The sequence below is a fragment of the Gymnodraco acuticeps genome, unplaced genomic scaffold (genome assembly GCF_902827175.1).
Source record: "Gymnodraco acuticeps unplaced genomic scaffold, fGymAcu1.1, whole genome shotgun sequence".
Lineage (NCBI taxonomy): Eukaryota > Metazoa > Chordata > Actinopteri > Perciformes > Bathydraconidae > Gymnodraco > Gymnodraco acuticeps.
The window spans coordinates 1,355,334-1,414,248 of NW_022992177.1; the positions used below are offsets into that span (position 1 = coordinate 1,355,334).

General features: G+C 41.2%; 4 protein-coding genes and 1 pseudogene across 10 annotated transcripts; 4 read left to right on the forward strand and 1 right to left on the reverse strand.

Annotated features, from left to right (window-relative positions):
* The first annotated feature begins 884 nt into the window (after positions 1-884).
* On the forward strand, positions 885-16,867 carry atp8b4 (ATPase phospholipid transporting 8B4). 6 transcript variants are annotated; one of them, XM_034204867.1, is made up of 29 exons: positions 885-933; positions 1,047-1,216; positions 3,635-3,693; positions 5,659-5,717; positions 5,813-5,926; positions 6,030-6,128; positions 6,220-6,281; positions 6,415-6,487; positions 6,651-6,721; positions 6,933-7,012; positions 7,170-7,328; positions 7,410-7,498; positions 7,849-8,045; positions 8,230-8,438; positions 8,801-8,844; positions 8,931-9,096; positions 9,197-9,385; positions 9,651-9,766; positions 9,860-10,024; positions 10,109-10,220; positions 10,310-10,415; positions 10,569-10,710; positions 11,088-11,271; positions 11,692-11,915; positions 12,103-12,186; positions 12,494-12,739; positions 12,818-12,956; positions 13,039-13,169; positions 13,674-16,867. In XM_034204867.1, exons 3-29 carry the CDS (start codon positions 3,663-3,665, stop codon positions 13,959-13,961), a joined length of 3,579 nt encoding a protein of 1,192 aa, XP_034060758.1. In that variant the 5' UTR covers positions 885-933; positions 1,047-1,216; positions 3,635-3,662; the 3' UTR covers positions 13,962-16,867. The 6 variants fall into 6 exon arrangements, 5 of the variants coding, with proteins under 5 accessions (XP_034060758.1, XP_034060757.1, XP_034060759.1 ...); XR_004567916.1 differs by lacking the exons at positions 885-933; positions 13,674-16,867 and having other exon boundaries at positions 945-1,216; positions 12,494-12,598; positions 12,708-12,739; positions 13,039-13,053; XM_034204866.1 differs by lacking the exon at positions 885-933 and having other exon boundaries at positions 945-1,216.
* galk2 (galactokinase 2) lies at positions 15,239-20,200 on the reverse strand. 2 transcript variants are annotated; one of them, XM_034204874.1, is made up of 10 exons: positions 19,933-20,200; positions 19,742-19,830; positions 19,352-19,420; positions 19,169-19,262; positions 18,919-19,065; positions 18,344-18,442; positions 18,007-18,159; positions 17,068-17,278; positions 16,236-16,437; positions 15,239-15,680 (listed from the first exon to the last, which is right to left on the reverse strand). In XM_034204874.1, the coding sequence occupies exons 2-10, from the start codon at positions 19,768-19,770 to the stop codon at positions 15,473-15,475; spliced, it is 1,212 nt and encodes a 403-aa protein (XP_034060765.1). In that variant the 5' UTR covers positions 19,771-19,830; positions 19,933-20,200; the 3' UTR covers positions 15,239-15,472. The 2 variants fall into 2 exon arrangements, with proteins under 2 accessions (XP_034060765.1, XP_034060764.1); XM_034204873.1 differs by having other exon boundaries at positions 19,352-19,475.
* Positions 20,201-20,758: 558 nt separating this feature from the next.
* On the forward strand, positions 20,759-39,252 carry cep152 (centrosomal protein 152). The gene is given in 29 exon segments (XM_034204807.1): positions 20,759-21,324; positions 22,020-22,133; positions 23,681-23,790; positions 24,033-24,078; positions 24,208-24,519; positions 24,811-24,958; positions 25,102-25,242; positions 25,727-25,866; positions 26,066-26,266; positions 26,353-26,500; positions 26,597-26,688; positions 26,809-26,972; positions 27,103-27,304; positions 31,746-31,850; positions 31,940-32,070; positions 32,166-32,294; positions 32,384-32,498; positions 32,730-32,915; positions 33,004-33,102; positions 33,104-33,262; positions 33,752-33,883; positions 33,981-34,586; positions 35,031-35,106; positions 35,204-35,371; positions 35,457-35,541; positions 36,523-36,602; positions 36,839-36,995; positions 37,082-37,185; positions 37,292-39,252. Coding segments are annotated over 28 exon segments (4,890 nt in total). The 5' UTR covers positions 20,759-21,324; positions 22,020-22,043; the 3' UTR covers positions 38,056-39,252.
* A 4,180-nt stretch (positions 39,253-43,432) lies between these two features.
* LOC117538875 lies at positions 43,433-50,734 on the forward strand (annotated as a pseudogene).
* LOC117538874 (centrosomal protein of 152 kDa-like) lies at positions 50,186-57,998 on the forward strand. Its single transcript, XM_034204808.1, is given in 13 exon segments — positions 50,186-50,324; positions 52,648-52,833; positions 52,922-53,179; positions 53,669-53,800; positions 53,898-53,980; positions 53,982-54,495; positions 54,940-55,015; positions 55,113-55,280; positions 55,366-55,450; positions 56,442-56,521; positions 56,758-56,914; positions 57,001-57,104; positions 57,211-57,998. Coding segments are annotated over 12 exon segments (2,601 nt in total). The 5' UTR covers positions 50,186-50,324; positions 52,648-52,653; the 3' UTR covers positions 57,975-57,998.
* The last annotated feature ends 917 nt before the right edge of the window (positions 57,999-58,915 follow it).

Sequence of the window (58,915 nt, forward strand, 5' to 3'; positions counted from 1 at the left end):
CTCTCTGGGCAGAAGAGCGTGGTATCTGTTGACCTGGCACTGATCATGAGAAGTCCGACCGCGATGCCCTCTGTGTCTGGATCATCAGACTGCTCCACCTGATGACAAGAACAGATAAACGTTACCCAAATTGCCTATCTCAGAAATGTGTTTTCTGAAAAATACATCAGTGACATATCACATAAAATAACCTTATGTTTTGTGCATAATGTGGGTTTAAGGAAACGCCTATTAGCATTGCACAACATAATGTTACAGCACCAGAAACGTCAGCCTCCAAAATAACCAATCAGTTGACATAAAATGCTTTCAACAAAAAAACATTTATAACCTTCATAAGGGTAGGATTTATTTTATCACTGTATTAGACTGTTACTATTAGCTAGTTGTACCTAATACACTGGCAACTGAATATATATTTACAGTATAATCTCTCCCTACTACACATACAAACAAATATGGGGAACACGAGAGATTATTTTGTATTGAACACTGATGCTGCAGGAAAGAAAGCCCTCTCTTGATTGTGTATTTTATTAAATCATGTGAGCCCATTTTTTACACTGAAACCTAGAGCTTAATTTCAAATAAATCCTAAAGTAGAAATCATATTCAACACTTCTGAAGTCACACACACACACACACACACACACACACACACACACACACACACACACACACACACACACACACACACACACACACACACACACACACACACACACACACACACACACACACACACACACACACACACACACATACACACACACACACACACACACACACACACACACACACACACACACCACACACACACACACACACACACACACACACACACATCAGAAAGAGTAAGGAGAGGCACCCCCCCCCCCCCCCCGAAGCTGAGACTCCAGTCTCAATCTCATCTCTCTCGGGTTGTGATCATCAGTTGGGTGATTTTCCTCTTTGTCCACATTTCTCTGAATATTGTGACTGCTTGTTGCTTGCCTGCAGCCATTTTCCCATCAATACACCTTCAGCTGTTTTTTTCTTCTTCGCAGATGAACAGGCTTTGTTTGGTATTTACACGACTGCATCCATGTCTGGTGATGGTTTATTCAGGAGGAGGATAAAAAGTGTTTACTGCGGATACATCTGCTAAATGTGGAGCTTGAAATAAACGGATACATGGAGACACAACAAGAATGCGCCTGTGACAAACTTGTGCGAGGTAAGAAACCATGTTTTATTTCACACACTAACACATTATTTTGAAAAACAAGTAACTCTACACCTTGTTGCTTTGTTTTTCCTCACCTGGGAGCTTTGCTAAGGCAACAGAGTTCACTGGGGAGTCACCTGCTGCTGCCCACACTGATAGTTTAATTAAAGTTGCTTATCTGAACAGAAAAGAGACAAGGCTGCAGTCTGCTTTGTGTGTTGCCTTAGATCTTATACCAATGTACAATAAAAAAAATCCATACAAAATTAGACATGCCAATTAAGTGAATGAATGCATTATCTGCAAAACCACAACATAAAAAAAGAATTTTGAGTATTATAGGATACTATTATGTTGGATTATTGGATTATCATTTCTGATGCATTCAGGTGTAAGTAGTATCAGTTTTATAGGCAGTTATATTAGTGACTAGTAACTAAAGCTGTCAAAAAACTGTAGTGAAGTTAGAAGCTTAAAGGTTAAAATAGGTTTAGTTTAAAGAATCAAAAGTACTCAATACGTAGAATGAATATGCCATTGGATAATAACCTATGCAAAAATGTAATTATTGCTTTATATTGCATCTGGGAAAGGTTTTAATTAAATGTTTCCTCAATAACGTCTTAACTAACATATGATAATACAGTTAATTGATTAGATCTTGTATTTAACAATCTAAATACACATTTACTAGTGACTAAAGCAGTCAAATGAATATAGTTACGGTGGCCCTGAAGTGCAAGACACTACAGCATTTCAGAAAACACCACAGCATTTCACAAAACACAACAGCATTTCACAAAACACTACAGCATTTCACAAAACACCACAGCATTTCAGAAAACACCACAGCATTTCACAAAACACCACAGCATTTCACAAAACGCCACAGCATTTCAGAAAACACCACAGCATTTCACAAAACACCACAGCATTTCACAAAACACCACAGCATTTCAGAAAACACAACAGCATTTCAGAAAACACCACAGCATTTCACATTGGACGGAAAGGGTATTCCTTTAGGGAGAACACGTCTTGTTTGTGATTGGACAGAGCCGAAATATGTCCCAACACATCAGCCGTTAGCACACACTCAGAGCTCACAGCTCCTCATATCTGTTCAGAAACTGGACAAAAGTTAAACATGTACAAACCACAGACTGTCTGTGTCATGGCGAATACAGTCGCTGCTTTATTTATGTCTGTATGACGTTGTTGTGAGTGTGGACGGAGCAGCTACAGGTTAGTTTAGCCTGCTGGATCCGATTCCATTCAGAAAACACGCATTTTAAAAGCTTTTCGCCTGCCGTCTTATCTGCAGACTTGTCAAAGCGTTAATTCATGGTTTTTACTAACCGTTATCAGTATGTAGTTACTTCGGCATCAATTTGAAACGTGTATTACAATTAAATCACGGTCAAATATGTTCATTTTGTTGTAGTTGGTATCTCTCATAGGATTTACATGGAGATACGCCCCGCCCCCTCTCAGCGCCTCTTGTTTGAATGACAGGAGCAAACACAGCTGGCAGCCGTGGTGAAACTCGAGCGATTAGAGCGATGCGAATATTGGGTGGTCTACCATAGTATTTACATGGAGATAAGCCCCTTAAAAACCATGAATTAATAAAGCATTAATTCTGTGTTTACTCCTGTCATTCAAACAAGACGCTGGAGAGGGGGCGGGGCGTATCTCCATGTAAATCCTATCGGAATCGGATCGATCAGGCTAAACTAACCTGTAGCCGCTCCGTCCACACTCACAACAACGTCATACAGACATAAATAAAGCAGCGACTGTATTCACCATGACATAGACAGTCTGTGTTTTGTATATGTTGAACTTTTGTCCAGTTTCTGAACAGATATGAGGAGCTGTGAGCTCTGAGTGTGTGCTAACAGCTAACGGCTGATGTGTTGGGCCAATCACGAAGCGTCATTTCTTGACTGGCAGCAAAAACAACCAATCACAGCAGTGCTTCTATGGCTGGCTCTGTCCAATCACAAACAAGAAGTGTTCTCCCTAAGGAATACCCTTTCCGTCCAATGTGAAATTCTGTTGTGTTTGGTGAAATGCTGCGGTGTTTTGTGAAATGCTGCGGCGTTTTGTGAAATGCTGTTGTGTTTTGTGAAATACTGTTGTGTTTTGTGAAATGCTGTGGTGTTTTGTGAAATGCTGTGGCGTTTTGTGAAATGCTGCGGCGTTTTGTGAAATGCTGTTGTGTTTTGTGAAATGCTGTGGCGTTTTGTGAAATACTGTGGTGTCTTGCACTTCAGGGCCACCGTATATAGTGGCCAAAACAACATCTGCCTGTAAAGTGTAGCGGAGTAAAAGTATACAGAAAATGAAAATACTCAGGTGAAGTACTTGAGTAAATGTATTTATTAGTACATCCCATTTCTGATTTCTTCACATGTCTTGTAGGGAAACCCCTAGAAGGGCCCCGGAGAAAATGGCCTTTTGGAGGAGAAAAACTCACATAGGTAACTATTTTACAATTTAATTATTTGTTTTTGTGTAAAGTGTGGTTGTGGTAAAGAATTATGGTATTTGTGATATATTTCAAAAGCTACAGTCATACGTCTCCTCGGTCTTCTCTCAGGTGGGTTTACAGTCTCTCTACATCCTGTCCTGGTGTAGTACACTGGTTTAGGAAAAAGTTAGATTAACATGAGCTAGTCTCTCTCTCTGAGCATTGTTGCTTTCTGTGTGCAGGTATTTGTTATTTGAAGCACGCTGTTATCAGTATCTGCATCAGACACAGATTGAGGTGGCCTGTTATGACATGCAGAGACAGGCTCCGAAATGTCAATTTTTGAATAGAATTCAAGCTAATTTAAATATATATTTTCCATTTCTTTACAATCAATAAAATGGATCATAAAGAATGGTTATTTTGTTGTCATCTTCTGGAAAAAAACCCCATAATTTTCCCACAGTGATTTATCATCTAAAAGTGTTATGTATGGTTGTTACTAGACTCAGAGGAAAAGGGTATGGCATTATAAATGGCTTTCATCATTCATTTAATTGTTAGCTTCTACACTTCAATTCTTGCAGACAGATGTAAAAAGCTCCCTCAGAAATTCTTTTTACAAAAATGCTTTATAAGAAAAAAAATATATAGCATTTACATTTTTATTTTTAAGCAGACCAAAGCTTTTCTTACTCAATAATTGTCTTTGTAACTGATAGCAGGACGAGGCCAGCCTGTTGTGTGAGAAGGTGTTTCCTGTTGCAGGTCTGTGCACGGGCATTATGCATAATTCAATTCTCAGACATGTCTCTGTGTTCAAAGTTTAAGGTGCTGTGAAAAATGTTTTTGTCATGTTGAAGATTATTTACTGTTTTGTTTCTCAGTGAATATATTTTCAGTTTAGACGTTAAAAGCATGACTAAGAATGATAATGAGCCTTGTTGCATTACCTTGACGTGTGAGACATGAGATCAATGTCAGAGCGTGTAATTACAGATAACATCTTGAATTCATGTAGAAAAAGGCTAGGCTCAGACAGAGTCCACATGTGACAGACACTCCTAGTTGTATTATCGAATCCTTGAATCGGACTCACACAAAAAGGGGCTCAAGTTTCATAATCACATTCAGGTCTAATGTTGGATTCATGGGCATAAAAAAGGCAAACCCATCATAATAATTCTATAAGATAGCGTATGGCGTATGATACTGTAAAAATAAAAGGTTATGGCCAGAAGGATTTGTGAGTCTTAGTGACAGACAAATAAACTAGGAATAGCTTTATGTATCCATAGTGAAGCTGGACCAAACTCTGAGACAATTGCCATTAAAAGTTATGGGTAATTATGTCATGTTAACAACTGCCAATAAATTGTATCAAATGTGTTTTAAATGTATTGGTAATGTCTAAAACATACTTATGCATTTAAGCAAAGTTAAAGCAATTCTCTTTTGTAAGGACCCTATCTGATATCTTGCATAGAATAAACTGAAAACATTGATGCCAGTATTATGTCTGTCCGGTAAATGTTGGAAAACAGCCAGGAGACGTAAACATAAAGACTGGAAACGGAGGGGGAACAGCTAGCCTAGTTCTGTCCAACAAAACAAGTGTAATTTAAGATTCATCACTAACAGTCAAAAAGTCCTCAAAGGCAATACAATAGGTAATAACAAGGCAGATGGCATGAACAATCGAAAAAATCAAAGGCCTACTGAAAAGGAAATTGGAAATGTGTTTGCAGCATAGACTGTAGGCCTATGTACGGTTGGTGGGTGTGGAGTTCAGGTGATACATAGGAATACATTGAGCACTCACAAAGGACAGAAAATGCATGGCAGGAGCTGAAATGACAAGATGCAGTTTACAAGGACAACCTTAAAACTGATTGTACTGATGAATTCAAAATGTCTCTGCCACTTTTACAGTATGTAGATGTATTTGTACTGACCATGCGTTCTCTCTATGTAGAGAAGGAACGCCACGTGAAAGCCAACGCGCGGGACTACAATGAAAACTTCTCTTATGCTGTAAGTAGACCTCAACACTACATCAGGTTTGCTTTATTCACAAGTGTAGGATGCAGTTATTTAACACTGTTGTTTCTGAATATTTGGTTGTTCAGGACAATCACATAAAAACCTCAAAGTACAACGTGCTCACCTTCCTGCCCATCAACCTGTTCGAGCAGTTTCAGAGAGTGGCGAACGCTTACTTCCTTCTGCTGCTGATACTGCAGGTAGGAGAAACTGTGCTTGTGGGCATATATTCACTTATTTAAATGTAGTTTTTGGAGTGGAGATCACAAGAAAATTAGTTAGCTAACGTGCTTTTCTTCTCAGTTAATTCCAGGGATTTCCTCTCTGTCGTGGTTCACAACCATCGTGCCTTTGGTGTTGGTGCTGGTGATCACGGCTGTGAAGGACGCCACTGATGACTTTGTTAGTGCAACTATTTAGCCTTTACAGTTCTTCTTAATTCTCTTCTTTATTACAATATGGTAAAATTATTCCCCCTTTTTCAAAATGTCAGTTCAGATATAAAAGCGACCAGCAAGTCAACAACCGCCAGTCTCAGGTGCTCATCAGTGGAAGGTACTTTATCCTCCTTTCTCTTTTAGATGCTTTGTGTAACTGCTAAAAAGCCAAATCTCATGCACAACTTATCATATAGTGTTTGTTTAAGCACAAGTATGTTTTTTCATTATGTTGTATTTTTTTATACAAGTTTACAGAATGAGAAATGGATGAAAATTCGAGTGGGGGATATCATCAAACTAGAGAATAATCAGTTTGTTGCTGTAAGTACAATTATCGTGTAAATTGGGGGACTTTGTGCCACTGATTTAAATTGTTGCAGATGTTCAAAATTCAAAGAAGCTGCTGATTTCTCTGACAGATTCAGTGCTGCAGAGATTGATTTATTGCCTTTTCTCACTTTTATATTTTTGGTTTGACACCCAGGCAGACATCCTCCTCCTCAGCAGTAGTGAGCCATATGGACTGTGTTATATTGAGACTGCAGAGCTAGATGGGTAAGTGCTGCATCTGTTATGTATAGTAAAACTGAAGAAACCTAAACTGCATTTGAATTCTATGTGCGACAATGATTATGATTTTTGATGGTTGATTGTTTTTGCAGATTCTTGAGTGTACGTGACTTTTCTTAACATTAAAGGGGTTTACTGAAACATTTCTACGTCACCGCACAACACACATTTTCTTTTTTCGTTTTTCACCAAACAGAGAGACCAATCTGAAAGTTCGCCAGGCTTTGACCATAACCTCAGACTTCGGAGATATTTCAAAACTGATGGACTTTGATGGTGAGTTCCCGCTTAACACATGAGTTTATTTTTTATATTTGCGTCAATAAAACAATTGTAGAAAATGCAGGCTTTCTGTATGTGGCCATGTTGACTTTGATGTGTGAATAAATGTCTATGAAATCTTTCCTGCATTAAAGACTGGTTTGTTCATCAGGAGAAGTCATCTGCGAGCCACCAAACAACAAGCTGGATAAATTCACAGGAACGTTACACTTGAGAGACAGTAAACACCCTCTGGACAATGAGAACCTGCTGCTGCGAGGCTGTGTACTCAGAAACACTGAGTGGTGCTTTGGGATGGTTATCTTTGCTGGTATGAATGATCTTTTTATTGATTTGATGCTTTTAATCCTATGTTCTTTCAACACTGATATTTGTTGTATCCCTCCAACAGGTTTGCAAACCAAACTCATGCAGAATTGCGGAAGGACTACATTTAAAAGGACAAGTATTGATAAGCTGATGAACACTTTGGTTTTGTGGGTAAGTTGTTGCTTTAAAACACAAGCTTTAGGGTTAAGGTTAGTTCACTATAGCCCATTTCAGACACAAAGGCAATTCAGATGCCTTTACATAAGGATTAACACAAGTATCATTAATAAATAACAAAATCGACATTGTGAATACATAAGATGCTGCAAAAAGTGCAGACAAATAATAATACAATATAGTTAAATGACCTCTGGAAAAGCAGCAGTAAAAAGAAAGGTTTTAGCCGAATTAAAGGAACCAAGCATTGGAGCAGACCTCAGATGTTCAGGCAGTTTGTTCCAGATCTGCGGGCATAAAAGCTTAAAGCATTAAAGAACATAAATTGATTATCTATATTTCAGATCTTTGCTTTCCTCATCTGTATGGGAGTTGTGTTGGCCATTGGAAACACTCTCTGGGAGACCTGGACAGGCAGAAACTTTCAGGTGTTTTTGCCGTGGGATGACTTTCAGAGCAGTGCTGTTTTCTCTGGCTTCCTCACCTTCTGGTCCTACATCATCATCCTCAACACTGTCATGCCCATCTCACTGTATGTCAGGTAAGGGCAACCAACGCTTTTCCAAAATGCTATGCCATAAACCTTTCTTAGAAACATATTGTTGCTTTGAGGAGATGCATAACAATGATCTTTTCCCTCTTTTTTTCAAACTTTCACACTGAATTCAATCTTTCAGTTTAGAGCAAAATATTACAATACAATGTTTGTTTGCACCTTCCTTCAGTGTGGAGGTACTGCGACTTGGTCATAGTTACTTTATCAACTGGGACCAGAGGATGTACCACAGTCAGACAAACACCGCGGCAGAAGCTCGCACCACCACCCTGAACGAGGAGCTCGGCCAGGTGGAGTACGTCTTCTCCGACAAGACGGGCACCCTCACCCAGAACATCATGGTGTTCAAAAAGTGCTCCATAAATGGACAGACATACGGTATTGAACACACAAATATGAGAAAACTAACATCTGCATCATGCCACTGGCAGACCAGAACAGACTGGTTGATATCCAGTTAAATGTTTTTACTATGTCCTATAACCAAAAAACATTTAAATGTGTTTTATCAACTTTGGTTCACTGGTTTATTATTTCTCTGAAATACCATTGAATTGTATAATTATTCCAGTAGGATATGGAAATCTGGTCAAATGTATTCTATTAAATATCAGAATATTTCATAATCAGCTTTTTCACTCTAAAGTAAAAGGTGTCAGTTTGGACTTTAAAACATCTCATTTATGTCAATGGCAAACTTGTTATATTTAATTTTAATATACCTTTTTTGTTTTTCTTAGGTGATGTATATGATGAATTTAAGCAGAAGGGGGAAATTACAGAAGTAAGTGAGGCTAAACAAGCACACATTATTAACTCTGTACCAACTCTTATATTGTTTTTACGATGTGGCGCTCCCTGTGCCCTCAGAAAACAGACTGTGTGGACTTTTCCTTCAACCCTCTCTATGACAGAGGGTTTAAGTTTTATGATGGCCGGCTGGTTGAAGCCATTAAACTGGAGGATCCGGTAGAGCAGGATTTCTTCAGACTGCTGGCTTTGTGCCACACTGTCATGCCAGAGGAGAAGAGTGAAGGTGAACTGGGCACACAATCCAGAAGTGAAGCATCAACAATTATAACATAAAAAACTCAAAATGTGTAATTGGTTCTGGTTTGTTTTCTGTAAACATGAAGGACATTTGGTGTACCAGGCCCAGTCCCCTGATGAAGGAGCCCTGGTCACTGCGGCGCGAAACTTTGGGTTTGTCTTCCGGACCCGGACCCCCGAGACCATCACACTGTGTGAGCTGGGAAGAGCTGTCACCTACCAGCTGCTGGCCATACTGGACTTCAACAACGTGCGCAAGAGAATGAGTGTCATTGGTTAGGTCTTCACTTATAACAGCAATACTCTCTTTAGCCGACAAGTAGTCATCATGACAGTATGTGCACACAAAATCATTTAGAAAACAAGTGTACTGACTCCTTTTTTAACATTTTTCAACATACCTGAAATAATTAGTCATAACTCTTCTAAAATAGCATAAAGTTATAGGCTCTATGTGTTTGCATTATGTTCAATGTATTTGAATGCAAATAGGATTTGCTCAGAAAAGTCATGCTGTCTTCTTTTTCTCGTATTTTACAGTGAGAAACCCACAGGGCCAGATTACACTCTACTCCAAAGGAGCTGACACTATCATCTTTGATCTTCTGGATCCCTCAAATGAAGATCTCATGTACACCACCTCAGAACATCTCAATGTAAGGGTTGCACAATTGGAAAAAATCTGTAATTAAAGTACTGAAATCATCTGTGCGCTTTACAACTGTGTTTCTTTTCCGATCATGTTCAAGGGATTTGCTGGAGAAGGACTTCGCACACTGGCTCTGGCCTACAAAGATCTTGATGAAGATTATTTTGAAATCTGGATGAAGAAGTTAATTTCCGCCAGCACTGTGATTGAGAACCGCGAAGATCAGCTGGCTGTTCTCTACGAGGAAATTGAGCAGGGCTTGAAGGTACAATTGTTCTCCTTTTGTTAACATCCTTAAAATGATCACACTCATTAAGCCTCTGCTCCTCTGCCTCTGGCATGGCTGAAGCTTCTAGGAGCCACAGCTATCGAGGACAAACTTCAGGACGGAGTCCCAGAAACCATCGCCTCTCTAGTTCTGGCTGACATCAAGATCTGGGTCCTCACAGGAGACAAACTAGGTAGCATAATTCAACTGAAGTACCTTTTTGGACAAAGAAGCTGATACGGTAAAAATCTAAAGAGATGTATATTGTATAAAACATTTCAGAGACGGCGATGAACATCGGCTACTCCTGCCACATGCTGCGAGACGACATGAATGAGGTGTTTGTCATCTCAGGCCACACACTGCTGGAGGTGCAGCAGCAACTCAGGTGAGTTATGTGTGGGAAATATTGTTAATGTAGTACCTAAAAGTAATATTTTATCCAATGGACTATGATAATGCTGTTATTCAGTAGAGCCTTCATAAAGCTTTATTTAAACATTCTGTAAATGTTTGTTAACTTGCTTTCCTCTCTCCTCAGGAGTGCCAAAGAGCAGATTCTTGGCCTGAGTCGAGTTAGCAGTGCAGGAGATGTTGAGAAGGCAGAAATGTTTGCAGATGGCTCTGTGTATGAAGAGACCATCATTGCAGAGTACGCCTTAGTCATCAATGGACACAGTTTGGTAATATACCAACATTTCTTTAAATATATGGTATTTTCCTTTGTTCTAATGATAACCTCTGCTTGATTTTATTTTGGGGCCGACGCCTGCACGTTTGTTAAATGATTGTTGTGTTGCTGAGTTTGTCTTCTCTGATGCTGCTGCTGACGGAGCTGAGTCTGTAATGATCTACTGCGCTCCTGAGGGCCCTCGGCTCTATTCAAGGTTTTCATTAACATCCATTTCCTCAGAGGAGCTGCTCCCTCGCTGCGCCCAGAGCACGGTGCAACAACAGCTTGGTGGAAATGTTTCATTGAGCTGTTTCTTCCTCTGCAGGGGGTCACGCTATAGCCTGGTAATGATAGCTCTAATAGGTGTGATGTATGTTCTCTCTGCAGGCTCACGCCATGGAGCCACAGCTGGAGCATGTCTTGCTGGACTTGGCCTGTTTGTGTAAAACTGTCATCTGCTGCCGGGTCACTCCCATGCAGAAAGCCCAGGTGGTGGAGCTGGTGAAGAGGCACAAGAGGGCCGTCACCCTGGCTATTGGAGATGGAGCCAACGATGTCAGCATGATCAAGAGTGAGTCTCACTCAGGGACCCAAAGCTAAATATAGGAACATTTTTTACAGCATCATAACATTCAAGTAGCTAGATTTCGTCTACTAATTTTAACATGACATTTTGGGCACTGTTAAAGATGTCATAGTATCGTGGGAAGAAGCTTTATGTTTGATTCGTTAAAGAAACAGTTTGTGCCTCTGTTATATTTTAAAGCTAAAATTTCTAAGGATGGATTAAACTCATATTTGCATTGACATTATGTAACTTTAACAAGGTGTATATGTGTTTGTACACTCTCAACATGTTATTGCTCCTGTTTTTTATGTTTATAGTATCTAGTAAGCCCTGGCCAGTCTTTTGGTGTATGACAATTGAACAAATAAATAGCTTTCCTTTAGTTTCAAAGGTCAGCGATCCACTCTGCTGTTTCTTCCTCAGCTGCTCACATTGGTGTTGGCATCAGCGGTCAGGAGGGAATGCAGGCAGTTCTGGCTTCAGATTACTCCTTTGCTCAGTTTCGGTACCTGCGGCGCCTCCTGCTGGTTCACGGGCGCTGGTCCTATTTCCGCATGTGTAATTTCCTGTGGTACTTCTTCTACAAGAACTTTGCCTTCACACTGGTACACTTCTGGTACGGCTTCTTCTGTGGTTTCTCAGCTCAGGTAAGAATACTGACACTGATGAGCTAATTGTGGACATCATCATTTTTTTGTTACTCTGAAATGGGACTATTGATTTTGGCTACACACACCTGACCTGATCTTTCAAAGGGGCTTTGATTTAAAGGCACAAACCTTTCCACATTTGTTTTAAAATAATGTATAGTATATTGCTATCCTCTTTCCACAGACTGTGTATGACCAGTGGTTCATTACCCTCTTCAATATAGTCTACACATCTTTACCAGTCCTGGCGATGGGACTTTTCGATCAGGTAATAATTATATTGGCAATATTAAATTGCCTTATACTTTTAAAACAAGCTAAACAAGTCCAAATATTATTACTTCAACCTCTTTTAATGTGTATTGATTGGTATCCAAATATCTAACACCACATGAAGTACTAAACTTAATATAACTTTGGCTAGAACCCCTGACTTGATAACAAATGTACATTTATGCCACTGGACTTAAAATCTGCCAAAGAAAACTAGCATTGAGCCATCAATACTAACTGTATACCATATCCCTACCATTCTCTATTATAATACCACATAACTCTGGTGATATTTCCTACAGGATGTCAGTGACCAGAATAGCCTTCACTACCCGAGCCTCTACAAACCAGGCCAGCAAAACCTCTTCTTCAACAAACGCCAGTTCTTCCTGTGCACGCTGCAGGGGGTAAGCACATCATCCCTGCTCTTCTTCATTCCCTACGCTGCCTTCTCTGTCATGGTGAAAGAGGACGGCTCCTACATTTCTGACCAACATGTGTTTGCTGTTACCATAGCAACATCCTTGGTCATTGTCGTGACTGTTCAGGTAAGAGCATAAACAGACAAAATCAGTGTTGATGAGATAATTAAACGCTCTGTTTATGGTGCATGTATCTGTTCCTAGATTGGACTCGACACACACTACTGGACAGTCGTCAATCACTTCTTCGTATGGGGGAGCCTGATAGTCTACTTTTCCATATTGTTTGCCATGCAAAGTGATGGCATGTTTGGCATCTTTACAAGTAGTTTCCCATTCGTAGGTAAGTTTGGCTCATTTGGATAAATGTGAAGAATGAATACTGATGCACTGAAATTCACTTTAAGATAAATGTATGTCCTCAGGCACAGCTCGAAACTGTCTATCAGAGAAGAGTGTGTGGTTGGTCATTCTGCTCACCTCTGTGGTGTGTGTGGTGCCCGGCATGGCAGTCAGCTTCCTGAGAGTAGAGCTCTTCCCAACTCTAACAGATAAGGTACAGTAACTTTGATGTTAACAACGTTTTTTAAAACTTCACAACATTTCATGTTGAATATATTTTGTTTTGCTTCACTACGCCTACTCCTATACTTTAACAGTTTAAGTTACTAGTTGTAAATAAAGAGTTTACAAGAAGAAATTATCTGCTAAGATAGTACAATTTATAAAAAAATTAAACCAGATGTTCCCAGCCTTTTTAACTTGGGGATCCTTGTCTAATTAAGATATCTGTGAATTGTTAGCTACTTAAACATTGATATATCAGTATAAACAGTGGACAAATGTCATATATCTGCCAGTCACATTGAACACTTTATGCAGAACTATACTTTTACTTTGAATACTTGTGCAATTTGCTATTAATACTTTTAAATAGAATATATTATATATTTAAATATCTAAATATATACTATATAGATATTGCATATTTTCATTTTGGTATTAATACTTTTATTTAAGTAAAGGATCAAAGTACCTCCTCCACCTTGTATTTGGACAGGTTCGTCATGTCCAACAGTTTAGAAAGAGGCAGGGTCCTCAGGAGCAGAGCCTGAGGAGAGTTCGCAGGACGAGCTCCCACCGCTCTGCGTATGCCTTCTCCCACCAGCAGGGCTACGGAGAGCTCATTACCTCAGGAAAAAACATGAAGATGAGCACACCGTCTTCTACTGGCTCGCCTGGAAGGACACCACAAAGCTCCACCTGGATAGAAAACATGTTGAAGAGAAAGAACACAGTCTCGTGCGTTTCTGATGAAAGCACAGGAGCACCAGCAAAAACAGACTGAAAACTGAACATTAGCTCTGACCTACAGATACTGGTTAAACTTCAGGTCACCAAATGCATGGTTCACACAGACTAAGCACAATGTATGAGTGTCCTTCATTTGGGTGAATCTATGCTCAAATCTTCACATGCCTACCTCGTTTTTTTTTACTTTAGTGTGAATGTGGATTATATTAAATATTAAAGGCCAGTCAAATAAGATTATCTAGGGGAACAATTTTGCCCCCCAAAAAGCCATCTGATTAAAAACTGATAATGGACAACTTTAAAACCTTTATTATGCAAGGAATTTGGTTAATGGGCAAACTCAGATGATATATTTTAAGACATTATGTATGAGTTGCCAAAAAGAAAGACATCCTTGTTCTGCCTTAACCGAGTGGTTGGTGGATTTATTCAATTTTATTTGAATGATTTAATTTTCTGATTGTCACAAACATAATACATGGAACACAAGTTAAGAAAGCCCAAAGCACGGGTACTAAAAGTGTATAAGACTCTTATGTAAGTCAATGCACTGAAAAACTCCCCTCAAACAGACTCCATCATGCTAAAATGTGTTTCTTAAATACTGACATAAAACTGCTGAAGGTGATGATATGAAATTATTTATTGATTTTAATGGATTTTACTGACTACATATCTTCCAATATATGTGTGCGTTCTCCCCATGCCTCGCCTTGAATCCTTCCTATTAAAGATAATCAATCTTTTTTATTTGATATTCAACAATTATTTGGCCTGCTTTCGTTCCAACAAATGTGTTCAAAACTCATCAACTATTTTGTCTTAAAACATTTATCCTTCACTTTGAACATTGTTCAGTTGCTGCACAACATTTGAATGATCAAACTCCAAACTTTTTCAATTTGGTTCTCAACATAAGATGAGGTGAATACAGTGGAGATTAGCTTGAAAAACTATTTTATCTATAAAAAATGTTTAGTGGACATATATGACCAGAAAGTAAAAGAGGAATCGGCCTGGACGTGGGACAATGCGATAAAATCATAGACAGATGTTAATGCAGATGCTGCAGTTACAGTCAGTGCAGTACAGTGCGCCTACCTGACCACTGAGCCTCTAACATCACTGCTACAATGAAGTGATATTGATATGTGATCAAATCAGAACTTTTCTACCCTTATTATTTTCCAGTAGCTCTCACACCTTTAACAAAATACAATCTGAGAGTTAGTAGTTACTTATTGTATTGTGTTGTTATATATAAAATGTAAACAGAAAATTCAAATTATGAATGGATTTCATACAGCAGCACAAATTTAACTTCATTATTATTTTATTTGTCATCTCTTCTTCTCTAAGCTGAACAATGATACATTACATTGTAAAAAATCAATTACAAAAATCCGATTCCCTTTGAAACAAATTATTCACCATTGTTGTCACTTTAAACAAGAGTAAAGTTTACATATTGGATTATTTCATTAAACTTAAGAGCGATCTGAATAAGGTGATTGAAGGATTGCTGTAAATACTGGAGGATGTATTTTACTCCTCAATGAAAATGGCGGCCCCCCCGCCCGGCTTTGACACAAACAAACTCTGTTTTTCCATCCCTGCCCTGCGTGGATCGGGGTGGTAGTAAGCCTCGCTCACTGCTTTTAGGAAAGACTCCACCTTCTCATCGGGAACCATGGAGACAGCACAGCCGCCCCAACCTGCTCCTGTCAGCCGGGAGCCCACTGACCCCGACTTCCTGCGAAGAGTAACAAGAAGAAGCTTTTTAGTCAGTTTATCAATAAAGACAATATTTCTGAACCCACTGCATACAGTACACAGGGCTACATTTACAGCTGACCAACCAGTACGAAATATACAAACAGATAAGAAGTCCGTTTACTTTGCTTTGAGCTAAATGCTAACACCAACATGTTCAGATGCTATTGTAGGCAGGTATTATATTTACCATGGTCACCAATTTACCATGATTTATGTATGTTTGATGAACATACTTCATCATGTTCTGTTACTATATAATGGTTTAGTATTTTGTGGATTTGGTGCATCAAAACAGTAAAAGTTAAGTTGGTATGAAAAGTATTGAAGTGGAAGCAAACCTGCAGAACACCAGGGCCCTGACACTGAAACCGCTAACATTTTTAATTCAGCCACACAACTTACAAATGTGCCTAAAGTGTTTTTTTCTTAATCGTAATGTTAATCAAATCCCTAAAACTGCAATGGTCAATATTTAATTTGATCCCATACTGTCTGTCCTGAGAGTTAGTCTGTATTAGTAGGCTGTACTCACAGACAGATGTCCACCAGTTTATCCAGTTCAGGGCAGCTGCACTCATACAGGTCTCTGCAGCTCGCATGGCTCTGGTTCATCAGATCTCCCAGTCGCTGGACGGATTCAGCAGGTTCAGAGTCACACACACTCTTAAACTGCAGCACGCGCGCAGCTTCACCGTACACATGCCGGGCTCGCTGGTGCAGCTTGAAGTGTGTCTCTGAGAGAGAGGAGAAAAGGTTGTCAGGTCATTCATCTGGTTGGTGTTATTGGAGTTTCTGAACACAAGCTTTAATATCAGTAAAATGTAATGATGCTTTTAGAGTAATTTGTTTGTCTTTTGAGGATATTTAGGCACAAGAATGTTAATAACTTAATAGAATAAAACCTCAGAATTGGTGGCTACTTATCAGCAGATAGTTGAAAATGAGTGTAAATTAATCGTATGTACCGTGGTCCGTGACACATGGATATAGTACCGTGACGGTCTCATACCGTTACACCTCGACTTGAAAATAACTTGAATTATAGATGCCATTTAGTGTTACATCACAAAACTGTATTAATATTTTAAATCGTTATATCCTAGATCAAGGTTGAAGTTATTATTGCTACAAATGCAAAAACATTTGAATAATTGAAAATGTAACCAGAACCTAAACCGCTTTTTAACATTTCCGTCTAGTAGTCCGAACTCGGATAAAACGATGTCTTTAGATTACAAAAGTCCCTATTTCACCAGCATTTGATGAATATTAAGCAAGATCACCTTTTAATTAGTCATTATCTAACCTGTCAATCCACTCATTAAACTACAAACATGACTGATATATGTGTTTGTGTTTCTCACCCTGCTGAGTGTTGGTGCTCAGCAGCTCTGTGGAGAACTGCTTGGGGGTGATGCCCAGCGCCTTGCAGATCTCCTCTCGGCTGTACGGCTCAGGATGCAACGCCTCGTCCACCAGAGCCAGCATCTCCTGCAGGGAGGCCTTCAGCTCCGTCTGAACCTGCACCAGCTTCAGCATCCTGCCCGAGTCCAGACCTCGAGCCTGGGCCAGCATCTGAGTTCACAGATCACACACAGAAAGACATTAAAATGTGGAACTTTTTACCCGTCTCTCCACTTGAAATTGATAATCACACACATTTGCTCCAGAATTCAATTCATAAGAATTGTTAGGAAACAACAAATTCTCTCACAGTTATCGTATTGAAAATATGATTAAATGTTTTCAGGCAAGTGTGACACAACACAGATGCAGGTTATTTACTTAATTAAATCAACTGCTTCAACAAAGGGGGCATAATGAAAACAAGTCTAAGAGAAAATGTGATTTTCATTCATGCCAGATGATGCTAAAGTTAAAAGGATCATCCATCTCCTAATATTTCTGTGTTCTTATGGTTGCTTTGAATTGAGATTTGCACTAAACCTTATTGCTTAAAAAAGAAACCCCATTTGGAGATATTGCATCACGTTTATGGACGAAATATTTATGTTGACAGGTTTCTTTATAAACATTAAATCAATCAACATTTGTTTTCTTTAAAGTTCAGATTCACCATGCAGCATTGTCCAATCACATTGCTGGTTCTAAACCTGTTTAAAGACTCTTATCATAGGATGTATGTATATTCACAATAAAGTATAAAGAAAGGTACAAGCAAATTGTGATTTAACAGCAAACACGTCAAAAGACAGAGGCATGGTCATAAACTTGCTTTCTATAAAAATCACCCTTTGCCCATGAAGGATCAGGTTGAGAACCACTGGACAGCATCACTGTACCTTCGTGGCGATTCGACACTCCACCACTCGGATGTTGAAATGAGCAGAAGCAGCTTTGTTCATCTCCATGCAGCAGTTAGAGATCACAAACACGGCTCCATCTGGGAGCTTTACGTCCGTGGCTCGCAGAGGCTGAAACTCTATCAGCTTGGCCTGACAGAGATTTAAAACATTTTTTGTAACAAACCATAATTCATGTCACTACTTATAAGGGACAATAAAACAGACATTTATTCTTGCATTTTTCAATTAACTTCTATTATTGTATTAAAAGTTTTGATGAAGAAATGATCCTGATAATTTTTTTCCCAAATGTACTGAAAGTAAAGCGACGTACAGTTCCTCTCTCTGCCAGGAATGAGATGGACTGGTCCATGCCGCCTCCCTCTGTGCCAATGTAGCGTTCACTTTTGGCACATATCTCAGCCAGTGCCACCTGGAAATAAAAAATGATATGAATAAAACTTTTGAAATTGACAATATACCCTCTCATATTGACTAAGGGCATTAAAGACAGGCACATAATAGGTTTGTTTTGAAGGTAGGAATGACAATTCCTTGTATAAGAGAGCCTTGTTTCATGAAATCTTGTAGTGGTCATTGACTCAGACCTGAATTTCAACAGCCACGTTTTGACCATTACAGATATACAGTATGAGTATGACATATTAAAATATTCTTACACTGCACTGTAAGTTTTATTCTTGCTTCTTATAAATGTCTTGTTTTTGTATTACTTGAATGTCTTTTTGTGGTGTGTTTCTTTGGTACTTTGTCTCAATGCTTTTGTTGTTCAATTGCTTTCTAGTTTTTAACTGCCCCTTTGTTGAAATGTGCTATAAATAAACTAAAAATGAACATACAGTATATATAGCTCTTTGAATGTAAATGTTTTTTTCCCCATGCATTTACCTTGGAGAGGGACTTTTGATTTGCCTCCATTGTTACGAGCCCAGCACAACAAACTAAGGCACTGGAACTGGAGAGGCCGGAGCTCGGAGGAATAGTTCCTTCTACGACACACGACATCCCCGCTAAGTTAGCAATCCCAAAATTCTCCTGTAAAAAAACAAACAGGTAGATTAATTCCATTAATTTGTGGAAAGCAACACTTTACCACAGTATACTTAATTTTCCTGGATAAGGAATAATTGTATTTTACCTTTATACCTTTTACTCCACAGAGAAAGTAGTAATACCACTTTGGATTATCTCTGTCAATGGCAATGTCCTCTGAACACGACACAGTAAAATCCCTGCAAGCAGATGATGGATGCTGTAAAGGTATTATAAACTCCTTAACTTCGCAGGCTCAGTCAATGTAAATGTGAATGATCAAGCTTACGTGTACAGAGGATTTGCATTGGCCAGTGTGATTTTCCCTGAGTTGTTTAAAGAGACAGCCGCGAGAATACTGGGTTCAATGGCCATGGGAAGAACAGAATAGCCACAGTAATCAATATGCTCTCCTGTCAAATATGAGATATATGAACAAAGAGAGTGTCATTAGCAGAAGCTATGCATGTAGTAATTCATACAAACATTTTAACACTGCATCTTAGTAAAGTGTAAACATTGTTTTAGGAAAAAATTGTTTATTTGCATTTTTTGTAATTAACTTAACTGGCAAAAACAGCAACATGAGATAAGTGTAACTGTCTTAAAAGGGACAGTTCTTACATATAAGGCACACCTACAGTATAGTCAACTAAAGCATACTTTACAATAACATTACCTATTAGATTGACCCTTCCAGGGGCACATGCATAGAAAAGAGGAGGTTCTCCATACTTTGTCTCAAAAGTATTCTTCAAGTTTTGCAGCCTGTGTAAAGAAATACACATAAAGAAATGAAAAGAGTAGTATCACATGTGTTACCCAAATCCCCTGTTTTACTGAAAATTAGCACATCTTTCTGTTACTTACCTTTCATTGGCAGCAATCACTGTCTTTAACTTCGGTGGGTCTGCAGCCATTTCTAACTTCTTTTTCAAATAACTATGAACGTACCTCTTGCAGTCAGACAGGATCTGTTTGCAGAGCCTGCCGCGATCAGCTGACTGTCACAAGAGGATCCCGGATGTAGAAACTGAACTGCAGTCAGTTCTTAAAATTGAGTTCAGCTCAGTTAATAGAAGGCAAGTTCCTGTTTGTAACAGAGGAGCTGATCGAGAAGCAGTTTATGCTGCAGCTGCAAAAACACGGAAGTGTCGGGAGGAGAAGAGACGTTTTTTTTTAAAAATCTTTATTTAAAAACATTGAAATTTACAAACATTCAGACATGTACTCAACAACTCAACATAATTAATTCATTTTAATACATGGAAGTGATAATGGTGATTACGAACATATAATACATCTACAGTAAATAAACTTGCACCGTCCTTATAGGTTGGCAAAAAAAAAAACACAAAATAATTTCAATAACTCACTGTTTTACAAAAAGATGGGAATACAATGTTAAAAAAACCGATATTGTTTCCATGAAAAGAGTTCTATACAACAGCACACCCTTTCACTTAGAAGAAAACCAAAGCAATATCTTTGATTAAGGATTAACATTATGGATTATGTGCACTGTAATTCTAAATGTAGAATGTAATCATATATCCCATTTTCAGCGTTATTATCATTCACATAGTAACAGCTGTTATACAATATATTTAATATGAGTTTCCAGCTTTGTTATTAAGGATCAAGGTGACTACACTTCCCATAAGCCCAGACGCGCTGTTGCCATGGAGTCCCGGATAGCGTCTCAATTCCGAAGCAGTTCGAAGCAGCAACAATAATGATTATGAAATAGTTTATATCCTGCAAGTCATTCTACCGACAATGAAAATTAAACTAGTATACGTATGTGTATAAATATAATCTCGGTGTTCTGCCTTTAGGACCCAGTGGTTTGGCGCTGCTAGTGCGCGGGAGTTTTCAAAGTGGGCGAGTCTCTAAAAGAGGACGTCCGACCGGCTAACCGGAGTTAGCCAACAGCTAGTTTAAAGTAACCCCAACAAGATAGTGCTCAGACAGATTCACCACAAAACGGATGATACACTTTTTTATTCACATACGATTACACGTATTTACTCAAACGTGTTCTGCGTAAGTTTTCCAAAGCATGGTCAGTTCGGTTTTAGGTGTTTATCGGGCTCGTTGTTTTCTAAGGCAAGCTAATATGAACGCAAGTTAGTTAGCTAAAGTTAGCGTCGCTGCTTTGTATGTAAACAGTAATGTGGCTAGTGGTTAGCTAAAAACGTCCCTGAAATAAGAGGATAAGCGACTCATCAAAGGAAACTGCTGTCCCATTTATATCAACAGGTAAGTGGATGCGATGTGTTAATAACTTACGTTCACTTTACATGATAGCCTATTTAACCATCCTTTATCGGTAACACTAACCTTTACTAATATTCTCCCTGGCTGTTCGTGGTTTCCCTCTTTGAGTTTTCTTTACCTCTTTTCCAGTGATGTAAAGTAACTAAGTAGATTTACTCAAGTACTGCACTTAAGTATCATTTTGAGGGACTTGTACTTTACTTGAATATTTCAATGTTTTGATACTACAATTCAGAGGTAAAGAGTGTACTTTTACTCCAATATATTTATTCAATAGCTTTAGTTGCTTTGCAGATTTGGATCAACGATGTGAAATATAATCAATACTTAAATAAGACTTGAGTTACACCTGGAGTAACATTCACAAGCTACCATGTAGCATACAAAGTCATTCAAACTAGCTGCACCGTTACTAGCTTTGATAACACTTTAATGCATCAATAATTATGATCAAAACATGTAATAGTGTATATATTATTCTGAAAGGCCAATCTGCAAAATTAGTACTTCTACTTTTGGAACTTTAAGTATAATTTGATGCTAATGCTTTTGTACTTTTACGTGAGTAACATTTTGATTGCAGGACTTTTACTTGTAACAGAGTATTCACTCTGGTACTTCTACTTTTACTCAAGCACAAGTTCTGAGTACTTCTTCCACCTCTGCTCTTCTCCCAGGGAACCCTCTGCAGGCTTTGCATCATGTCTATTGATTTTGACAGTGCTGCCCTGCAAATCCAGCATGATGAAGAAGAAGAGTATGACCAGGAGGACTATGCAAGAGAGCAAGAGGTAGGATTCAAAGCTACAGTGTTTTAAAGTTGTCTGGATAACGTTTGTTTTACAGTTTTGTATGTGCCAAGTTGTTGGGTATTTTGGTGTCACTTGCCGCTGTGTTTTTGTTGCTGTTAACTTAGTGTGATTTATTGAGCTCGTGCTGGTTAAGTCAAACACGTATTTATCAAGCACATCAGACAACAGGAGATATACAGGGCATGCTTGTATTATAAATACAATCACATGTGGTATAGGCAGTGTGTAAGCATTACCTATCTCTGTGATATTATGTTCCTCTCCTTGTTGATATATTTAAAATATAGTTGTACTCCTTTGTTGAGCATTGCATTTGTCAGGTCCTTATTTGTTGTTCTTCTGAGTTCATGCACTTGAATCATAATTTCACAAGCACCGCAGCTTCCCAGCTAGACAGGCATGTTGTCTTAGTACTCACGCCTACAATCTGTTGCACCATGAGCCTGAGCTATTATTGGCTCCTTCCAGGTGTGTCACACAGAAACTAGCTCAGCCCTGTGGATTCCCTGCTTTCTCTACTTTGTTTCTGTGCATGGCTTTATTTGTACTTGAGCCAAATGTCTTACTTGTGCGTTTCAGTAATCAGAAGAATGGTACTTTAAAAACACTTTCAAATAGATTTTTTTTTGGGATAGCCTATTTCCTATACAGAACTTGATTAAGTGGAAAAGGTTTGCCACCAGTAATTGGAATGTTTCATGCTCCAGTTAACCTTGCTATATGTTTTGTCTAAACAATGGAGTCCTTTGGGAGCAAAATGCAGCAATACCGCAGCGAGCCAAACAACATGCCAGGCACGTTTTGGATATTTCACACAGAACGTCTTCTCTTCAGAACGATTAGGCTAGGAGGTTTTGCGGCTTGGCTCCTCCATCTTTGTTAAATTTCCAAGCGGGACAATATGGGTCCTTTGGTTGTGGACACAGTGGAGGATTTGAGGACTATTCAACAGTTATTGTTAGAAGTAAGTTCAGCTGGCTCCGCTAACACATGGCCTGTTATAAAAAGCAAGCCTGGTCAGTTGGTGCTGACGCAGAGGTGGATCTAACCTGTTGTTTTTGTGTTATTAAGAGCAAAGATGTTTTACTAAAATTCGTTGCCTGTGTTTTGTATCTCAATTTTTGATTGTATGAACCAAAAGAATAATTAGCAAATGTAATAAACAGTTCAACTAACCATTACCTCTTTATAACTGATTTATCTAAAAGCACTACATTTAAACCAGATAATATTTGAGACTTTTCCTTGATAAATTCCATAAACAATACCTGATTTAAAAACAACACATGGAATAACTAAATGACTGTGAACTGTAAAAACTGCACACTGTGTTTTTAATGCCAACATTCAGCCTTATTCCAGTTAAGAGAAACACATTTTTTGGTTGATGTTTTCTCTGGCACCTTCTGTCTCTCAGGCTGTCAGTGATTTCTTTTCTGTGCTGATTTTTTTTCTATTTGCATTACTTTATAACTCAGTTGCTGAGCAACCTTAGTGACTCATTTCCATGTGCTATTTTTCTGCAGCTGCACAAATTGCTCACCGACCTGCCCGATGACATGCTAGAGGACAGCATTGACTCCACCTCCCCAGAGCTGGAGTACACTACCTGCACCAATAAAAACACTGGCAACAGGTAACACACACACACACACACACACACACACACACACACACACACACACACACACACACACACACACACACACACACACACAAAACTGGAATGGACATTCTTTCAATACAATTAATCAAAGAAAAATAATTAGCTAATAACTTAAAAATGAAAATATTAATTTGTTGCTGTGGTCCAAAACTATCAACATACTTAAGTTTGTTGAGTGTATAAATATGCTTTATTTGCCTTCATCCTCTCAGTCCACATTCCACTTGGACCCAACAAAGGCCAACTTCTCATGAACAGGTAGGTTGTTATTTCTGTTTCACCCATAGATATTTTATCTTGTGAAGCTGAAAACATCACTCTTAATAATAATAATAATAAGTTATGTTGTGAAGCTGAAAACCTCACTCTGTCACTGTCTCTCTGAAGAACTGTGAACCTGACTATGATCAACGCTCCCAGGACGAGTACACCTATCAGGATGGAGCGGTTCAGATCAATGGACATCACCCTCAAACTCAGCCTCAACCTCAAACCTGGAACCAGGACCATCAGTTCACCCAGGGGGATTATACGTACACCAGCATCGGCACCGAGAAATCTACCAATGATTTCTCTGCAGATGAGTATGAGTCCAAACCATATCCTCCAGGCACTGATAACCCTGTGGTGTTTAATGGAGAGGCGGGACGCAGGGACGATCAACATTACGGAGTTCACAACGGCATCAACCATTTTCCTGTGAGTATGTTTGTTTTATTTTGTTATTGCAGAATTTTTTTAATATTATTTCATACATCTGGTTTTAAAATGTAATTAATTGTGTATGAAATATACACTTTCATTCTAATAATTAAAAATGAACATCTTAATACCCGTAAGTCCAACAGTCATGCTTTACAATTTCATTATGTGTTGGAAAAACAGAAAGTAGTATATCCTTGAATTGGTTTATTTTTGAGTTATCAAACGGGTAATACTTTTTATTTCAAACATACTGCATTCCTCTTTTTTGATATTCTGAATTTAAAGTCGGGGGCGTTGGACAGAGTGGATCATCACACGGCCAGCTACAATCCTCACCATCCTGCTCATCAGCCAAAGATGTTCAACACACAGGCCGTCCACCAAGAAGGTCAATTTGAACATCTGCAAAGAGAATTCCTCGACTCTGCCCAGCGTGAGTCTCACAGGCGTGTTTTAGTTGCTCTTACTTATGTACAACCTACTCTCACTTAAATGCCATTGCTGAAAAATCATTACTGTGTTTTAATTGAGGGTAAGAGAGTGATGTGTAAACATAAATGTTGTGCTGTGTTTCAGAAACTGCTGATAGGGAGCAGCTTGCCCAGGTGCAGATTTTGAACAAAGCTCAGCAGAGGCAAATTGAAGACTTGGAGCGAAAACTGGAGGATTCAAGGCGTAACATGAGATATATCGAGCATCAGTTTGCAATTACCAAAGGTATGTTTCACACAATGGAGGATGCAAAATGTTTCACTTTACTACTGTACATTGCCCATGTAACGTCATGTCATTTTTAGTTATTTTGTGATACTTGCAGGATTTTAAATATAATGTTGTTGAAAGTTATTATATATTGTTCCAATTTCTTACATGTATTATTTTGGAAATTAAACAAATCACTTCAACTGTGAATAAATACTTTTTTTTCCTTCTATTTTTGACCATTGTGTTTGACACCTTCCAAATGAGATTATTTTTTTAATCCAAGTTAAAAAAAACAGTGGCTGGTTATCTACCAATATATGAACTTGATTAAGATTAAAAAAGGTAAATACAATAGGATTTATTCTCACTTGCATATTATATCTGCCCTCTTGTGGCTGTTAGGAGGGTTGGCAGTATCCACAGACACAGTCTGTGTTTTGAGCTCTAGCTGGATGTGCTTCTTGTGGAAACATGATTTTTTTAATATCATCAATAGATGAAAAGGATGGCCTAGCAGTAAGCCTGACGGAATCGAGTCAACTGGTTGAAGAGGCCAAGGAGAGAGAGGTTCAAATGCTGAATACATTTAGGGCAATGGAGCAGCAAGTAAAGGTCCTCACTGAGAGAGACCAGGAGGTACGTTCTGAGCACCACTGTTTTAAATGTTTAAAGCTAAATACAAAGCACCAGGTCATCTTCTATTAAGGATGAAAGAAAAAATAATCCAATTTGCTGCTAGTGTCGTTTTCTGAAACATGGAAACATTTGTATTATCTTAATTTTAACCCTATGACTGAAATGGATTTGGTATACAGTAGCTTCATTTTGTCTGCAGACAACGCGGAAGCAGAGAGGAGCAGAGGCTGCGTTGGACAGCATGAAGCAGCAGATGTTGGAGCTTTGTCGCTCTGACACTTTGTCCAAGACGCGGCAGCAGCACGACAGAGACCTCACCGTCATGAAGGAGCAGCACGAGGCAGCGCTGCTGACACTACAGCAGAAACTAGAGTCTACCGCTCAGGTTCTGAACAAACAGGTCTCTACTGCTGCTGTCACAGGAGATTTAGTCCAAGTGGCCTGCAGACATAGTCAACACCTGTTTTCTTGTGTTGTTGATTCCAGATTGATGTTGATCAGAGGTTACAGGAGCATATGAAGCAGCTGGAGCGCCAGAGAGAAGAGGAGCAGCTGGAGAGAGCCAGAGTGGTCAACGCGCTGACTCAGCGTCTGGAGGAGAGTCAGCAACAATGTGCCAAGCTGCTGCAGACAGGTGATAGAATCTGGACTGCATGTACTCAAAAGAGCATCTTCTGTTTTCTTATTTGCAAATCATTATTTCCTCTTTGTTGTGGTTCTATTTCTTTAGGCTCAGTGCAGGAGATGAGTCAGATACAAATCAAACTACAACAGGCTCAATCAACCAAAGCGCTGAGTGAAAACATGAACACAGTCCTCCAGGTTTGCCCTCACTCTTTTCTGCACCTGAATGGAACCACCATCAGAAAAAGGATTATTGAAATGATGCTGTGCTTGAACTAAGTTGATTAACATTTTTCTTATTTAATTTTTATCCTACAGGAGGATCTGGCGGAGTTAAAGGAACAGATCATGATTTATGAATCTGCTGTGAAGCACGGTGTTATTGTGTTAGAGCAGAGCAGCGACTGGGACAACCAGCTGTCTGACTCCTGTGTAGATTTAGGACTAAAGAAAGCAAACAGGAAGAATGGCTTGCTTCACAGGTACACCATGATAATAAAGCCAAATCACTGACATCATTATAATGTCTTTGTCATTTTGTCTTTTTTCTAATGAGTGCTAGTATATACCACCTCTCCTATCAATCTAAATCTACCCATTTTGTTTGTTCAGCACCGCCCTGGCTCACCTGTCGGACTCCAAGCTGCCCAAAGATGAAGCTGTGCGGCTGCTGCGGGGGGAGATGCAGCGCTGCCTGGGGAGCCTGAAGGGGAAGCGGCAGAAGATCTGTCAGCTGCAGGAGGAGCTACACCTCTGTCAGGGCCGAGTGGGCGAGCTGCAGAACCAGCTAGAGGAAGCCAAACTCTGCTCTTCGGTGAGGCCTTCTTCTTGACCAGAGACTTAAGGATGCATTGCTGAGAAAGGCCATTTAAAACTGTTAAGCCTGGTATACACCGATAGCCATTAGTTAGATTTAGGTAGAAAGGGTAATTGTATTTCTTTCTGATTAAAACAGTGAAAAATATAATAATACAAATTATCACGATACTTAAGTGACAATAAGATACTTGCGATAACATACAGTATGTTGTAATTTACCATACTGACCTCATAAAAGAAAAATCAGCAACATTAAGGGGATGGAAAGATCTGTTTTTACCTAAAGGATTTTATTTGTATTTTCATTATAAATATTGCCACACTATCAATTCTATTTGCAGCCGTTAATTTAGACCTGGAAGCATAACGAGGGGTTACGTATTGTAACCCTAGTTATATAAGCAAAGGCGGAGCCCTCTACTGGACTCTATGGGTACTATCTCTCAACCATACCATGCAAGCATTCACCTACTGAGATATCTATACAGGGTTCTTACGGTCATTAAAAACCTGGAAAAGTCATGGAAATTCAAAATGCTAATTCCAGACCCTGGAAAAGTTATGGAAAACAATATTTTCCCCAAAGTTTTGGAAAAGTCATGGAAATGTAACTAAAGTTGCATCAAATATAATTTATATTTTAGCTAATCGCCGAAATAGTAATAAAAAAACTATAATGATAATAAATACTGTATCGTATAGTAATGAAACGTAAAATGGCATTTAACTGACGAGGTATTTTGCTGGTGAGATATTTGAGTTGCTTTAGCGTGTAGAAGCTAGTAAGCCAACTATTTGATTTGTTTTAGATAGGCACAACATGTTTCATATGCAGACCTTATTTTCCTGTTCCATGTTAAAATAAATCATTTTCAGTGGTACCGCTGAGAAAGAGTAATTTTTTGGTCATGGAAAATTAGGTAAAGGTCATGGAAAAGTCATTGAAAATCATTGGTCAAAAAGTGTATGAACCAGAGGTGGGACCAAGTCATTGTTTTACAAGTCCGAGTCAAGTCTCAAGTCTTTGCGCTCAAGTCAGAGTCGAGTCTCAAGTCTTTGCGCTCAAGTCCGAGTCAAGTCTCAAGTCTTTGCGCTCAAGTCAGAGTCGAGTCTCAAGTCTTTGCGCTCAAGTCCGAGTCAAGTCTCAAGTCTTTGCGCTCAAGTCAGAGTCGAGTCTCAAGTCTTTGCGCTCAAGTCCGAGTCAAGTCTCAAGTCAGGATGGGCAAGTCAAGTCCAAGTCCTAAACTTTGACAAAACGAGTCTTTAACAAGTCATTATGTGCTTTTCACCAAATGTAATGACATCCGGCATCAACAGAATAATACAAACTGCTCTTTATTAGTCACATTATTAATGTAATAATCAATTTTCTCACTGCTGGTAAAGTAACGTGTTTTTCTTCTATTTGAAGAGGGATCAGTAAGGTAAGGCTACCATGACGGTTTGATTCAGAAGGAGTTTAATGTATAAGATCCCTGATGTTAAGGTGACCAGAATGTTTATTTCCACTGTGTACAACATGTTATAAGGGACCCACGATCTATCTTTATGCAAGGGATAATGTGCAGCGAGGCGGTCTCTATGGGGAAAAGAACACCTGAATCTAGATCCCTCTGCAGGTGGTACTTTAACTATATTTTGATGATAATACTTTTGTACTTTTACTTGTAACATTTTGAATTCAGGACTTTTTATTGTAACCGAGTATTCCTACACTCTGGAACATTTACTCAAGTACAAGACCTGAACTTCTCCCAACTCTGGCAATAAATGCTGAGTGCCCCTGCTCTGAAGGTTAATTTCATTTTAGAAATCCTGCACTCAGCTTTGCTTTCTCCAATATCATTGAAATGCAGTCAGATGCTGCTTATTTTTTCGGTTTTCGCACATTTCTTGACTTTTTCCGACGCGCTTGCATTTAAATCCGTCTCCCCGTCGCTCTGTAGCTGGCCTGTACCACTACACTTGCTGTCTTTGAAGCGTCTGCCCCCCACCCTTCTTTCACATAATGGTATGAGCCTAGTGTGTCCTTGCATATGATTGGCCGCATGGTGGCTCAGCAAAATAAAGTCCCGCCCCTGCCTACATGGATTTTCAGCAGCAAGAGTAGGAGCGGCTGAAGATTCTGCTCTCTCCGACGGGAGTCTGCTCTTCTAGCGGCATCTCGCGATCGGCGTGTTGGAGACCTCTGAATTAAATGATCAAGTCACCTCAAGTCCAAGTCAAGTCCCGAGTCATTGGTGCTCAAGTCCAAGTCGAGTCGCAAGTGTTTTGTGATTTTGTCAAGTCGAGTCCAAAGTCATCAAATGGGTGACTCGAGTCCAAGTCATGTGACTCGAGTCCACACCTCTGGTATGAACCCTGTCTATAAATGTAGCCGGCCCCCGGGGCGGGCCTACCTTTATGCGCGCGCAAGCTCACCGTATAAAAGGCGGCCTCGCCTCCTGACTGCCATCCTACACCCTCTTCAGCGAGTGGCATAGGACAGACAGGGCTCCGAGTAGAGGGCTCCGCCTGTGCTTATATAACTAGGGTTACAATACGTAACCCTAGTTATATAAACGCGCTGTCGTCCAACAACATCGGCCCATCACACTGCCCCTGACCGGCTTTTGGTTAACAGCCACTGCACCGCAACTCCTTCTCCTCCGGTTGTGACCGTGGAGAAGACGGGGCCGCAGTTTACACGCTTACCTCGTGAAGAGTGTGCATGAAAAATAGTGAGAAAGGGGGTCCCTAAGGAGCATGGGAAAACATAAGTGCATTATGTCCAGGCGGGACATAATGCCAGTATGTCCCCAGTCCTGTGTTGCCCCAGCAAGCACAGACGATGAGAAGGCGCCAGACATGTCCAAGAGATAAAACGTTATGAAGTGGCCTGGTGTGGACCAAGACGCCGCCGTGCATATGTACTCCACACTCACGGCGTTGAATAAGGCTGTTGACACAGCCATACCCCGTGTAGAGTGTGCACGGACCCCCACAGGGAAGGCTCTCCCTGCCTGTCCGTAGGCATGTGAAATGCACTCGCAGGGCCATCCTGCCAGGCGTTTCTTGGACAGCGCTTTACCGGCCACATCCCCTGTAAGGCAAAACGCAAATACTTTCTGTGCTCTGGAGCAGTTTCGACATGAAAGTAAGCGTCCCTCAGGTCGATGGATGTGAACCAATCGCCCGGCTGCACTAGGTCCAATAACTGTTTCACAGTTAACATGTGGAATTTTTTGCAGGCAATGTGCTGATTCAGGCTGCGGAGATCTAGAATGGGTCTGAATTCTCCTGTCTTCTTGGGAACCAGGAAGTGCGTGGAATAAAGACCCTTTTCTCTGCCGAGGGTGCACAACAGATGCCGCCTGTTTTTGCACCAGGGCCTGAATCTCTGCCGAGAGAATGTTTTTTCCCCTTCGCCCATCCGGCTGCCTGTGGAAGCAGATGGGCCGCCAGGCTCTCATCAAGGGAGGGCACGCCGGGACACTCAGCCTTCGTTTTGAGTGGCTGCCGCCACGTTGCCTCCACACATTGCCAGATATCTGTCAACGGGGGCGAAATGAAGGCCAGACGCACCGGGCCGTAGAACCCCTGACGAAGGCGGCTTACTGGCCTCGGTGGCAGTGGCGGGGGGGAGCGGTACGCCTACACGCTCTGCTGCCATGGTCATCACCGCAGGGAAGTCCTGACGCGCCGACCTGTGTGGCGGACCCTCCTGGACGCCGGACCCGGAAGCACCAGACAACGAGGCGTCCTCGTCGTCTTCCTCCTCGACGAACTGGGCCGCCCGACCCGCCGGAATGGCGAACACGAATGGCACCTCTCCCGCAACATCCTGTTCCTCCATTTCCACCACCTCGAGATCCTGGTCCTCCGCCTCCTCCGGCGAGACATAATATGCCTGAAAATGCTCCAGACGATGCCGGCGGCTGAGCCGTGGGAGCATGCGGCAGGCATTGCCGGCCGGAGACTGGGTCAGTCCGTCTGCGGTGTGGTCAGGCCCCAGACACTCAAAGCAGAGGCGGTGGGGATCAGCACCTGCGATTAAGCCAGGGCATGAAGGAATTATTTCTTTATTTTCTCCGTTTACGTCTGAGTTGTTATCCTGCTCGCCAAAGAGAAAATGATGGCAGTCAGGAGGTGAGGCCGCCTTTTATACGGTGAGCTTGCGCTGGGGCCGGTACGTTTATAGATATCTCAGTAGGTGAATGCTTGCGTGGTATGGTTGAGGTAGTACCCATAGAGTCCAGTAGAGGGCAGAGCCTGTGCAAGATATAACATTATTTTCCTGTTCTAGTTGTTTCTGCATAAAAAGAAACCAATGACGTGAACGTTACAGTTCAAACATTGTATGGTACAACCATTAGACAATGCAAAAATAAAAGTTATGAGATTACGTGGCTCCAATGCAAAAGAAGACTCATCAAAAACTGCATCTGTGTTCCCAGGTCAGAGAGAACAGTCAGATGAAACATCTAGACCTAACAGGAGAGTCTCAGAAAGAGTTTGTGAGACTACAAGAAGACAAACTACACCTGAAGCAACAAGTGGAGGTCAGTAGTTGTTTTTAAACATAATAATAATTGTATATATTTAGTTAATTATTTGACGGAAGTCTGACGGTGTTCTATCAAACCTCTAGGTGTTAGAAATTAAGAATACGGAGCTGAAACAGAGTGAGGAGAAGGTGAGGATGGCCAACTTGGAGCTTTGCACCAAGATGAGGGAGATGATCCAGGAGCTGGACCAGGAGAAGCAGGAGGCTGCTCAGAGGTCAGGCACAGAGGAAGGGTATAAGATAATATGCAATGTTTTAATATGAATGATCATTAATATAAATGTATATGTTTCTATGTGTCTTCCTGCAGAGATGAGCGCGTTCATCAGCAGTACAGGGACGACGTGGTGGACCGGGTCAGAACCGAGCTCCTGCTGGAACATGACGCTCAGGTGGAGCAGCTGGCGGCTCAGCACCAGCAGCAGCTCCAACAGCTACAGTGAGTGGACTGTACCACTCAACAGTGGTTATATAATGGTATCTGAAAACCCTTGAAACTGATTTACAGTACTGATCATTCGTTCACAGGACACAGCTGTCTGAGGCCAATGACAAGATGTTGGCCGTGCAAGAGTGTTACATATCTGTCTGCAAGGAGAAGGACATGCTGGAGAAAGAGGAGGCTTTGATCAGAGAAAATAAGGTATGTCAAATCCTAAAATGTGTTTATCAGAAGCAGTTGGTTCCTACACTTAATTGGTTTGTTTTTGTGTTGATCAACATTGTATATGTCGAGTCAGCTGGTACACAAAATTGTTACTATTATTGCCAAATCGTTTAATGTATTGCTACTTGCAATTTGTTAAAGATGTCTGTTTCCAACACAGATGACCCCTGTACTGAGAGTCATTTTTGATTTGGTTCTCGTTCATAGCTCAAGATGCAAGAAACGAGTGGCCCAGCTGTGGAGAAGCTGAGGGCCGAGCTTGAGGCTCAGCATGAGGCCTCGATAAAACAGCTCAAAGCTCTCTGGTCCAAAGAAAAGGAGACGGAGATCCAGGAGCAGGTGGACTCTCAAGTTGCCTTAGCCAAGGCTGCCTGGGAGGAGGAACTGCAAAAGGTAGGATTTCCTGTAATGACTGTTCAGCACTCAACTCCCTTTCAGTGAATTTGCGTCAGAAATTGAAGTTTTTACTGCTACTGTGCAGATGGAGAAGTCCTGGGTGGAGAGGCTGGAGGAGGCTAGGAGAGAGGAACATAAGGAGACGGCTGAGGCTTCCTGTCAGGCAGAGACGGAGGCCAGCGGTTGTGAGAGTCACTGCAGAGGAGCTGGACTCCAGGCTCAGTGCCCAGAGACAGCAGCTGCTCCTGGAGGCTGAGAGAGGCAAACGCAAAGCTGTGGAGGAAGCCAGGAAACAAGCCCAGAGAGAGCTGCACGAGAAACATCTGGACGACATGGCCAACCAGGTCAGTGAGCTTTTTAACTATATGTGTGCTAGTCAGCCGCATAGCTTTACTGTACATTTAGAATGTGTGGGAACAATTAGAATCAATCCAATGCAGCAAGACTTGCTAGCTCTCTAAACTATGTGATTTAGCTGATTCATCCCACTATTTATGATGAGGATTTATGAGGATTATCATTTATTAAGATTTCCAGTACTGTATGTTGCATGTTTTTATTTGATTGTACTTACTTGTTTAAAATGAAATGTGTCCTTAGGGTGACTTACAAAATCTGTCCAGGGACTACAGATGAAAAATAGCCTCTTGGCTAACTCTGTCACATTTACAGAAATGTTGATTAATGTGCACTGTCCGTTTAAATAAAATGATGATGATGAAATAAGCAAACTAAATAGTTATAAAATTAAATAAAACACAATGCTGTATTCCCCAAATGTTTTGAGATATCTTGCTTTCATCAGGGATTAACACTTACTGATGGTGTTTCAGGTTGAAGGTGCAGTAACCAGGGCCTACAATCGCTGGATTGAAGATTTGACGTCATTACCAGAATATCGAGCCGCTCTCCAAACAGAAAGGGAGAAATGGGAAGTACTGCAAGAGAAACGCACAGGACAACAGGTATGAACCGTTTCTGTCTTTGAGGTAAAAACTGACAATGCTGTAAAATGGCTTTTCTTTTCTGATCATGTGTTATTCTTAATTTTAAATGGGCCAGGTTTCCCAGGCAGAGGAGAAGTGGAATAAGAAGCACAAGAACCAGCTGGAGGAGCAGAGACTGGAGGAGCTACAAGAGGAGTTGGCAGCGCTGCAGAGTCAGGTGGAGCAGGGGAGGAGGGAGCTTGCGGCGCTGCTGAAGGCTGAGCTGGCTGCAGCCCGAGCAGCCTGGAGCCGAGACAAACAACAGGAGATCTCTGTGACCCTGGCCCGCAGTGAGCAGGCGTACCAGAGAAATCTGGAGCAGGCTGTGCAGCAGGCCAGAGGGGAGGCGGCGCTGCACGGAGAGGAGCTGCTCCTGCAGGTGGAGGCCAAGCTACAGCAGACTGTGAGGGCCCGGGAGGAGGAGTGGAAATGTCAGCATGCAGAGGAGGAGCAGGTCCAGAGGCAGCAGACAAGAGATGAATTAATGACGGAACTTCAGATGGCTCTGTCAGAGGTCCAGGCACAACTTCTCAGGGATCCCAGAACAAATCAGCCCCACACTGAAGACCCCAGGAGGAGCAGCGGGGACACATCAGAGCTCACAGTCACACACATCATCCAAACCACCTGCAGAGACGTAGTCAACAGAGCAGTGTCTCAAGCCAAGAAGCAATGGACCAAAGTGAGTTTTTTTGCAAATATCTGTTATCTGAAGATAAAACATATGTTATCAGTTAATGATTTAGGTTAAGATGACTTGCTCTGCTCAATGATCAATTTGCTGAGTCTGCAGAGGGCGAAGGTTGTTGGAACACAATGCAGGACAAAGAAATAAATGAACAGCAGAATTGCACTGAAATGCATATTTTGGTAGTTAGTATAGTGTTAGTATAGTATTTGGGAGCTTGCAAATCACAAACATTACAATCAGCCTGTTACTTTATTCCTTTATAAAATCATGCACAGCCCTGTTTAAATCCTCAGCAAGGCAAGTTCATTCATAGCCCCTTTCATCAGAAGGCAATTCAAAGTGCAGTAAGTTATGATTTCTATGAATGTGCTGTTTTTATTTTGTTTCTCTGTGGTACAATGCTTATGAGTTTCACTTTCCTTTATTCCCCTACAGATAAGTGAGGAGAGACTGAGCCTTGTGTTAAAAGAAACACAGGAGCATCATGAGAGAGAAATAGACCAAATGCAGAGTATGTATTGCCCTCTGATCGTCCGTATGACATACAATATTCATTATTTGATCACTACAGTGCCCATCAGCAAGCTTATATTCTCCACTGTTTCCAGGCTCCGTGTCCCAGAGGAAGGAGCCTGCCCGCTGCAGGAAGGAGTGCGCCGAGACTTTAGGAAAGCTGCAGAAGAAGAACCAGGAGCTGCAGAGACACTTAGAGAAAGCCTGTCGTCAGCTGCAGCACAGCGTCCGGGAGCACAACTCTGCCATGCAGCATCTGAAAGGTATTAAAGGCATTTCAATTCTCTCTTTAAATGTCAAACTAATGGATATACTCAACTCAACATACAACATGTCTGTGTGTTGCAGATGAGCATGAAAGCAGCTTGAAAACCATGAAGGAGGAACATCTGCAGCAGCTGGAGGAGGTGAAGAGAGCCAAAGAATCCTCAGGGTTAGTGTTTTTATTGTTTCTTATCTTCAGTTCAAAGTGAAATGAAGCTAAATAAAATATTGTTGCTCCAGTTTATTGTTTTGTTCTGTTGTGATATGCCGTGTTAGTTCAAAGTTAAACCAATGTATATCTTTTTTATATCAAATGTTGTCCCTTATTTTAAGTGCTTTTGCTCATGCATTTTGCATTTGGGATTAACATTCCATCCAACACAAGGTTTTAGTTTTTTGGACCAAGCATCTCACATTACCTGTCATCTTCAAGGTTCAAGGTTCAAGGTTCAAGGTTCTTTATTGTCAAACTAACATAGCTACAGAGTAATTATGTCATTGAAAATCTTAGGTCACAGGCTTCTCCAACAATGCAGCACAATAATACAGATAAGCAGACAATATTAAAATATACTATATTAAAAGTAATACAAAAAGAAAAATAGTTTTAAAAAAGTGAGAGAAAAAAAGTGGAATAGTGCAATACGAGTCTATATACAAGTTATTGGAATGATATATTAGATAATGGATAAATAATTACTAAGTAGCAGATGAATGTTATGAAATTGTTTCAGCAGTTCAGTTGTTTAACAGTCTTATTGCCTGCGTGATGACGCTGTCTCTGAATCTGGTGGTTTTAGTCCGGATGCTGCGGTAACGCCTGCCAGACGGCAGCAGACTGAACAGTTTGTGGCTGGGGTGACGGGGGTCTTTTATAATCCATCTTAATGATGCCAAGCATAAGCTGGACTTTTTACTCCAGTAATAGTCAAATCAAGTCCCTCCAGACATTTAACCCATCCCAAATAGTAATTAACCCTTGGACTGTTGAAAGTAAGGTCAAATTGCTAGAAAGCAGCAAAGTCTTTAGGGTTTTCTTGTCTTTGTTTTTGGGGCAAAATCTTAGAAATAGCTGAAAATACACCAAAGATCAGTTTGACATTTAATTTCAATAAAATCATGGAAGAATATGTTTTTTTCTTGCTTGCAGGAGTTCTGATCACCAACAAAATACACAAGGCCTGGAAGAGATGAAGCAGCAATACGTGACGACTGTAGAAAAGATCAGAGGTTTGTAATGGATGTGTTTATTGTGTGCACATTTAAAATATTCTGTATTCAGGCACACCAGATTTCAATATAAAACTGCCCTGGAGGGTTTAAGGAAGAAGACTCAACTAGAAACTATGATGTCCTGTACCATAATATTCATTTATGTCCTCACTTGTGAATCTGATCGAACCTCAGTAATTTTCATGTAAATGTACCTAGTGAAAAGGACGGATCATAACTGTGTTTTACCGCAGGAGACATGCTGCGTTACCTCCAGGAGAGTCGAGAGCGAGCTGCAGAGATGATCCGCGTGGAGGTGCAGAGGGAGAGGCAGGACACCGCCAGGAAGATGCGGCGCTATTATCTGACCTGTCTGCAGGAGTTACTGGAGGACGGGGGAAAGAATACAAGGCAAGAGACCGTAATGTCCTAAACTTGTTTGCTTGCTTCCTCAGAACTCCTCTGGCTAATTGTATTGATCTTCCTGTCCTCTGCAGGGCTGACAAGAAAATAATGAATGCTGCAAGCAAGCTGGCAGCCATGGCTAAAGTACTGGAGACGCCTGTCAGAATGAAATCTTCAAAGAACTACAGCTTACAAAGTGAGTCCTGTCGAGTAGAACTGCTTGATTCAAGGTGTCTCCTTTTAGGTTTTAAATTGTCAATGTGCTGGGAATATGTGGTTTGTATTGACTGGTTGTTTGACAGCTGTGTTCACAGGTAGAAATGCAGGTTTCAGTAAGAACCCTTTGACTCTCACTGAGCTCCCTGACATCAGGCCGGAGGGGAGATCGCACAGGGAAAAGACTTCAGAGCAGAAACAAGTCGCCACAGCGAGGACGAAACCTTCGAGTCACAAAGACCTTCCTGCCACTGAGAAGGAGGCAGCGGCAGTAGATGCAAGACTGAAAACTGCTGGTAACGCACATCTCCACTCTTACAAACCTTCACATCAGACGAATTCATGCCAGGGGGATTTTGTCGATGTGTCTGTGAGGAGTAAAAACAGGGAGCTATGCCTGCAGGGAGTCAACCGCCTTGACTCAGAGCGACAGACCCAACCGCTCCTCATCCAGGAGGTTCCTGTCAGAGACGAGAGGAGGACGGACTGGAGCATGAGCAGCAGTGACTCGGACGCAGGCTTCCAGGCCTCCACACTCTCTTACTCAGGGAGGAAAGTGGAGCAGGTGAAGCCTTTTTCTGTCTCTGCTGCGTCAGCCAGTCACCTGGGAGAGTTTGTAGGACTCACCCCGAATGTTTCTGACCTGACTGTCTATAACGAAATTGCCAAAAAGACACCTCACACCCAGACTTTGAGCGTTCAGCATGCAAAGCTCAGCACACACCGGGAGCCCACGCCTGGCTCAGAGGGCGAGGAGCAGCGGGGGGGCCGTCCCCGGCCTCAGTTCTCTGAGCTGAGACAACGGCAGCAGGACAGCGGCTTCGACAGTCCGTTCTACCAGCAGAAATGACAAAGTGAGGGCAGGTATGAAGTGAAGTAGGCAGATAAACTTTGAACTAAGTTCTAACAATTTCAGTAAACTTACATTAACGTGCCTTTTTTTAATTAAGTGTTTCAAGTTTACTCGATGTAGAACCGTTGCCTTCATGGATGTTTGCAGTGTGTTTCTTTAACATTGTTAACAGAATAGTTTGACATTTAGGAAATTGGCTTATTTGCTTTCTTGGCAAGAGACATTGATGGAGATTGATACTCTCAGACACTCAGTCTTGAGTTCGCAAAATATAAACCTGCAGCCAGTAACCTAAGTTTAGCGTACAAACTGGAAGTGAGGTGGAAAATCAAATCCAATTGGGATTTCCAAAGTTCGCTAAAACAACCCACCAGAACAGAATGTTTGTTTACAAAACAATGTAGAATATAATTGAGTAGAATAACAAATTGTAATGTTATGGGGGCTTATGTGATGATATAGTTCCAGTAATACTGTGAGTTAACCAAACAAGAAATAGTTAACAAATGAAATATAATTTTACACAAGAAATAAGGTTCAGAGAGACACAGGCTAGTTTTCTCCACATGTTTTCAGCTTTTGTGCTACGCTAAGCTAACTTTACAGACATGATAGTGGTTTCAATCTTAATTTACCTCTCGACAAGAAAGCAAGTTAGCGTTCAAAAATGAACTTTTTCTTTAATGCAGAAATTGTTCCAGTGTCTCCAAAGAAACAACTTCTATGTCCTGGTCCAGATAATCTCAGAAAAGGCATAACACTCCTTTAAACAAAACAAAATATTTGTTTTGTGATTTGTTTATTAGATCTCTCATACACCTGTTGAACATTTCAGTGTAGCTTTAAAGCTGCAGGTGTTTAATCGCAATGTCAGGCACTCCGCAGTAAATAAGTTACTTAGAAGTGATCCTTTCATAAAGTATACGTGTATTTTTAGAAAAACATTATAGGTCAAACACTGTCCACACTGTAATATTTAACTTGTGATACCTTGAAGACTGATACTGGCAGATCACTGCACCCTGTACTGTAGACTGCCAGAGAGAACTAGATTAAGTTTTCTGCCCCTCCGTCGTTATGTCTGTTTTTATATTTTATATAACGTTAATGAGATATGCTGTGCGTAGATCATAAATGTTTTTTTAAATGTATTTAATTTGTTTTAATAAATATTTTCATATGCTTGCAAATTAAGAGAGAATACATTATTTGTCGTGAGTGTGGAGCGCCTCTTCAGCAATAAGGGTTGCATTTGATATAAACCAATTATAATATAAACCAATAGATTTAAAAAAAAAAAACACTGGTCTGGAGTCCTCTAAGGCTCGGCTACAAGGATGTGTTTGTAGATACATTTATTATTGGTTTGGGCTTTTCATTGATATTTTAAGCAGAAAAACCTCAGATATAATCGATCTTATCCTTTCAGATTGTGTTTCGTATTGTTGTTGTGTGCAGGCATCACAGTGGCTTTGAGGAGGAAGTTCTCCGCATCTCAATTTTGGGACGACTGCAGGAGATATGATGTCACTGTCATACCCAATGTAGGGGAAATCATGCGTTACTTGTGCAACACACCAAATGTATCACAGACCTAACATTGGTGATACTACAAACCTCACCAAAAACACAACTATTTCAGACCTGTTTTATCCCCGACACAAACCTAATGTTTTCAAATGGGTCAAGTTGACACACAGAACATACAGGTCAAAGCTGCAGCTCTGCCCAAACACTGTAATCATTAACTAGATCAAGCATATTTTTCCATCTAGACAAGCATTCAAATAATCATTTGAAATGTTTGACAGCTTATCATAGGCGGCGCGTGAGGCTCAAGTTTGGGAAGGCTAAATAACTTTTTTTTTACCTGACGCTGACCGCCCCTGGCGTAAAGAGCGAAAAGAGATCAACTCAGTGAAAGCAACGCCTGCATGCTGACCAATCAGAGCTCAGTGTGCGGAGTTTAAATCTATCAAGTCATATTACAGGATAAAGGAAATACAGTTTAAACTGCCGTTGCAGAGAAGACGCCGACGTGTCGCACTTATCATTCATATCACACTTGATATCACATCATCAATCAGATCATCGATCATATAATATCACAATATTTCCTTATCTGAGTCAGCTTCTCGAGCCGTATCTGGCCGTGGCGCGTGTTGCATTGTGAGTAGCTCGTGACGTCACTGTGTGTGAAAGATACGAAACACTCAACTCAAATGTAATTAAAGTCAGATCCACTGGTGTCTTAGATGGGGCAGTATCATAAAACTGTTGTACGCTTTCAAACACTCGGTAGTTTATTTATTTTTTAACCAGTTGTTATATTGCAGGTGAATATAACAACTATGTGGCTTGTATCCTGGATTATATGTTTAAGTCATCATGGATGTTTAAATTTCATATTTCCTCTCTGAAGAACCAGCACCTTACCGTGGTAGAGAGGTTTGTGTGCCCTGATGAACCTGGGGGCTGTGTTGTCTGGAACCTTGTGTTCCTGGTAGGGTCTCCCATGGCAAATTGGTCTCAGGCAAGGGGCCCAGACTAAGATTGGTTCAAAAGACCTCATGAAAGACGACACAAGAAGTGAGGATACCCGGCCCGGAGGAAGCCCGGGGTCCCCTTCTGGAGCCAGGCCCAGAAGGAGGACTCGTCGGCGAGCGTCTGGTGGCCGGGCTTGCCACGGAGCCCGGCCGGGCCCAGCCCGAAAAGGCAACGTGGGCAACACCTCCGCTTCTCCGTCCCGCGGGCCCACCACCTACGGGAAACATCGATGGGGTCGGGTGCGCTGCCAGAAGGGTGGCAGTGAAAGCGGAGGGTCTCGACGGACCAGACCCGGGCGACAGAAGCTGGCTTTGGGGATGTGGAACGTCACCTCTCTGGGGGGGAAGGAGCCGGAGCTTGTGCGGGAGGTGGAGCGTTACCAGTTGGATCTGGTTGGGCTCACCTCTACGCACAGCGTCGGCTCTGGAACCTTACTTCTGGATAGGGGTTGGACTCTATTCTTCTCCGGAGTTGCTCAAGGTGTGAGGCGCCGGGCGGGTGTGGGGATACTCACAAGTCCCCGGTTAGGTGCTTCGTTGTTGGAGTTTACCCCAGTGGACGAGAGGGTACCTCTGAACTGTTGTGGAGTAGAAGTACACCATGTACCTCTGAACTGTAGTGGAGTAGAAGTACACCATGTACCTCTGAACTGTTGTGGAGTAGAAGTACACCATGTACCTCTGAACTGTAGTGGAGTAGAAGTACACCATGTACCTCTGAACTGTTGTGGAGTAGAAGTACACCATGTACCTCTGAACTGTAGTGGAGTAGAAGTACACCATGTACCTCTGACTTGACTTGACTGCCAACCTAAAAGTACCTCAAAAATAGTAATCAATAATGTATTGAAAAGTTATTTGGCTGATTGTTTTATATTGGCTCAGACAGGTTATATGGGACATACAGATGGGTCACTCATTTTGAAATATTAAACTTAGTTTTCTTTTCTTTAATTTTTCATCCTCATGTAGAAGGCTATCACGAAACACACATTTGGTTGTTTATAGCATAAAGAACATCTGATTTAATGTAAGGTAGGGAAATAATCATTTGAGTATGTGTATATAAATATGTAATTTACAACAGCTGTAAGATGCTTGAAAAGCTGGAAAATGCACCTTGAAAATGCTTGAAAAGTGCTTGAATTTGACTTTGGAAAAGGTGTAAGAACCCTGATTAAGGGTAAGGACAACAATACACACCGAAATTATCATATTTTTGGGGTAATTGTATGTATGTATGTATGTATGTATGTATACTTTAAGAATAAGACAACCACACTAAGAGTAATAAAAAAGGTGTCCAAAAGAAACATTACATAATTGTGTAAAGAAATGGTAGCAACATATTCTAAAGAGGCTGGGTCAACATCAATCTTGCAATACTATTATCTCACATAGCCCCACTGATCCTGTGTAGCAGGACTTGTAATGTACATACATCCACTAAGTAATTAACGATTATCCTAATTATAGTCATAATATTGTCATATCTTACACGTGATTCCACGGGTTCTTGTTTGCAGACTGCGGCGATTAGAGCAGCCGTAGGCTGCACAAAAGTCAGGCATAGTCTACCTGACTATGCCTGACTTTTGTGCAGCCTACGTTCTGTAAACACAAAGCCAGCAATGTCCTGTATCATAATGTATCTAAAAATGTAAGATGTTTTTAACAAGCCAAACCACTTGGAAGAAATCATGTGTAACTTAAGTTATGTTGAAAAGAAAGAGCAGTTCTGCCTCTTCCACTGGTGTAAAGTTGCTGGGTGAACTTTGTAATACTAGGTCTCACTCACAGCCTCTTGTTATTAGCCAGCTAATAAATACAACCACATACACAAAGAAAAGCTGCAATTTCAACATGTCCAAGCATCCTGTATCATAGCCATGCTAATAACGTTTATAATAAACAAAACAGTTTGTAAATCAGTCAAGATTTCAGCGATTAAAGAGTATTTGTGTGCAGATCACTCACCTTACAACAGCTACCATAGCGCGTACCAGAGTAGCTGTTGACTGTAGCAAGATGGCGGCCGGTTAGCTACCCTGGAAAATCTCCCATGAGCCATCTAGTGTTTATATATATATCTATGGCCACCACAGCTAGCTGCTGCTTCCGGTCTCGGCGATGCAGCAGTCTCACACATACATATGACCAAATAAGGAATATGTGGGAGTTCCCCTCGATTCCATTGGCTCTGACTGTCAGAAAGAGATGTCACATGTCAAAATCGAGCAAGGGGGGCCAGAGATATGGAAAATCCACCCAAATGGCCCCAGAAGAGGTTTGTTTTTGCTAAATCTGTCTAAAAGGGTCAAATATCACTTGTTTTGCATCAATCTTGATACAGGGTACTTATTATATGTTGTACTTTGGATTCCTAAAGCTTTTAGTCTACTAACCCATCATCCAAGGTTAGTTTTCACTATAAGTACAAAATATGTTTTGGACGGACACTATAATTTACAGTTTTTTACCATGTTCAATCTGAATTTTCTTTAAAATAAAAAACATCTATATTGAATCTGACTTTTCTACATCCAACTCACAGGTTTATCATTAATTTGAGAAAAAAGATTATTAATTTAACCCTTTTAGAAGGGAAGATATGGTAATTTGTTCTGGGAATGTCATTTTCGAGCCTGAAACCTGAAAAACAGGCTCGGGGTTTAACAGGTTAATGTTTATCTTTTGTTAATCAGTGATCATTCTGACGACATGATCCTAGATTAGTAACCCTTATGCTGGCTGTGCTCCTCCTTTATGCTCACACCTTTGTTTTATCTCCGTTATAAACTGGTCAGACTTCCACAGGCAGCTGGAGTTGATCACACATCACCATGCTTGTCTGGATACTAGTGTTTGCCGCGGTGGGTCTTCTCGTCCTATTTTTCCTGCAATCCGCACTTTTTCCAGGATGTCCAATTCGTGCGTAAAAAGTTGAAAACGAGGAGCCGCATCCTGAAATACATGCAGACCAACTACTCCTTACTGGATCGGTTCATAGACGCAGAGAAGGAGCATCCACACAAGCCGTTCATCCTGTTTGGAGATGAGACCTTTACCTACCGGGACGCGGAGGAGCTCAGTAACAAGGCGGCCCGGGTGTTACTGCAGAGTGGCCTGCTGAACCAAGGAGACACGGTCGCGCTGTTCCTCGGAAATGAGCCCGTGTTTCTGTGGCTGTGGCTGGGTTTGGTGAAGATCGGATGTTCCGCTGCTTTCCTCAATAGCAACATCAGATCCAAGTCCCTGTTACACTGCTTAAAGTGCAGCGGAGCCAGGACTCTGGTCGCTGCGGAAGGTAATCAGGTTGATTTGAGATGGGCGTCATGAAAACAAGTGCTGGATTTATGTGATGTGCCCTAACTTCAGTGTAGGTTTTTAGGGAGATCAGTCTTTCTTTTAATCAATTAATTGAGTAAACTAATTAAAATCATTGTTTTAATAATAAGAAATGTTTTCGGAGTAGAACTGTCACTGTTTTAAGTCAGTTTTTTATTTTTATTTTGTAAAGGCTCTGGGAGATGCAATTTGCTTTCGACTAGGCCTAATTCATTTCTTTAGAGTAAGAAGTAACTAAAAGTAAACTTGTGTCACGTGGAACTATCTTTTTTTTCAAGTAAATGTCCCACTTTTAATTGAACTATTCATATCTTAGACTGCACTGTAACTTTTATCCATGTATTTTTTCTTTTAATGTTTATTTTATTAGCTTTTCTTTTTAATGACTGATTTTAAATGCCATTTTCTTAATCTCTTTCATTTTTTGTAAAGCACTTTGAATTGCCTTGTGTTGAAAAGTGCTATATAAATAAACTTGCCTTGCCTTGCCTTTAGTGTCAGAAAGGAATGCACAGAGGATAGGCAAACTCATAATATTTTTTTTCAGGAGGTAAAATCCACATTTCAAAAAACAAGTAGATTAAATAAGATCAAAAATAATTGGTATTTTTGACTTCTGAACACTGGTGCATGTGCAGTTAACCACTGCCTCAGCTGCAGGGAAGCACAAAGGTGCAGAGGAGATGCTCATTTTATTTTCTTGTCAGAGTTACAGGATGCTGTGGATGAGGTCTTGCCTGCTCTGTTGGAGCAGCAGGTCACTGTGTTCATCCTGACTGACAGATGCCAGACTGCAGATGTGAAGAGCTTCAAAGATAAAATGAGCCAGGCCTCCTCTGAGCCGCTGCCCAAGGATTTAATGTCACATTTAACCCTGCGGAGTCCAGCAGCCTACATTTACACATCCGGGACAACAGGTGAGTTTCCTCAGGTGCAGAAATCCCCTTTTTAATGAGAAATAACTGACCTGAGTTACCTGGACTTCTTGTTAAAAAAAGTCTCGAGGAATTAAAGTTGAATTCAGTAAGGACACTTTGTTTCTCTTGCATTTCTTTAAGATGAATACAAAACACATAAACAGAAGAAAGTCTTGATGAATTAAAGTCATTGAGGACAAGTGAAAATGCACATGTTTCGGAAAGTAGAGAGCATATAAATGATGTTTTTCATATTGTTTTGCTGTTTTAATACAAGTCCAACATTTACTCAAGTTCATCAAAACATCTTTGTCCCCAGTGGATATTTATCAAGTTGTTTTCAAGAATTTAAAGTAACATGAGTTGATACAAATGGTACAATGGTTATTCTGTGGGTGAAATAGGCCTATTTCTTAAAATGTTCAGTGTACAACACAACATGCCTCTGGCTTCTCCTTCTACAGGTTTCCCTAAAGCAGCTGCGATCTCTCATGCCAAACTGTGGCAATTAGCCTGCTTCCCGTCTCTAGCAGGAATGAACTCTGATGATGTGATTTATATCTGCCTCCCACTTTATCACACCACCGGCTTCCTTGGATTTGCTTCAGCTATTGACAGAGGTAAACACTTGGGTATATATCTAATGATCTGGTAAGGAAATGTTTTAACAGCATCAGTAGTTTTGTTAGGCAATATAGGTGGTGTTATATTGTATTGTTTTCACTAGGGATGCTCCGATCGCCAATTTCGGGGCCGATCGCTGGAATCAGTATCGGCCGATACCGATCGCCGATCCGATCGAGTGGGCGGGGCCTAAATGGAAGATTTAAACATCACTTTAAATCTTCCATTTAAAGTGATGTTTTAAAACTCAGTTAATGGGGCTCATTCACTGGAGCTTCCACAAACAACAATCAACTTAATTATTACATTCAAATGATGTACATTATTCAAGTTTACATTCACTTTGGATAATAACACGGGAGAAATTAGCGGAAGCGCTCTCTTTTCCTCTCTCCCCTCTCCTGACAGCCTGTCGGTATCTCATGCAGCTCACTGATCCAGTAATGAGTGACCCGACAATGAAGAATACATATATTTATAATAACTAGTTTAGCTTGTTCCAGAGGTAGATAAAATAGCTAAGTGTGTTAGGTCTAACTCTTACGGTACGTCCACACAGCAGCTTTTCAAAAATCTTGAAAATCTTGGAGCTGGGCGTGTCTGAAAGCTTGGGGATTTTTTGCGACCAACAACCAATCACATGAATCTCCCGCCCCCGACATACAAAGCAAAAAAAAACGGGGATTTTATGCGAGCAATATATAAACTCCCCAAACAGGCGAAAACCTACCAGTTTCACCCACTGTCTCTGCCACCTCCCTCCATGCCTGGTTCCTCCGGTTTGTATCCCGTTAAATAGTTCTGGTCGTAAAGAACCGGGTGATTTGCTACCGTAATTTCTCGTTTGGAATATGAGGAAATGAACTGCGGTCTGGTTCTCCCTGTGTGTGTGTTTCGCTGCGCTTACCTGTCCGGCGGGCGGAGCTGCAGGATTTCTGCTTCACACGTTGCATACCGCTATTTTACTGTCTTTTTCGGACACCTTAAAATAATGCCAGACCGGTGAAGCCATGTTGGCGAGCTTGTTTTGCCGCACACAGAGAAAAGTGTCATGTATTTTACGTCATGCGATCGGCATGTTTAGAGAGCACCGATCGATCGGTAGAGAGTGAGTATCGGCCGATCTCGATCGGTGACCGATCGATCGGAGCATCCCTAGTTCTCACTAATTCAACAAATTAATACATAGTTGGTTATTTCAATCAGGGATAGCTCAGATAATAAAATATAAAGATTAAAGCACAGAGGGGTCGAGGAGAAACCCAGTCAGACTGACCCAATGGCATCGAACCCTAGCAATGAACAAACAAGCGAGCAGTGTATATGTGGAAGAATCTGAAAGACTGATCTCGGTTTGAAGATCCACTAAGTGAGGAGGAAGTGTCTGTTGTAGCAGGAGCAGCACAAGGCTCCCCATACTGCCCTGAACTCCAAGTATGCCAACTATTCCTTCCAGCACAAAGTCCGAGAGGACTCAGAAATAGCCAGCCGCAAACATGACTTCACCGTGGGACCAGTTTGACGGAGATGTTGATGATATTCAGGAGGCAGCAAGGGGAGGGGGAAGCCAATCAAAAGCTGAAAGCCATGATGGCAAAACAATTGTTATTGCCAGCATAAAAAACAAAGAGGAGGTGAGGATTGACAACATCATGATGAAGATGAAAGCACTGAAGTTCGAGGAGGCAGAAGAACAGGATGCGCATCAGCCTGGCTCAGTTGATCTGCATCCTTCCGAAGAAGATCCAAATCCTCCAGTGGGCATTTGAGACATTGTGAAAGGCCTAAAACTTGCTGCCTCTTTTTTTCAACCCCATCAAGTTCAACACGGAGTTTCTGGAACATAATAACTGGAAAACTGTCCACCTCGCAGCCGCATCCTTCCTTGAGTCTGACTCCATCTTTGTCCAGATGGATCAGCGTAACTCTCTCTCTTATCATAGTTTTAGTAAACATTGGAGTTTTGTGGCACAGAGGAACAAGTCCTATAAAGCTTTGCTGCACAGACATGTGTTTGTGGGTCGATCATAGATTTGTTGAGAGGCCAAAATTACCAATCCTATCCTCTCAGTTGTTTTTTTGTCTGTTGCTGTGTGTAGGTATCACAGTGGCTTTGAGGAGTAAGTTCTCTGTGTCGCAGTTCTGGAACGACTGCAGGAAATATGACGTCACCGTCATACAGTACATAGGGGAAATCATGCGTTACTTGTGCAACACACCAAAGGTATCACAGAACTAACATTGATGATACTTTAGTGCTCACCAGATATAAAAATAACAGTTTGTTTTAATGTTTTTTCCCCGACAGAAACCTAATGATCGAAGCCACAAAGTGAGACTTGCAATAGGCAACGGGATCAGAGCCGATGTTTGGAGGGACTTCATCAGCAGGTTTGGAAACGTTAAAATCAGAGAGTTTTATGGAGCGACTGAAGGGAATTTTGGTCTGATAAATTACAGCGGCAAGATCGGGGCTGTGGGCCGAGACTCCTTCCTCCATAGGGTAAATTCCCAGATTTAATTTCACATTATGAGGTTAAAGCTTTTAATCAATGAGCAATGTTTTGACTTTACTTTTCTTTCTTTTATCTTGCAGAGATACTTTCCACACGCTGTGATCAAATTCGACGTTGAAACAGAAACACCTCTGAGGGACTCCTCTGGTTTATGCATAGAGGCTGCCAAAGGTGCATTATTACTGGGGCTGTGGGGAACAGAAGTAGAAGTCACATTTTAAAATGTAAAGAAATGTAGACTCAATGTACAAATATTGTACCATTACCCCCCCCCCCCCCCCCCCAAGAAAGAAATACAGGAATAAATACAAATGTTTGACATATTTTATACCTGATGGAGTAAAGAATGTGAACTTTTGGACATACAACTGTTTTTAACTATTATAACGTTTTACTCAAGTTGTTACTTTAATACTTTTAAGCAGCTCTTTTATTGAGCAAAAATACTTATGTATAAGGTCAACACACCAGTATATGTGTGTGTATATATTACAAACACGTACCTATGTGTATCTATTTCACATTGTGCTATAGTGAGTACGGGGTCATGATTGTGATGAACTAACTGCAGGTGAGCCTGGACTCTTGGTTTCTCAAATATCCTTGATGGCTCCGTTCTCGGGGTATATGGGAGACCTGCAGCAGTCTGAGAAGAAGAGGCTGCATGACGTCCTGAGGAAAGGAGACTTGTACTTCAACACTGGTGACCTGCTGCGCATTGAGGAGGATAACTTCGTCTACTTTCAGGATCGAGTGGGAGACACTTTCAGGTGAGTGCATTTTGGAGTTTCAGCCACCTGATGTTTGACGTTCAATGACCTTGAACACAGCGTTAATGTGTGTTTGTTTCTAATGCTAGATGGAAAGGGGAGAACGTGGCTACAACTGAGGTGGCTGACGTGATCACGATGCTTGACTGCATTAAAGAAGCCAACGTTTATGGAGTGGAAGTGCCAGGTAACCTCACTGTATATCTACTCTTTGTTCTTTCTGTCACAGCAGAAAAGTGATGAGCAGAAACAGTGAAGTTACCTACAGCCGCAATTTACCAACTGTTGTTTTCATCATTAAATAATCTGTATCAACGGGTTCTGTTGAGTAATGGCCAGTCTAATTTAGAGAATCTCTTTGATCACACAAGTTTATAATTTAATACCTCAGTGTTGTATTTTATATTGCGCCAGGTCTGCCAGGTTTTTATTGGAGTGTACAGGTGTTTTTCAGTAAACAGTCAGTAACATTTTATTACCCCTTTTTGTATAGCAGGTATTCACACTTGCTTAAATAGGACCCTGGTTATGTAAAGCAGTCAGGGCAAAGTGCAAATAGGTGAGCTGAAAAGCTTTCCAGAAAACATGGGGGAAGTCGTTATTTTAATTTTACCCTATGATTTGTTCTGCTCACTAACATGGTCGACAATTGCAGTTGGCATCAACTTGGACATTAGTTGAAAAACCTCCGATATAAAAAGTATTTAATAAATTGTGCAGTGGAAAAACCGACTTTCGGACATTTAAAACAAAAATGTACCTGTTCTTACCTATTAAAATATCTGTTTATGATCCATTATAGCATTACAACATGCATTATATTGTAACAGGCTTACAATCTATAGCCCTTGCTTCACAATTGTAGTCTGTACTGTTTTCAGATCGAGAAATGTTCTGCCTATAAGTTAAATGCATGCATTGCTGCTCAATATAATATCAAGTGATATTTCAATTTTGTCATTTTATTTTTACACAGACCTCCTGTGAAGGACATCAAAGCAATTTTTGTAACGTCACTTTACTCCTTCACATGCAACCTGATAACATTCATTCCCTGCTCACAATTTGTAATTTTTTTTAAGCTCAAGCTGAAATGACCTCTGCAGAATATTATTATTTCACTTCTGTTTAACTTATTTCAGGTCATGAGGGGAGAGCAGGAATGGCTGCCATTAACTTAACTGAAGGACTCAGATTTGACTCGGCAGCTGTTTTCAAACATGTTGAAAACTTCCTGCCGGCCTACGCAAGGCCACGATTCCTGAGGATTCAGGTACTTCAACTCCAGTATTTTCTATACTTTACTAAATTGCTTTGGTTTACACATTTTATTCTTTCCTTCCCTTAATAACTCATTGTTCTGTGATTACAGAGCTCCTTTGATGTTACAGGCACATTTAAGCATTTGAAGATGAAGCTGGTGGCGGAGGGTTTCAACCCAAATCAAATCACCGACCCGCTCTACTTTCTGGATGAAAAAGACAAGAGTTATGTCCCACTTACCGTGGACACATTTAACTTGATCACCTCAGGCCAGATCAAAATGTAAAGTCTTCACCTGATGCATTGTCCCATATCAGCCACCTCTGATGTCCAGTGGAGTCTTGCGATTTTATCATATTGGTTCAAATGTGTACTTCTACTTTTTCAGTAATTTCATGTTTATTACTATTTGACTTAAATCCTCCTGTAAAAAGCCTGTTTGAGCTGAGATGAAATGTTATAGTTTTTTTTTGTGAAACAGAGCTGATTCAAACAGTGACGTGTGGACCATTCTGGTCAATTGAGGCCATTGTATGTGTAGGAGCTGGACACTCAGCATGTAAACAACACATTTCTTCTTGTGTCATTGTTGACTTCTTGTTGTCCCCCTCTTTAGGGATCCATTTGAGGAACATTTATTTATGTTTCTGATAATTTTATGAATTAAATTCTACTTATTTTCTATAATTAAACTCTGGGCTTTTATTGTAGCATTAAAAATCACACATTCATCTTATTTCTACTAGAACAACATAGTAATGCAGTTGCTTGTTAGTTAGGCCCTGTCCACACAGAGACGAAACGGGTTGTATCCGCTACAGTTCTCTATGGTATAGAAGGTTCGTCCACACGAGGCCGACACGTATACGCGGATAACGTCTCCCAAGGTGGGTAGATCTGCGGATGAAACGCTTGCGGTTCCGTGTGTACGCCCTATATGATCATTTTCTGATAACGATGACGCCATACCCCCGCCTATCCCCACCTCTGCTGCTCACCCCCGCGTCATTGCTGATGTGTTTCGCCAACAACAACCATGGCGGATCACAGGGTTGCTTTCGTGCTCCATACGCTACTGACCATGTTAGTGCAAAATCTACAGCTCCTCTACCACAACCATTAGCAACAAGTGGACATGGAGAACTACATGAACTACTTGTTGCTAAATCCACCGCGGAGAATAAACAGAAGGGCAACCAACCAACCAGGTTAGTGCTAGATCGTATACCTCCTGGGTTTTAGGCGGAAGTGACGTATCTGCCACCCAGGACAAGAGATGAGCATGGCCCATTCTCATTTCACTAATTTCCCCTCACAACCTGGCCGAGGGGGGCTTTTAGGGAGGGGCGAAAGCGCACGCAGCAAAATAATCGTTTTATATCAATTATGTTGTTTTCGTAATCGTTGCAAGCCAAAGTCGAGATTAAAATACGATTAATTGCACAGCCCTACTACAACACACGGTCAGAAACAGAACCAGAGACACAGAGGGACAAACAGTTCGTTGGCAGAAAATGAAATGGCTGCGCTACACAAAAGAGGATCCGAAAGGGATTCAGTTCAAATATGAGCTTTCCGACCAAGCTGCAAGTTGAAAAGCAGGAGATCAGAGCTGCTCATGCAATTGAACCAAAGAAGATGCACACAGGTCCACTGCTGTGAAAAATAAAGACTAACTCACACTGTGCAGAAATGGGAGTATCCCTCACTCCTATGTGGACTTCTACCAGTCTTTGCAAGTCATTCAGGCAGAGTCTAAATCTAAAACGTACATGATCTGCATGAAATATGCTGTTGTCGTATATAATTATATTGCTATATTGGACATTCCCAATGTTTTAAAGTCTTTTTTTATTTGCCAAACAATTATTAGGCCAGGTATAATGTAATGTATTGTTATTCAGTGAATAACTGATTATAACAATTGATTACTGTTACTTTTCAACTCCAGCCTTTTTCCTATTTTGATCAGATACGCCCTTTTTCTTAGTGTATATGAGATACTAGGCTTGTTTGAGATGAGCGAGACCGACGCAGACCTGCGCAATTGCGACTGCCGTCTTGCTAGTGCGTTGCATGATGGTTAGTCATTTTGTCCGACTTGCTCTTGAGACTCGACTGCTTGAGACGTTGAAAAGACGCCGGCAGCCTTGAGAGCGAGGCGAAGCAGTTTCTCTCCACGAGCTGCAGAAGCGAAATGCTTGATGGGAAACGGGGGGTCACATATTGTAACCCTAGTTCTATAAGCACAGGGGGAGCACTCTACTGGACTCTATGGGTACTACTCTCATCAATGATACGCGAGCGTTCACACACTGAAGTTGTAAATGTAGCCGGCCAATCAGGGCGAGCCTACCTGAATGTGTGCGCATATAAGGCAGCTACACCTCCAGACTGTCATCCTACACCCTCTTCAGCGAGCGGCATAGGAAAGACAGGGCCCCTAAGTAGAGGGCTCCGCCTGTGCTTATAGAACTAGCAAAATTGTTACTATTATTGCCAAATCGTTTAATGTATTGCTACTTGCAATTTGTTAAAGATGTCTGTTTGCAACACAGATGACCCCTGTACTGAGAGTCATTTTTGATTTGGTTCTCGTTCATAGCTCAAGATGCAAGAAACGAGTGGCCCAGCTGTGGAGAAGCTGAGGGCCGAGCTTGAGGCTCAGCATGAGGCCTCGATAAAACAGCTCAAAGCTCTCTGGTCCAAAGAAAAGGAGACGGAGATCCAGGAGCAGGTGGACTCTCAAGTTGCCTTAGCCAAGGCTGCCTGGGAGGAGGAACTGCAAAAGGTAGGATTTCCTGTAATGACTGTTCAGCACTCAACTCCCTTTCAGTGAATTTGCGTCAGAAATTGAAGTTTTTACTGCTACTGTGCAGATGGAGAAGTCCTGGGTGGAGAGGCTGGAGGAGGCTAGGAGAGAGGAACATAAGGAGACGGCTGAGGCTTCCTGTCAGGCAGAGACGGAGGCCAGCGGTGTGAGAGTCACTGCAGAGGATCTGGACTCCAGGCTCAGTGCCCAGAGACAGCAGCTGCTCCTGGAGGCTGAGAGAGGCAAACGCAAAGCTGTGGAGGAAGCCAGGAAACAAGCCCAGAGAGAGCTGCATGAGAAACATCTGGACGACATGGCCAACCAGGTCAGTGAGCTCTTTAACTATATGTGTGCTAGTCAGCCGCATAGCTTTACTGTACATTTAGAATGTGTGGGAACAATTAGAATCAATCCAATGCAGCAAGACTTGCTAGCTCTCTAAACTATGTGATTTAGCTGATTCATCCCACTATTTATGATGAGGATTTATGAGGATTATCATTTATTAAGATTTCCAGTACTGTATGTTGCATGTTTTTATTTGATTGTACTTACTTGTTTAAAATGAAATGTGTCCTTAGGGTGACTTACAAAATCTGTCCAGGGACTACAGATGAAAAATAGCCTCTTGGCTAACTCTGTCACATTTACAGAAATGTTGATTAATGTGCACTGTCCGTTTAAATAAAATGATGATGATGAAATAAGCAAACTAAATAGTTATAAAATTAAATAAAACACAATGCTGTATTCCCCAAATGTTTTGAGATATCTTGCTTTCATCAGGGATTAACACTTACTGATGGTGTTTCAGGTTGAAGGTGCAGTAACCAGGGCCTACAATCGCTGGATTGAAGATTTGACGTCATTACCAGAATATCGAGCCGCTCTCCAAACAGAAAGGGAGAAATGGGAAGTACTGCAAGAGAAACGCACAGGACAACAGGTATGAACCGTTTCTGTCTTTGAGGTAAAAACTGACAATGCTGTAAAATGCCTTTTCTTTTCTGATCATGTGTTATTCTTAATTTTAAATGGGCCAGGTTTCCCAGGCAGAGGAGAAGTGGAATAAGAAGCACAAGAACCAGCTGGAGGAGCAGAGACTGGAGGAGCTACAAGAGGAGTTGGCAGAGTCAGGTGGAGCAGGGGAGGAGGGAGCTTGCGGCGCTGCTGAAGGCTGAGCTGACTGCAGCCCGAGCAGCCTGGAGCCGAGACAAACAACAAGAGATCTCTGTGACCCTGGCCCGCAGTGAGCAGGCGTACCAGAGAAATCTGGAGCAGGCTGTGCAGCAGGCCAGAGGGGAGGCGGCGCTGCACGGAGAGGAGCTGCTCCTGCAGGTGGAGGCCAAGCTACAGCAGACTGTGAGGGCCCGGGAGGAGGAGTGGAAATGTCAGCATGCAGAGGAGGAGCAGGTCCAGAGGCAGCAGACAAGAGATGAATTAATGACGGAACTTCAGATGGCTCTGTCAGAGGTCCAGGCACAACTTCTCAGGGATCCCAGAACAAATCAGCCCCACACTGAAGACCCCAGGAGGAGCAGCGGGGACACATCAGAGCTCACAGTCACACACATCATCCAAACCACCTGCAGAGACGTAGTCAACAGAGCAGTGTCTCAAGCCAAGAAGCAATGGACCAAAGTGAGTTTTTTTGCAAATATCTGTTATCTGAAGATAAAACATATGTTATCAGTTAATGATTTAGGTTAAGATGACTTGCTCTGCTCAATGATCAATTTGCTGAGTCTGCAGAGGGCGAAGGTTGTTGGAACACAATGCAGGACAAAGAAATAAATGAACAGCAGAATTGCACTGAAATGCATATTTTGGTAGTTAGTATAGTGTTAGTATAGTATTTGGGAGCTTGCAAATCACAAACATTACAATCAGCCTGTTACTTTATTCCTTTATAAAATCATGCACAGCCCTGTTTAAATCCTCAGCAAGGCAAGTTCATTCATAGCCCCTTTCATCAGAAGGCAATTCAAAGTGCAGTAAGTTATGATTTCTATGAATGTGCTGTTTTTATTTTGTTTCTCTGTGGTACAATGCTTATGAGTTTCACTTTCCTTTATTCCCCTACAGATAAGTGAGGAGAGACTGAGCCTTGTGTTAAAAGAAACACAGGAGCATCATGAGAGAGAAATAGACCAAATGCAGAGTATGTATTGCCCTCTGATCGTCCGTATGACATACAATATTCATTATTTGATCACTACAGTGCCCATCAGCAAGCTTATATTCTCCACTGTTTCCAGGCTCCGTGTCCCAGAGGAAGGAGCCGGCCCGCTGCAGGAAGGAGTGCGCCGAGACTTTAGGAAAGCTGCAGAAGAAGAACCAGGAGCTGCAGAGACACTTAGAGAAAGCCTGTCGTCAGCTGCAGCACAGCGTCCGGGAGCACAACTCTGCCATGCAGCATCTGAAAGGTATTAAAGGCATTTCAATTCTCTCTTTAAATGTCAAACTAATGGATATACTCAACTCAACATACAACATGTCTGTGTGTTGCAGATGAGCATGAAAGCAGCTTGAAAACCATGAAGGAGGAACATCTGCAGCAGCTGGAGGAGGTGAAGAGAGCCAAAGAATCCTCAGGGTTAGTGTTTTTATTGTTTCTTATCTTCAGTTCAAAGTGAAATGAAGCTAAATAAAATATTGTTGCTCCAGTTTATTGTTTTGTTCTGTTGTGATATGCCGTGTTAGTTCAAAGTTAAACCAATGTATATCTTTTTTATATCAAATGTTGTCCCTTATCTTAAGTGCTTTTGCTCATGCATTTTGCACTTGGAATTAACATTCCATCCAACACAAGGTTTTAGTTTTTTGGACCAAGCATCTCACATTATCTGTCATCTTCAAGGTTCAAGGTTCAAGGTTCAAGGTTCTTTATTGTCAAACTAACATAGCTACAGAGTAATTATGTCGTTGAAAATCTTAGGTCACAGGCTTCTCCAACAATGCAGCACAATAATACAGATAAGCAGACAATATTAAAACAATATTAAAATATACTATATTAAAAGTAATACAAAAAGAAAAATAGTTTTAAAAAAGTGAGAGAAAAAAAGTGGAATAGTGCAATACGAGTCTATATACAAGTTATTGGAATGATATATTAGATAATGGATAAATAATTACTAAGTAGCAGATGAATGTTATGAAATTGTTTCAGCAGTTCAGTTGTTTAACAGTCTTATTGCCTGCGTGATGACGCTGTCTCTGAATCTGGTGGTTTTAGTCCGGATGCTGCGGTAACGCCTGCCAGACGGCAGCAGACTGAACAGTTTGTGGCTGGGGTGACGGGGGTCTTTTATAATCCATCTTAATGATGCCAAGCATAAGCTGGACTTTTTACTCCAGTAATAGTCAAATCAAGTCCCTCCAGACATTTAACCCATCCCAAATAGTAATTAACCCTTGGACTGTTGAAAGTAAGGTCAAATTGCTAGAAAGCAGCAAAGTCTTTAGGGTTTCTTGTCTTTGTTTTTGGGGCAAAATCTTAGAAATAGCTGAAAATACACCAAAGATCAGTTTGACATTTAATTTCAATAAAATCATGGAAGAATATGTTTTTTTCTTGCTTGCAGGAGTTCTGATCACCAACAAAATACACAAGGCCTGGAAGAGATGAAGCAGCAATACGTGACGACTGTAGAAAAGATCAGAGGTTTGTAATGGATGTGTTTATTGTGTGCACATTTAAAATATTCTGTATTCAGGCACACCAGATTTCAATATAAAACTGCCCTGGAGGGTTTAAGGAAGAAGACTCAACTAGAAACTATGATGTCCTGTACCATAATATTCATTTATGTCCTCACTTGTGAATCTGATCGAACCTCAGTAATTTTCATGTAAATGTACCTAGTGAAAAGGACGGATCATAACTGTGTTTTACCGCAGGAGACATGCTGCGTTACCTCCAGGAGAGTCGAGAGCGAGCTGCAGAGATGATCCGCGTGGAGGTGCAGAGGGAGAGGCAGGACACCGCCAGGAAGATGCGGCGCTATTATCTGACCTGTCTGCAGGAGTTACTGGAGGACGGGGGAAAGAATACAAGGCAAGAGACCGTAATGTCCTAAACTTGTTTGCTTGCTTCCTCAGGACTCCTCTGGCTAATTGTATTGATCTTCCTGTCCTCTGCAGGGCTGACAAGAAAATAATGAATGCTGCAAGCAAGCTGGCAGCCATGGCTAAAGTACTGGAGACGCCTGTCAGAATGAAATCTTCAAAGAACTACAGCTTACAAAGTGAGTCCTGTCGAGTAGAACTGCTTGATTCAAGGTGTCTCCTTTTAGGTTTTAAATTGTCAATGTGCTGGGAATATGTGGTTTGTATTGACTGGTTGTTTGACAGCTGTGTTCACAGGTAGAAATGCAGGTTTCAGTAAGAACCCTTTGACTCTCACTGAGCTCCCTGACATCAGGCCGGAGGGGAGATCGCACAGGGAAAAGACTTCAGAGCAGAAACAAGTCGCCACAGCGAGGACGAAACCTTCGAGTCACAAAGACCTTCCTGCCACTGAGAAGGAGGCAGCGGCAGTAGATGCAAGACTGAAAACTGCTGGTAACGCATATCTCCACTCTTACAAACCTTCACATCAGACGAATTCATGCCAGGGGGATTTTGTCGATGCGTCTGTGAGGAGTAAAAACAGGGAGCTATGCCTGCAGGGAGTCAACCGCCTTGACTCAGAGCGACAGACCCAACCGCTCCTCATCCAGGAGGTTCCTGTCAGAGACGAGAGGAGGACGGACTGGAGCATGAGCAGCAGTGACTCGGACGCAGGCTTCCAGGCCTCCACACTCTCTTACTCAGGGAGGAAAGTGGAGCAGGTGAAGCCTTTTTCTGTCTCTGCTGCGTCAGCCAGTCACCTGGGAGAGTTTGTAGGACTCACCCCGAATGTTTCTGACCTGACTGTCTATAACGAAATTGCCAAAAAGACACCTCACACCCAGACTTTGAGCGTTCAGCATGCAAAGCTCAGCACACACCGGGAGCCCACGCCTGGCTCAGAGGGCGAGGAGCAGCGGGGGGGCCGTCCCCGGCCTCAGTTCTCTGAGCTGAGACAACGGCAGCAGGACAGCGGCTTCGACAGTCCGTTCTACCAGCAGAAATGACAAAGTGAGGGCAGGTATGAAGTGAAGTAGGGAGATAAACTTTGAACTAAGTTCTAACAATTTCAGTAAACTTACATTAACGTGCCTTTTTTTAATTAAGTGTTTCAAGTTTACTCGATGTAGAACCGTTGCCTTCATGGATGTTTGCAGTGTGTTTCTTTAACATTGTTAACAGAATAGTTTGACATTTAGGAAATTGGCTTATTTGCTTTCTTGGCAAGAGACATTGATGGAGATTGATACTCTCAGACACTCAGTCTTGAGTTCGCAAAATATAAACCTGCAGCCAGTAACCTAAGTTTAGCGTACAAACTGGAAGTGAGGTGGAAAATCAAATCCAATTGGGATTTTCAAAGTTCGCTAAAACAACCCACCAGAACAGAATGTTTGTTTACAAAACAATGTAGAATATAATTGAGTAGAATAACAAATTGTAATGTTATGGGGGCTTATGTGATGATATAGTTCCAGTAATACTGTGAGTTAACCAAACAAGAAATAGTTAACAAATGAAATATAATTTTACACAAGAAATAAGGTTCAGAGAGACACAGGCTAGTTTTCTCCACATGTTTTCAGCTTTTATGCTACGCTAAGCTAACTTTACAGACATGATAGTGGTTTCAATCTTAATTTACCTCTCGACAAGAAAGCAAGTTAGCGTTCAAAAATGAACTTTTTCTTTAATGCAGAAATTGTTCCAGTTCCAAAGAAACAACTTCTATGTCCTGGTCCAGATAATCTCAGAAAAGGCATAACACTCCTTTAAACAAAACAAAATATTTGTTTTGTGATTTGTTTATTAGATCTCTCATACACCTGTTGAACATTTCAGTGTAGCTTTAAAGCTGCAGGTGTTTAATCGCAATGTCAGGCACTCCGCAGTAAATAAGTTACTTAGAAGTGATCCTTTCATAAAGTATACGTGTATTTTTAGAAAA

Coding starts and splice junctions, on each gene's coding strand:
- atp8b4 (XM_034204867.1), top strand. CDS start 3,663: ATGGCCTTTTGGAGGAGAAAAACTCACATAG. Junction 7,013..7,169: donor AAAACTGATGGACTTTGATG/GTGAGTTCCCGC, acceptor TTTGTTCATCAG/GAGAAGTCATCTGCGAGCCA. Junction 10,221..10,309: donor CCTCACAGGAGACAAACTAG/GTAGCATAATTC, acceptor AAAACATTTCAG/AGACGGCGATGAACATCGGC.
- galk2 (XM_034204873.1), bottom strand. CDS start 19,982: ATGGCTGCAGACCCACCGAAGTTAAAGACAGTGATTGCTGCCAATGAA. Junction 19,476..19,741: donor TGGAAGGGTCAATCTAATAG/GTAATGTTATTG, acceptor CATATTTGACAG/GAGAGCATATTGATTACTGT. Junction 18,160..18,343: donor TCCTGGCAGAGAGAGGAACT/GTACGTCGCTTT, acceptor AATCTCTGTCAG/GCCAAGCTGATAGAGTTTCA.